This window comes from Ictalurus furcatus, chromosome 14, assembly GCF_023375685.1.
Source record: "Ictalurus furcatus strain D&B chromosome 14, Billie_1.0, whole genome shotgun sequence".
Lineage (NCBI taxonomy): Eukaryota > Metazoa > Chordata > Actinopteri > Siluriformes > Ictaluridae > Ictalurus > Ictalurus furcatus.
Window position 1 is genome coordinate 12,187,188 of NC_071268.1, and position 72,089 is coordinate 12,259,276.

The 72,089-nt window shown below is 38.3% G+C and overlaps 1 protein-coding gene and 3 non-coding genes across 6 annotated transcripts; 1 reads left to right on the forward strand and 3 right to left on the reverse strand.

Moving 5' to 3' along the window:
• Positions 1–7,666: 7,666 nt before the first annotated feature.
• trnaa-agc (transfer RNA alanine (anticodon AGC)) lies at positions 7,667–7,739 on the reverse strand. Its single transcript has one exon. It is a non-coding gene; the product is annotated as a tRNA-Ala (tRNA).
• A 928-nt stretch (positions 7,740–8,667) lies between these two features.
• Positions 8,668–8,740, reverse strand: trnaa-agc (transfer RNA alanine (anticodon AGC)). Its single transcript has one exon. It is a non-coding gene; the product is annotated as a tRNA-Ala (tRNA).
• Positions 8,741–9,079: 339 nt separating this feature from the next.
• Positions 9,080–9,152, reverse strand: trnaa-agc (transfer RNA alanine (anticodon AGC)). Its single transcript has one exon. It is a non-coding gene; the product is annotated as a tRNA-Ala (tRNA).
• Positions 9,153–64,393: 55,241 nt separating this feature from the next.
• smu1a (SMU1 DNA replication regulator and spliceosomal factor a) lies at positions 64,394–71,856 on the forward strand. Of its 3 annotated transcripts, XM_053641553.1 has the most exons (13): positions 64,394–64,618; positions 64,890–65,205; positions 66,206–66,416; positions 66,901–67,053; positions 67,250–67,360; positions 68,703–68,831; positions 68,975–69,094; positions 69,251–69,367; positions 69,524–69,651; positions 70,206–70,332; positions 70,500–70,667; positions 71,225–71,377; positions 71,522–71,856. In XM_053641553.1, exons 3-13 carry the CDS (start codon positions 66,222–66,224, stop codon positions 71,618–71,620), a joined length of 1,500 nt encoding a protein of 499 aa, XP_053497528.1. In that variant the 5' UTR covers positions 64,394–64,618; positions 64,890–65,205; positions 66,206–66,221; the 3' UTR covers positions 71,621–71,856. The 3 variants fall into 3 exon arrangements, with proteins under 3 accessions (XP_053497528.1, XP_053497527.1, XP_053497529.1); XM_053641552.1 differs by lacking the exon at positions 64,890–65,205 and having other exon boundaries at positions 64,396–64,618; XM_053641554.1 differs by lacking the exons at positions 64,394–64,618; positions 64,890–65,205 and adding an exon at positions 65,553–65,744.
• Positions 71,857–72,089: the final 233 nt, after the last annotated feature.

Consider the following 72,089-nt stretch of genomic DNA (forward strand, 5'->3'; position numbering starts at 1 on the left):
CCTATTTAACAATAATAGTAATAGTAAGTATGACAATAAATTCAAATAATCTCATTTTTTTGGCATTTCACTAGTATCTTCAAGTCAAGACCAAAACAGATAATAATCCATCCTTGTACTGTAAGTCAACAACAGTTTAATTATGCAGCTGCCTACAACATTGTCTGCTGCACACAGCCCTGCATTTAGGTAATATGAAAATAGACAACCAGAGCAAAAAATTGTGTGCAGCTATTAAAATTTCCCAAGAGACAAGAGTGAAGGTCACTCATTCCGATTTAGATCTTGTCAGTCCCAGTTTCCTGAATATCATTGGAATCTCATGCACAATGATGATGCTGTGTCAGATGACTGTATTGCAACACCATATGAACATAAACTGTGCACTCTTACACTTTTCCATGTGCTATTTCAGCTTCTGCCCATAAGGAAGCCTGTAAAAATAAGTGATATTATTTTATTACAAGGTCTTAGGGACATGCATTATTCAAAGGTGATATATATATATATATATATATATATATATATATATATATATATATATATATATATATATATACAGTGAGGGAAAAAAGTATTTGATCCCCTGCTGATTTTGTACGTTTGCCCACTGACAAAGAAATGATCAGTCTATAATTTTAATGGTAGATTTATTTGAACAGTGAGAGACAGAATAACAACAAGAAAATCCAGAAAAACGCATGTCAAAAATGTTATAAATTGATTTGCATTTTAATGAGGGAAATAAGTATTTGACCCCCTCTCAATCAGAAAGATTTCTGACTCCCAGGTGTCTTTTATACAGGTAACGAGCTGAGATTAGGAGCACACTCTTAAAGGGAGTGCTCCTAATCTCAGTTTGTTACCTGTATAAAAGACACCTGTCCACAGAAGCAATCAATCAATCAGATTTCAAACTCTCCACCATGGCCAAGACCAAAGAGCTCTCCAAGGATGTCAGGGACAAGATTGTACACCTACACAAGTCTGGAATGGGCTACAAGACCTTTGCCAAGCAGCTTGGTGAGAAGGTGACAACAGTTGGTGCGATTATTCGCAAATGGAAGAAACACAAAAGAACTGTCAATCTCCCTCAGCCTGGGGCTCCATGCAAGATCTCACCTCGTGGAGTTGCAATGATCATGAGAACAGTGAGGAATCAGCCCAGAACTACACAGGAGGATCTTGTCAATGATCTCAAGGCAGCTGGGACCATAGTCACCAAGAAAACAATTGGTAATACACTACGCCGTGAAGGACTGAAATCCTGCAGCGCCCGCAAGGTGCTGAAGTTTGCCCGTCTGAAGTTTGCCAATGAACATCTGAATGATTCAGAGGACAACTGGGTGAAAGTGTTGTGGTCAGATGAGACCAAAATGGAGCTCTTTGGCATCAACTCAACTCACCGTGTTTGGAGGAGGAGGAATGCTGCCTATGACCCCAAGAACACCATCCCCACCGTCAAACATGGAGGTGGAAACATTATGCTTTGGGGGTGTTTTTCTGCTAAGGGGACAGGACAACTTCACCGCATCAAAGTGACGATGGACGGGGCCATGTACCGTCATATCTTGGGTGAGAACCTCCTTCCCTCAGACAGGGCATTGAAAATGGGTCGTGGATGGGTATTCCAGCATGACAATGACCCAAAATGCACGGCCAAGGCAACAAAGGAGTGGCTCAAGAAGAAGCACATTAAGGTCCTGGAGTGGCCTAGCCAGTCTCCAGACCTTAATCCCATAGAAAATCTGTGGAGGGAGCTGAAGGTTCGAGTTGCCAAACGTCAGCCTCAAAACCTTAATGACTTGGAGAAGATCTGCAAAGAGGAGTGGGACAAAATCCCTCCTGAGATGTGTGCAAACCTGGTGGCCAACTACAAGAAACGTCTGACCTCTGTGATTGCCAACAAGGGTTTTGCCACCAAGTACTAAGTCATGTTTTGCAGAGGGGTCAAATACTTATTTCCCTCATTAAAATGCAAATCAATTTATAACATTTTTGACATGCGTTTTTCTGGATTTTCTTGTTGTTATTCTGTCTCTCACTGTTCAAATAAATCTACCATTAAAATTATAGACTGATCATTTCTTTGTCAGTGGGCAAACGTACAAAATCAGCAGGGGATCAAATACTTTTTTCCCTCACTGTATATATATATATATATATATATATATATATATTCACAGGTCTCTTACACCTCAACTTAAGGTGCCAGGACGGTCAGTTGCAGCTAGAAATTGACAAGAATCTGAAAATGAAAGTACATTTATTAGGTGCACAATTATTTGAGACTGTGAAAGTAGGCAAAACCAGCCCACTTAAAAATATGTTTAATGCTGCAGTGTTGTGCCAACAAAATTCCCTATAGTAAAGAAGCTTTCAAAGTAGTAAAATTAAATGTTTCTAAATATACATAGTGAGAGCTACAGTATATAGAGCAGTAAACAGTAAAAAAACAAAACAAACAAACAAACAAAAAAAAATGCTAAATCAAATCAATATTTGATGTGAACGCCCTTTGCTCTTAAAACTACATCAATTCCCTAAAGTTCACAGAGTTTTATAAGGAAATCAGCTGGTAGGTTGTTCTATATATCTTGCCAGAACAGCCTCAATGTTGGTTTCATCTGAAACATTGTCTATTATTCTTTGCTCTTGTCTACTGACATTCAATTGCAGACGATATAAAATAAGCTAAAATAAAATCAGCTAAATATGTTTAAAAACGAAGAAGAAAATGCGGTGCCTAAGACTTAAGCCCAGTCTTGCCCCTAAGTGAGTGTGTGTGTGCGTGTGTGTGTGTCCCATGATGCACTGGTGTCCCATCCAGGGTGTAATGGAACCTCTCACCCAGTGTTTCTATGATAGTATCTGGATTCACTGTCACCTTGCCATGATGAATCAATTAATAAATAAAGGACACCAATTTAATCCATAAAAATATGGTAACTATTCCCAAACCTCATTAAGAACTGTAGATATTGCCTTGTTTTCCTTGTATAATTTATCTGAAATAAATGCTGCTTCTGAATTAATTGGACTCCAGTATGAACGCCTTTTTCCATTTCAGATACATTGCTAATCCATGAAATAGAATGTCATTACATGATGAAGAAAAGCTAGTTCATGCTTTTGTTACCTCTAAGTTGGACTATTGTAATACCTTGCTTTCTGGATGTTCCATTAGGTTCACAAACAAGCTCCAGTTAGTCCAGAATTCAGCAGCCAGAGTCTTTATTAGAACCAGAAAAATTTATTACATTATCTTATCCACACTGCATTTTCCCCCAGTAAAATTTTTCATTGTTTTAAGCCACTGAATGGTCTTGACCCACAAATTTTGGTCTGTTATGATTTGCCATGCATGCAGACTCTTTATTAATACCTAGAATAATGAAGAATACATAATTGAGTAAAGTTTTTCCTACAAACGCACTTCCAAAATCAAGTCCCAAAAGCAGTTATGCCAAAGTCTCAAACTTGATGATTACCACCTACAATAATACTTGATAATTCCACCTGCATACTGTAGACTTGTGCCTTCTAATAGCTGCTGCCGTAATCATAAAGACTGTTCTCATACCAGAATTCCTAGTGAAAATTTTTTTCAACACACTTAGTACTGTGTGCTGTTACTCTTCGTCAGCTGTGATTTAATATCCCACTGTCTGGTGTCACCCAGAAGAGGATAGGTTCCCTTTTGAGGCTGGTTCCTCTCAAGATTTCTTCTTCATGTTCTCTGAGGGAATTTTCCTTGCCACTGTTGCATCTTGCTTTCTCATTACCGATCTAAATCTATATCCAAATTTCTGTAAAACTACTTTGTGACCATGTTTATTGTTCAGATAATATATAAACAAAATGGAATTGAATTAAATTAATACCATAATTGTCCCATCTGACTTCAACTCTTCTACATCATTAGCTGAAATGCACCCAGACCATGACAGAGCTGTCACTGTGCTTCGCAATAAACTTGCATATGTGCAGTCTTATACTTCTCACCAACTCTTCTGACATACTGGTGCCTTTGTGAACCAGAAATCTCAAATCCAGACTTATCTCTGTATAAAACTTTCTGCTACTGCTTGTTAGTGAAATAATTCTGCCTCGCCTTTCTGGAAATTAATGGTTTTATAGTCACAACCAGTTTTCATGACTATTTCTTGAAGATGTCTGCTTGCCCTGGACATATTTCTTTCTGTCCCTTACTCTTAAGACCTGTTGGTGGGTCTAGACTTACATAACTTACTCTTGTAACTACATACCTTTCCTAATAAGTTTATTGTAGTTACTCGATGGTGGGTATTTCAATGCACCTGTCTTCAATTTATCCAGTTTCTTTGAATTTCTTTAATAGTATGAAAATCACACTGTGAACAGTGCATTTATATCTGTTAAAGTGTTTTCAAGACTCTCCCCATGGCAGTCCAGTATCTGTAATTACCTTCTAAAATTGTATTAACTAAAAAGATAAATAGATAAACTGGATTAATACATGTGCAGTGCCCTCCACTAATATTGGCACCCTTGGTAAATATGAGCAAAGAAGGCTGTGAAAAATTGTCTTTATTGTTTAACCTTCTGATATTTTGTTTAAAAAAATTCACAAAATACCCTGCTCTCATGGATATCACACAATTGCAAACAAAACACAGGTTTATAAAAAAAAAAATGTTTTTAAATATAGGTGTGCAGCAGTTATTGGCACCAGGGGTATACATATGAGGTAACACATAGGCCAAATTCCCTTAGTCATTCATGACAATGGGTAAGACCAAGGAATATATCTGTGATGTGTGGCAAAAGGTTGTTCAGCTTCACTAAAAGGGAGGTGGCTATAAGAAAATTTGACGAGCAATGGAAATGCCTATTTCCACCATCAGGGCAATAATTAAGAAGTCCCAGTCAACTGTAAATGTTATGAATCAACCTGGAATTGGATGTGTCTATATTGTCTCAATGCACTGTGAAGAGGATGGTTCGAGTGGCCAAAAAAACTCCAAGGATGGAGAAAATCTCAAAGCTGGAGAATTGCAGAAGTTGGTTGTGTCTTGGGATGAGAAAGTCTCCCAAACTATAATCTGAAGTCACCTACATCACTACAGGTTGTCTGGAAGGGTTTCAAGAAAAAAAGCCTCTACTCTCATCCAAAAACAAACTCAAGCATCTTTAGTTTGCCAGACACTACTGGAACTTCAAATGGGATCAGGTTCTGTGGTCAGATGTAACCAAAATAGAGTTTTTTGACAATAAACACCAGAGGTGCTTTTGGTGCACACAGAAAAGTAGCCATATGGAAAGGTACCTCATGCCCATGGTGAAATATGGTCAACACAACACGAAAATGGTTTACTGACAACAAAATCAAGGTCCTGCCATGGCCATCCCAGTCCCCTGACTTGAACCCCATAGAAAACCTGTGGGATGAACTGAAGAGGAGAGTCCACCAGCCTGGACCTCAAAATTTTAAGGATCTGGAGAGATTCTGTAAGGAAGAATGATCTCAGATCCCTTGCCATGTATTCTCCAACCTCATCAAGCATTATAGGAGAAGACTCAGAGCTGAGCAAAAGGAGGTAGCTCATTGACCAAAAGGGTGGCAATAATTGCTGCACACTTATATTTAAATTTTTTTTTTTTGAAAACCTGTGATTTGTTTGGAATTGTTTGATATCCATGAGAGCAGAGTATTTTTGTGTTGTTTTTTTTTTAACAAAAGATCAAAAGGTTAAACAATAAAGACAAATTTCCACAGCCTTCTTTTCTCATATTTACCAAGGGTGTCAATATTAGTTGAGGGCACTGTATATATTTTATTGATTTATATATTTTGTTTATTTAAACATTCAGGGTTGTGGGTGCATGGCCCCTTACCACTGCATCATTTCAACAGGCTGAGCTTTCCATTATTCATCTTGTAGGGTATGTATGATTAATAGATTATCAAAAACACTACAAACCATTTCACACAAAGATCTGTTAGCAGCTATGAACCTTGACTCAAATTCAGATAACGAAAGGTTTATCTTAATGTGCTATTTCTAACACTTTATCGATTCTACAGTAACCGCTCATTCACAGAGACTTTTATAACGAACACTCCACATAATCTAAGACTAATAATAAACACAGCCAATCAAGTTTAGTGTACAAAGATAGTTAAATGGATGTTGTTTTGTTGTTGTTGTTATTGTTGTTTTTGCTCCTCAATATGGGAATTAAAATCTTGGATGTTGGGCTGCCTTTTTGTTTGATTTTCCGTCTCTTCTCATAAGTGTGAGCATGACTCATGAACAGTTCAATATTACAGTGATGTATCTGATCATTTAATTCACCAAAATTCCAGCAAGATTGATGAATAATGTAGACACGCGATTTAATGAAATTTTAGTGAAAGACAAGCTTTCTGTGCAGTCTTCACAAGCATTTACCTGTGGTTTATGTCTCACCCTTTCTTCAGTACATAATCTCATCTGTATGCTATAGGCTTGTACCTAAGAATGTCTGCAGTAATCATAAAAACATCTGAGTTACGCATGTAACCCTGATCTCTGAGAAGGGAATGAGACATTGCATGAGCTTAACGTTGTGAGAAGCGCCTTTGCGCGTGACCGGTATCTGAAGTCTGTTTAAAATCATGCCTATTTTAAAGGCCTGCCATGCTGAGGTGATGTGGCATTTTGTGTGTCGAGTGACTATAAAACAGCACCTGTATACCACGTCATAAGCTTATTTTTGTCTGAAGCAAAGACACAATTTACAGGCATACCCCAGTATGACAAAGCTAGGCAATGTCTCGTTCCCTTCTCAGGGAACAGGGTTACATGCATAACCCAGACATTCCCTTTCAAAGGGAACTCAACAATGTCTGAGCTTCTCAGTGTGGGAACGAGTATACCTGTATAAACATCTGAGCCTGAGGGTCACTACAAGACCCTCAAGCACAGGTCTTGAAAACCTACTGAAAATGCACGAAAGTGTACAGGTGTCCCTACAAAGGTACTGAGGGATAGTTTCTGAAACTGAAAACAGAGCAGTATTTGGAATATGCGGGCATCGATCCCGCTACCTCTCGCATGCTAAGCAAGCGCTCTATCATCTGAGCTAATCCCCCATTCTTAAAAGTAAGATCTCCACATTACCAGACAAGGTGTAAGATGATTGGCAGACTACACAAAAGCATGAATGTGTACAGGTGTCCCTACAAAGGTACCGAGGGATAGTTTCTGAAACTGAAAAGAGAGCAGCATTTGGAGGATGCAGGCATTGATCCCGCTACCTCTTGCATGCTAAGCGAGCGCTCTGCCATCTGAGCTAATCCCCCCTCCTTAAAGTATAGATCTCCGCATTACCAGACAGGGTGGAAGATGATTGGCTGAGTAGATAAATGTACACAGGTGTCCCTACAAAGGTACCGAGGGATAGTTTCTGAAACTGAAAAGAGAGCAGCATTTGGAGGATGCAGGCATTGATCCCGCTACCTCTCGCATGCTAAGCAAGCGCTCTACCATCTGAGCTAATCCCCCTTCCTTAAAGAAGAGATCTCAGCATTACCACACAAGGTGTAAGATGATTGGCAGACTACACAAAAGCTTGAATGTGTACAGGTGTCCCTACAAAGGTACCGAGGGATAGTTTCTGAAACTGAAAAGAGAGCAGCATTTGGAGGATGCGGGCATTGATCCCGCTACCTCTCGCATGCTAAGCGAGCGCTCTACCATCTGAGCTAATCCCCCCTCCTTAAAGGATAGATCTCCGCATTACCAGACAGGGTGGAAGATGATTGGCTGCGTAAACAAAAGCTTGAATGCCTACAGGTGTCCCTACAAAGGTACCGAGGGATAGTTTCTGAAACTGAATACAGAGCAGCATTTGGAGGATGCAGGCATTGATCCAGCTACCTCTCGCATGCTAATCCCCCCTCCTTAAAGGATAGATCTCCGCATTACCAGACAGGGTGGAAGATGATTGGCTGAGTAGATAAATGTACACAGGTGTCCCTACAAAGGTACCGAGGGATCCTTTCTGAAACTGAAAACAAAGCAGCATTTGGAGGATGCAGGCATTGATCTAGCTACCTCTCACATGCTACGCAAGCACTCTACCATCTGAGCTAATCCCCCCTCCTTAAAGGATAGATCTCTGCATTACCAGACAGGGTGGAAGATGATTGGCTGAGTAGATAAATGTACACAGGTGTCCCTACAAAGGTACCCAGGGATAGTTTCTGAAACTGAAAACAGAGCAGCATTTGGAGGATGCAGGCATTGATCCAGCTACCTCTCGCATGCTAAGCCAGCGCTCTACCATCTGAGCTAATCCCCCTTCCTTAAAGAAGAGATCTCAGCATTACCACACAAGGTGTAAGATGATTGGCAGACTACACAAAAGCTTGAATGTGTACAGGTGTCCCTACAAAGGTACCGAGGGATAGTTTCTGAAACTGAAAAGAGAGCAGCATTTGGAGGATGCGGGCATTGATCCCGCTACCTCTCGCATGCTAAGCGAGCACTCTACCATCTGAGCTAATCCCCGCTCCTTAAAGGATAGATCTCCGCATTACCAGACAGGGTGGAAGATGATTGGCTGAGTAGATAAATGTACACAGGTGTCCCTACAAAGGTACCGAGGGATAGTTTCTGAAACTGAAAACAGAGCAGCATTTGGAGGATGCAGGTATTGATCCAGCTACCTCTCGCATGCTAAGCGAGCGCTCTACCATCTGAGCTAATCCCCCTTCCTTAAAGAAGAGATATCATCATTACCACACAAGGTGTAAGATGATTGGCAGACTACACAAAAGCTTGAATGTGTACAGGTGTCCCTACAAAGGTACCGAGGGATAGTTTCTGAAACTGAAAAGAGAGCAGCATTTGGAGGATGCGGGCATTGATCCCGCTACCTCTCGCATGCTAAGCGAACACTCTACCATCTGAGCTAATCCCCGCTCCTTAAAGGATAGATCTCCGCATTACCAGACAGGGTGGAAGATGATTGGCTGAGTAGATAAATGTACACAGGTGTCCCTACAAAGGTACCGAGGGATAGTTTCTGAAACTGAAAACAGAGCAGCATTTGGAGGATGCAGGTATTGATCCAGCTACCTCTCGCATGCTAAGCGAGCGCTCTACCATCTGAGCTAATCCCCCTTCCTTAAAGAAGAGATATCATCATTACCACACAAGGTGTAAGATGATTGGCAGACTACACAAAAGCTTGAATGTGTTCAGGTGTCCCTACAAAGGTACCGAGGGATAGTTTCTGAAACTGAAAAGAGAGCAGCATTTGGAGGATGCAGGCATTGATCCCGCTACCTCTCGCATGCTGAGCGAGCGCTCTACCATCTGAGCTAACCCCGCCTTCTCAAAGGATAGATCTCCGCATTACCAGACAGGGTGGAAGATGATTGGCTGAGTAGGTAAATGTACACAGGTGTCCCTAAAAAGGTACCAAGGGAGAGTTTCTGAAACTGAAAACAGAGCAGTATTTGGAGGATGCAGGCATCGATCCCGCTACCTCTCGCATGCTTCACTAGCTCTCTACCATCTGAGCTAATCCCCCTTCCTTAACGAAGGGATCTCAGCATTACCAGACAAGGTGTAAGATGATTGGCAGACTACACAAAAGCTTGAATGTGTACAGGTGTCCCTACAAAGGTACCGAGGGATAGTTTCTGAAATTGAAAACAGAGCAGCATTTGGAGGATGCAGGCATTGATCCCGCTACCTCTCGCATGCTAAGCAAGCGCTCTACCATCTGAGCTAATCCAACCTCCTTAAAGGATAGATCTCCGCATTACCAGACAGGGTGGAAGATGATTGGCTGCGTAGATAAATGTACACAGGTGTCCCTACAAAGGTACCGCGGGATAGTTTCCTGAAACTGAAAACAGAGCAACGTTTGGAGGATGCGGGCATCGATCCCACTACTTCTCACATGCTAAGCAAGCACTCTACCATCTGAGCTAAACCCCCTTTCTTAAAGAATAGATCTCAGCATTACCAGACAAGGTGTACGATGATTTGCAGAGTACACAAAAGCTTGAATGTGTACAGGTGTCCCTACAAAGGTACCAAGGGATAGTTTCTGAAACTGAAAACAGAGCAGCATTTGGAGGACGTGGGCATTGATCCTGCTGTTTCTGGGATCTTAAGCAAGCATTCTACCATCTGAGCTAACCCCACTTCTTGAAAGAGAGGATCTCTGCTTTACCAGACAGGGGGTATTTCCTGCATAGATAAATTTATGAATGTGTACAGGTGTCCCTAAAAGGTACTCAGGGATAGATTTTCACATTAAAAACAGAGCAGAAATTGGATGATCCGGGCATCGATCCCACTATCACTCACGTGTTTAGCAATCAATCTACCATCCAAGCTAATCCCACTGCACGAACACGAGGACCTCCTTATTACCAGACAGGGTGTAAGATTGGCTGTGTAGATAAATGTATGAATGTGTACAGCTGTTCCTAATAAGGTACTCAGGGACAGTTTTTGACTCAGCCAAGTTTTTTTGAGCTGGCCAGTAAGGTGCTACCAGCAGCAGACATCTTGCAGATCTTGGTGAACTCTCGCTATAACTTGTGGGAGCAGAGTGATCAGGGAATCTTGACAACGTGTGTACCATGGTGTCCAGCCCTAATGGTGCAGGAGGAATGAGGGCAATCCACAGCAGGCAGTGTGTTGTCTACTCAGAGGCGAAGACATCCACTTCCGCTTGGCCGAACCTCCATCATATGTACTCCACCATTTATGGATGGAGCCCTCCAATCCCCGGGCCTCAGCCCCTGCTTCAGCAGGATGTCTGCACCCACATACTGGTTGCCCGGAATGCACATTGCACTTACTGAAAAAAACTTTCCCTCTGCCCAGAGAAGAATTAGTTGCCCCTGCCTGAACTGGGGGCGCAAACGTAACCCTCCCTGGTAATTGATATATGAGACCACTGCTGTACTGTCTGTCACAACTAATGCACGGCAAACTCTCAGCTGAGGAAGAAATAATGTCCGTGCTAGGAATACGGCCCACATTTCTAGGTGATTTATATGCCACTCTAGATGAGGGCCACTCGAGAGACCGTGAGCTGGACAGCCGTCTAAGACCGTACTCCAGCCTATGAGGGAGGTGTCTGCCATTACCGTCTTCCGATAAAGAGACACCTCTAGAGTGTTACCTGAGGCTAGAAACTGGTGACACATCCAAACCTTTTTTTTTAGTGTAGATGGTTATGTATATGGCCAAATCACAGCTACACAGAAAACAACTAGTATTAAAGACGTCTTTAGCTTGTCCTTCTAGGGGAAATCTTATATGTAGACCCCTACAATAGAATGTCTTCTTAGTTGGGACTTCATATCATATATCTACAAAGGAAAAAATGTGTTCTTTTCTGTAGTTAAAAAGATAACTGTGTCTTTACACAATCACAAGTGCACATTACAGGTTTAAGGTGATGATTAGATTTGGCAACTATGCTCTGCACCTTATAAATTAACTGCCAGGGATGTTCTACTTGTGTGTGTACATGATTAGTAAGCTGTATAATAAAACTCCATAGGCTCCATAAGATGAACAGGGTTTCTCAAAACACCAACATATTCCTTAAACTTGTATGATTAAAAAGACAAACACTGCCTATTACGATTTATTCTCCTATTTGCTTTTTCTGTTTATTATTCCTCATTCTGTTTATTTGACACCTGCTACCTGTTAGGTCTGCCTCGGTCTCTTGTGTGTATTGTGTGTGGCACCTGAGAGCTTTTTAAAAGATGTGTGTGTAGCCTCTGGTCAAAAACTGTCTCTTGAGAAGAGCAATAGGGACCCATAAGGGTTTTAATGGAATGCCAGGGAGACTGATGTGGACACTTGTTCCGAAATGTGATTTACTCTTGCCTGCTGAGTGAGAGAATCTGGGTAAATAAGTGGCATGGAAACTATCGTCATAGAAACTGTTGTCCTGCAACAGTGCTGAAGGGGGTCAACAGTGCTATAAAGCAAAAAAGGCAAAAGGCAAACCTAGAGAAGTCCAGAATAGTTAATGAAATCATTTCACAGGTTTTTAATGAGCAAAATTGTCATGTTTGGTGAGACGGGTAGTGACCCTTTTTCTGGTCTTCCAGCTGTAGCCAGTGTCTTCTTTCTCTAAAAAAAACAAAAGATATAGAATATTCTCATTAGGCTTGTGTCTGAACAATGTATTGCACACGTAGTCATCTTCTGGCTTTTTCTCAAAAAGATCACACTGGGCCAAAGGTGTTGAGTGCTGTTAAAGCAGAGATTCCCAACCACCAGGCCATGGTTTAGTACCAAGCCAGGAATTATTTGTTATATAGGATTATATGTAATCATTGATACTTTATTTCTTTATATTTGTTTTAATCACTGGGATAAAAAATAAATTTCACAGAAGAGCCATGCGGTCTGTAACACTGTAAAGTGTTTTTTGAATACAGTGTAAGTAAGGAATAAAAAACAACAGAGCATGCTGTTACAGGAAAATAATCAATGATGTAATGTGTGACTCAACTCAAAACTGAGTTATTGTTATGACCCAGAAGCTGATTATTTTCCAGTTACTGTATCTGAAATGTATCAGTCTGACACCACAGCAAGTTTCCAAGAATTACAAGTTTTTCAGTAATTAAAGATTGACCCATTGTATTTTTAAATAAATTTAAAGTTACATTTAATGCTGTGAAATGTCCACAAAACATCCCCTCACCAGCTTCTCTTTATTTGTTCTTAAAGGTAATAAGACGAAAAAAATTCAACTTGTCATATTATCAAGAAAGCAAAAAGTCCACTGTCCTAAAGACAGTGTTAAAATGTGTTAAAAAAAGACAGTATTAAAATGTAGAGGTACAGCTTACCTCTGACAACACTGGAGACTGAAGAAAAATGCTAATTAAATATCTCCTTCAGAAAACCTAACTATTTTAACAATTGCATATTGCAAAAAAAAAACATTTTTGTTGAGCATTCATCATACAATTTCCTGTGTAAGTTGTTTCTATAGAAACAATAACATCTTAACATGAGTGCCTTAATGAACCTTGAAGCCAGCACTATCAGAACTGCTGTTTTGGAAAATTAGTCAACCCCTTCTGACCAATCAGAATCAAATATTCAACAACTCTGTAGTATAAAAAAATATTAAGCAACAAACAGAGACAAGATGCATTTTAATTCTGTCTATCAGGTAAGATCAGTGCTGTGCCCATATAACACTTACGACACTATGCTTCCTACTTTTTCCCACTTACAGCTGAAAGATCAATACAGTTCTAATTTTCTTTTTCCTGCGTGGGATCATTATTACTAAACAAGGCATCAGTATAGTGCAGTAGGACAAGAACATTGAAATTTGCTAGTGAGGAGTGTTAGCACTCACATGGCAGTGCAGCATGATGGTCACACAGAGCTCTCACAAACAACACGCATTGCTCAAAATGAGGGGGTGTAAAGGATTACATCATCTCTGAGTCTGATAATAAAACCCAAGAATTTAAAAGCCTGAGAAGCCAAGTTTCATCTATGCTTTCATACATGCCATATCAAACTACTGCCAATGGTGGCAATAAAGAGAGAATAGATATTAGCACTTTGCCTCACCCTTCTGTCACTGCATTGCATTGCGTATGCTTAAGCTTCTGCATTGTGGTTTTTCATTTGTTTGAATCTCTGTGTGTGCGCGTGTGTGCGTGCGTGTGTGTGTGTGTGTGCGCGTGTGCGTGTGTGTGTGCGCGTGTGTGTGGGTGTCTATGACATTGAAATCCAGAGCATGCTTTTAAGATTGATGTGTGGGAGGCAGACTCCCCATGGTGCCAGTGTAAGGAGGTGAGTATAGACATCAGCTTTTAATGTTTCTGTTGTACCTTCAAGATCTTTTCTGCCTCCAAATCTCCCCATCAAACTTCTGTACCTGAAGGAGAGTGGAGCTGAATATAGCTACTCATAGAAAAAAAACCTCTGTCAGAACCCGTTTTTTAAACATGACTCCAAAAATTATTTGGAATATTGGAGATGTTCAGCTGTCATGTTCTAATAGTAACTCAGTAGAACTATGAAGAGGTAACTCTCACTTAGACATGGAGCTTTTATTTTAAACATGGTGGTGAATTAGAACTGTATTCCTTTAAAAAAACATTTACTTCCTCTCTGTCTAGGAACAAAAACATTAACTATACAGTCCCTCCAGGATTTTGTAATCACAGTTATTAAAAGTAAAACGCAAAAGGAAACTCTGCAATATTTGAAGGACCTTGCAAATTTTCAAAATTACAGCAGATTTTCTCCAGATTTGGGTCAAGACGCATCATGTGCATCATAACGCGTATATAGACAAAGCCCCTTTGATTCACATGCATCGAACATGAGTACAGATAAAAAGGTCTCATTTACCAACAAACATAACTGTGAAAGACTGTATAAAACAATTTTGTGCAATTGCAATTTCACCAATTCAATTAGGTGTCCACAAAAAAGCACAAAAAACTCCGCAAATTGCACCACAAATTTTGAAAAATGCCGCAGCAAAACCAAGCATTTTTGGCTGCAACAATTGCAAAAAAACTCTGCAAAATCCTGTATGGATTGACTATAGAGTTAAATGGTCTATATTCCGAAAATGTAATTTTTCTTGTATTGATTGGGTGGCCCAGTGGTATTGCAGCAAGCATAGCTGCATCACAGCTCCAGGTTCCAGGGTTTGATTATGAGGCTTATTGTCTGTGTGGAGTTTCACATGTTCTCCCATGTCTACATGGGTTCCCTTTAGGTTTTCACCCACTGTACAAAAACATGCTGGTGGGTGGATTAGTGACTCTAAATTGCCCCAAGTGTGAATGAATGTCCTATCCAGCATGTATTCCTACCTGGTTTAATACTTGATAGAACCACAATTACAACTGCAATTCTTCTCAAATACGTCTCCTATATCTACAGTATATACAGTAGCTCACAAAAGTGAGTACACCCCTCACGTCTTTTGTAAATATTTGATTATATCTTTTCATGTGACAACACTGAAGAAATGACACTTTGCTACAATGTAAAGTAGTGAGTGTATAGCCTGTACAACAGTGTAAATTTGCTGTCCCCTCAAAATAACTCAACACATAGCCATTAATGTCTAAACCACTGGCAACAAAAGTGAGTACACCCCTAAGTGAAAATGTCCAAATTGGGCCCAAAGTGTCAATATTTTGTGTGGCCACCATTATTTTCCAGCACTGCCTTAACCCTCTTGGGCATGGAGTTCACCAGAGCTTCACAGGTTGCCACTGGAGTCCTCTTCCACTCCTCCATGACGACATCACGAAGCTGGTGGATGTTAGAGACCTTGTGCTCCTCCACCTTCCATTTGAGGATGCCCCACAGATGCTCAATAGGGTTTAGGTCTGGAGACATGCTTGGCCAGTCCTTCACCTTCACCCTCAGCTTCTTTAGCAAGGTTATCATGCTGGAATCCTGCCCTGCGGCCCAGTCTCCGAAGGGAGGGGATCATGCTCTGCTTCAGTATGTCACAGTACATGTTGGCATTCATGGTTCCCTCAATGAACTGTAGCTCCCCAGTGCAGCACTCATGCAGCCCCAGACCATGACACTCCCACCACCATGCTTGACTGTAGGCAAGACACACTTGTCTTTGTACTCCTCGACTGGTTGCCGCCACACACGCTTGACACCATCTGAACCAAATAAGTTTATCTTGGTCTCATCAGACCACAGGACATGGTTCCAGTAATCCATGTCCTTAGTCTGCTTGTCTTCAGCAAACTGTTTGCAGGCTTTCTTGTGCATCATCTTTAGAAGAGGCTTCTTTCTGGGACGACAGCCATGCAGACCAATTTGATGCAGTGTGCGGCATATGGTCTGAGCACTGACAGACTGACCCCCCACCCCTTCAAACTCTGCAGCAATGCTGGCAGCACTCATATGTCTATTTCCCAAAGACGACCTCTGCATATGACGCTGAGCACATGCACATAACTTCTTTCGTCGACCATGGCGAGGCCTGTTCTGAGTGGAACCTGCCCTGTTAAACCGCTGTATGGTCTTGGCCACCGTGCTGCAGCTCAGTGTCATGGTCTTGGCAATCTTCTTATAGCCTAGGCCATCTTTATGTAGAGCAACAATTCTTTTTTTCAGATCCTCAGAGAGTTCTTTGCCATGAGGTGCCATGTTGAACTTCCAGTGACCAGTATGAGTGAGTGTGAGAGTGATGACACCAAATTTAACACACCTTCTCTCCATTCACACCTGAGACCTTGTAACACTAACAAGTCACATGACACCAGGGAGGGAAAATAGCTAATTGGGCTCAATTTGGACATTTTCACTTAGGGGTGTACTCACTTTTGTTGCCAGCGGTTTAGAGATTAATGGTTGTGTGTTGAGTTATTTTGAGGGGACAGCAAATTTACACTGTTATACAAGCTGTACACTCACTACTTTACATTGTAGCAAAGTGACATTTCTTCAGTGTTGTCACATGAATATTATATAATCAAATATTTACAAAAACGTGAGGGGTGTACTCACTTTTGTGAGATATATATATATATATATATATATGTGTGTGTGTGTGTGTGTGTGTGTGTGTGTATATGTGTGTGCGTGGGAAGCGCCCTCGCTCATGACCGATATCTGAAGTTTGTGTAACATCATGCCTATTTATAGGCCAGCCGTGATCAGATGATGTGGCAATTAAGCACATCATGTGATATAAAAACAGGACCTGTTTTTAAAAACATGCCCCAGTATCACAAAGCTACGCAACGTCTCATTCCCTTCTCAGGGAACAGGGTTACCCCAGATGAGCCCTTTCAAAGGGAACTCAATGTTGTGTGAGCTTCACGCTGTGGGAACGAAAATACTCACTCTGTCATACTAAGGGCATTGCCTGTTCAAAAGATCCCAGCCTAAGGGTCACTCGACAAGGGGGTGGAATGTATATCCAGGCTGTAATATCAAATTAATGTGTGCGGTGTGGGCAACCCCACCACAGCACACACATCCTGTAAGGGTACCCCTTTGGACAAAGCCTTCAAAGAGGGAACCCCCCAGTGGAATGAACCCTTATGTTCAGAGGTGTAGTGAGACCGCACGCCTCATAAGCAATAGAGATTGCTTCTCTATCCAAGTAGAGATGCGCTGCTTTGACAAAACATCACACCTACTGTTGCCGACAAAGCAGACAAGCAGCTGCTCTGACTTATGACACTGGCCAGAATGGTGGACATAAGAACAAAGAGCCCTTACTGGACACAGTAGGTACAATTTCTCTTATTCCAGTGTGAGGAACGGAGGAGAGCAGAAATCCTGCAACACTACTGGCTAGGCAGGAAACATAGGCACTTTAGGAATATTATCCTATTTTCCTAGGAATATAATGTCCTTGGACGAAAGCCACCATTGAAACAGTCTCATGTGCAATAGGCCCAACAGTATGACGTTGGCTGCTGCTGCCATAAGCCCCAACAGTCTCTCGTAGAGACTGGAGGGGATGCCCAATGTTGATAGTCTTGACTCTACGCATGTCGGGGATAGAAACACCCTTATCGTAGTAGAAGCCTATATAACCCCTAGAAAGGTTGCCCTCTGCACTGGAGAAAGCATACTTTTCTTGAGATTCAACCTGAGCCCCAAGCCCTTCATGTGGGTGAGAACAGCATCTCGATGTTGAATCGCGACATCCCTGGATCATGCTAAAATTAACCAGTCATCCAGTTAGTTTAGTACACAGATGCCCTGGAGTCGCAAGGGAGCCAGAACGGAATCCATGCACTTTGTGAAAATGTGAGGGGATAAAGCTAGCTTGAAGGGAAGAACCTGATATTGGTACATGTTGCCTCCAAATTCAAACCTCAGGAACTTCCTATGACTGGGCGATATTTCTATGTGGAAATATGTGCCTTTTAGATCTATCGTCACACACCAGTCCTCGAACTGAATCTGTGTAATGATAAGTTTGAGCGTAGCATCTTGAACCTGTATGTTCGAAGAGTACGTTTCAGATAATGTAGATCTAATATTGGCTGCATGCTCCCATTTTTTGCCGACCAGGAAATAGTGGCTGTAAAAACTTCCCTACATCAGGGAACAGGGTACATGTTCTATGGCTCCTATGTCTAAGAGGGATTTCTAGTAGTCAGCTCTGTGCTGATTACTGTCCTGAGCACATCTCTGAACCTGAACTGGGGGAAGCTCTGAACTGGACCCGGTAACCCTGTTCTACGGTAGACAAAACCCATGGCAATAGTTTCCATGCTGCAAGACGGTCTTTTGGTGAGGTTAACTCTTCCACATTCTGTTTGAGGGAAAGCATCAGATTTTCGTTGCCCTATGACAGCTCACTGACCAGAGAACACTGAAAACTTGGGACAGCCTTGGCAAGGGAAGGCCCTACAGTAGCCCTACAATTTTTATGTTTTCTTGTTATATTAGTAATTAGCTTTGCTATGATGGATCCCCCCTCCCTTACCCCCTTTCCCATCCCATTGTAAACTTTATATAGATTCATGACATATAATCCCAATTATGTCCATTTTAGTTCCAGGTTGTAACACTACAAAATGTGGAAAAAATCAAGGGAAGTGAATACTTATACAACCGATTGTTGTACCTTTAAAGGATCCCCCATTGGTACAAACTACAGTAAACTATTTTCTAATCTTTTATTTTGCTTAATTGGACAGTAAACAACAGATTTAATTACATTGTATTTGTTGAATGCTTATGCCAGTTTAAAAAAAGCTTTTCCTTTTTCAGTTATAACTGATTTAGAACTGAATTAACATTTATATTTGATGAAATGCCATTTCTAAAAATGATTTTCATATGACAATTATGAATGATGAGTTCCCATAGATCTTTAACTTTTATCATGCCTACAGATACTCTACATGTAGTGGTGAATAACCCACCACTTCATGTTTAAAATGCAAACTCTCCTAATTGCACTTCATGACAGATGTGAGCTGAATGGGAGTTGTTGCCACTTGTGACTCATGTCACAGCTGAAAGAAAGCTGCCAGGCTCATGTATTGATTTAAGTGCCGTTCTTATAATGAGGATGGCGGGGGCATTGACAAATGGGCAAATGATCAGGCAGAAAGAGCCCAGCTGTCCCTGCTCTCCAGCTTTTATCTGGCACATGGTGAAGATGCTCCACTCCAGCAGTGGCCACAAGAGCCCAAAACCCTCCGACAAGATCCGGCACTTTGTAATGAAGAACACATCTTATGCAGAGTCTACAATTAGAGACTGACATAGCAATAGCTGCCATTTCCTTTTTGAATAAATATAATACCACCACGGTTCACAATCTCCACAAATGCAAATGCTTAATTTCCAGAATACAGGTTGGTTTGTTCATGGATGGTTATTCTGTGCACCTCTCAATTGTGTTTAGTTTCATTGGTAAAAGTAAGAGCTGGAACCATTACAATATACAAAGCTTTCACTTTTCATCGTCAGTACTGATTTGTGAGTAATTAAATTGGTTCATAGGGTCACATATTCAATCTCTGCTGGGTCAAGAAGTCTTCCTACATGTCATCCCCACTTGGGAAACAGGTTTGATGTGTAATTGAATTTTGTTAAATGGCAGACACTGCTGAAGTGGGCAAAGGTGAGCATCTATAAAGGGTAAACAGTCTTTCAACCTTTCAGTCGATGCACACCACAGTACACCGAACAGACAACAGTTTAAAATATGAAAGTAGTGTTTTTCCACTTTCAGCTGTCAGCTCCATCTTCAGAAGTTTGTTGTCTTTTAAAGTTGTCTTCCTGCATTGTATCTTTTTTCTTAAAAGGGACCAAGAGCTACAGTCATGGGGTTTTTTGTTGTTGTTGTTGTTGTTATGTTTTGCTTTGTTTTGTTTTGTTTTTTAATGAAGTCATTATTTGAAGTCAGGCACTAATATTAGGATGGCACAATGCAACACTACATTAAATTAATGTGATTCATTACAACTCTTTCTCAAGGGAAGCAACAAATAAGAAGGAAATTTTTATGTTTTTACTAGGGTCATATCAACTGCATTAACCAAAACCATGATTAAAAATTAAATAAGTAAAAATGGTACCAAGCAATCAATATAAAAAATGGTGAAAGAAAGAAAGGAAAGGAAAGAAAAGGAAAGGAAAGGAAAAGCAGAAACAGTGACTACGTTTACATGGACAGCAATAATCTAATTATTGACCTAATTCTGAATGAGACAATATTGTGATTAAGGTGTTTTACACGAGTTGTTTTTAGAATATTCCTTTCATGTTCCCGTTTTACATGTTATAGAACATAGATCGATTAATGGCGCACGTCATTACTTCCCCACGCCACGCCATCTGACGTTCCCTCCAGAATTTAACGTATCAACATACAGTTGTCTTCGTTATGGTACCATATACAGTTCTGGGTTTTTTTTATTTCACTAAAGCTGCAAGTGCAGTTTGTCATGCTATTCGTGCAAATAGATGACTGCTTGAAGCCGTGGGCTGCATCTGAAACCGCGTATATAGCAGCTGAGATATATGTATTTCACCTACTATATAGCAGGTAAGTATGCGGTTTGGGACACAGCCGTGCTCTCTTGTTTGCTGTCAAAAGGTTGAGCACTGCCGTGTGTGTGGGTGTCCTGTCGCAAAATGTGGTGCAAACTCCCACACAACATTAATAGTGTGATTAAGGTGTGTACATGTCTATAATGCACATCAATAATACGGCTAAAACAGGAATACTTAATTCAATTTGTGTTTACTTCGAGTATGACTTTAGTCGGATTAAGGTAATCAAAAATTGCTGTTTGCATGGTAGTTTCTTAAACAGAGAATTGTCTTCATTGAGTTAATATTGGATTATTTTTGTCCATGTAAATGTACTGAGTAAGAGGTAAGAAAAGCCCCTCATTCGTAAAGGGGAATAAAAAATATATTGTATATATAAATAATATATAAATAATAATAAAAAATAGATTGGGCATTTTACATGTAGGTTGGATATTCTCTAAAACCACACACACACACCGATTGCAGATAGATTTAATTCATTATTACAGATCTTTCATCTGCTGGTGGATCTAATCAGATTTCATGATCCTTCAAGCTAGCAGCACCTTGTTTTATAGCACAATAACCACCAGTAACTTCTTTCAGATATAAATATACCACAGTGGCTAATGGCCATAAAGACTACAGGTACTTGTTACTGCTGTCTTTAATAAAGAAAACTGTATTTAATATTTCCAGTTCAGTAGGAAATGTGTTGGGTTTTATATTGTTTATGTGACAGTGGTTTAGTATGATGTGTTTCTTGCATGTAAGTGTGGTCTAAATTCAGTCCAGTATCTCACTCACTGCTGCCCTATATAGTGCTTACATACCGTATATAATACTCTATATCCAACAGACAATATACTGTGAATATGGACGAGAGAGAGAGAGAGAGAGAGAGAGAGAGAGAGAGAGAGATCAATTTCAGATACAATACAGGAAAAACCAAAGGTTAGAAGTTGTATTAGTGTGCTAACATAAGCTTATAATTCATTTGATTATTGTGAATGGCTCATTTGGTTTATAATTACAGAAGCCTGCTATATAAATGTCTGTTCCAGCAAAACAAGTTACTGGTTGCACATGGTCACAGGGTATTATAGGCAATTCTTGGTAATTTGTTTTTTGTTTTTTGTTTTTTAAAAACATGGAAATCAGGCAATGCACAAAATCCATTGTAATCAACTAAACTAAATTAAAGAACGATGTTATGAAAGATAATTTTTATAGCTGCTTATTGCTTTTCCCGAAATAGAAAAACAGAATATTATACAGTCTGTTATTCAGCATGCAATTCTTACAACAGGAAGACTGAAATAGTGGATTATTTAAAAACTGCAGATAATACACTGATACACTGGATGCTGAGGCTGATGTTACAGATTACAGACGATTTTCCATAAATTAAACATAATTAGCACATTTTCTATGCATTCAAATTGGATCCACAGAATGAATCTAATACACTTGAAGTGTAGAGTAAACCTCATCCCAACATTTGGCACATTTTCACAAGTAACACAGCGACAAATTCTTGTTCTGTGGGAGTGGAAATAAAATTAGCAGAAGGAAATTAACAGATAACCATAATGACAAATGTCATTAACAAAGACCACAGAGCCACAATCACAAATGATAGACAGCAATAGACTGTCCCTTTCTTGCCTTCTAGTCCAGTCCTCCAACTCTGATCTTGTAAGCGCCACAGATGCCGCATTTCTGAATCCTGGCAGGTAGGAATGTGCAATTCCCAGCACTCCTGCCATGGCCACCGTGATCTTCTAATACAGGCCGTGTCTGATCCAGGATGCCAGCAGGAAACAGGAGGGCGTGAAAGTCTGCAGCTCTCTGTCACGTTCTCTGTCTCTGCCAGGCTGAGAGTAGAAATATGGGCCTACATCACATACTGCCAGACTGGCAGCCTGTAATTAAGCATAGTGTTTGTTGCTCGTTCAGCCGGCTTTAAGGTGGCAGCTTTCAGGAGAGGGGAGGTCTTTGCGTGGTTACACAATTGTTAAATATAGTCAGGAAACTTAGTTCAGGAAACTTTGTGACAATTCCTGATGGGAAATTCACATGTTGTTTTGGCATTTGGAAATGCTTCAAAAGGGAACTTAGTAAAAGAAAACTTTAGATTGGTGATTCTCTTAGCGCATATAATATTAAAAGTATTGTTGCCTAAGTTATGTCAAATTCAGCTAGAAGGCAGCTAGGTCTAATCCTTTAAAAATTGTGCATGCACAGATGAATTTATTATATTACCATGGTCTAATCCTTGAAACATCGTTCAAGCACAGATGGCTTAAGTATATATTTCACCTAAAGTCACATCAGTTTGCAAATTATTGCATTTAAAGCACAAATAGAAATAGAAATGCTATAAATGCATGCCTAACAAAATTAAATGTCATCCCCTAGAATCATTTCAACAAGATATGCGTATTATTATTTACACTTTTAAACTATACAAATGTTTTCCTATGCCTAATATAATACACATGTGGATTTGGTGATAAACAGTTTCATATGGCTGACATAAAAACTTTATTATTTTGTGTTCTCCATTTTGTGATCCCCATATAGTCTTAGTGCAATTTTCTTGAGCAGAATGTGCCGGAATATTGTCAAGCACACAAACACACAGCAGTGGGTCTCAGATGTTGTCAGTTTCCCTTATATCAGTAAAGCAGAGCTCAAGCACAAGTACTGGAACAAAGTCACACACATGCTGATTTGCAGGGCTCATAAGTGTGGGTTAGCTTAGAGAGAGAGAGAGAGAGAGAGAGAGAGAGTGAGAGAGAGAGAGAGAGAGATGCTTTCAGAAAGAGATTTTTTTGTGGGGAGGCAATTTTTAATCCTAATGAGGGCCTGTTGTGTATTAACTCCTTAACTGGTGATTGTTAGTTATACAATAGGTATTCTGTCATACACTTTGTCCACATTAATTTTCATCCTTGGTGCCTGTCTCCTCTGGGTGATTGAGGGAAATGGGAAGAGAGGTAGTATAAGAAATTACAGACTGCCTCTGAGCAGATTCTACCCCGAAATGTGTTTGGATAAGCTTGTTCCCCAAAAAGGCTGAATTGTCAAAGGGATAATTCACTTCAGTCTCAGCAATATGTGTATAATACCACCTAAAGTGACATTCACTCAGTAATAGCATGGGAGCGGAAGTGGGACATCAAGAACCATCCCTGAACAAATGGGTATGTAACTGTAGTTATCATTCAGAAAGACATGTGTCTTAACAATCCTATCACCTCACCATTTGAGGGTCACACCTGTAACCATATCAGTACTTGAGAATGGAAAGTGACCACATCAAAGGCTATCTGTAATTTACACTCACTGTGAAACTTTATTTACATTATGTGCAGAAAACCTGTTTTGAAATACAGTATAAAATGTCTGAGGTGATATTGTTCGGGGTTCACTATGATTCCGATGAACCCGAAGTGCTTCATGTACTTTGTCACTGCCATGCCGCAATAAAGTTATTCTTCATTGAGATTTTCGACATCCTCATCATTTTTTCTTACAGTAGAGAAAAACCTGAATTTTGCAGTGCATTTCTATTTTGGGTTTGCTGTGGCGCTGAATGTAAATCACCCTTTTCCTCCAGAAATGTCACATTTCCACAAATACAATACAAAGAGCCATTAAAGGGGAATGAGGGCAGACTCACCACTTTCAATAAATTCTCTTTCTCTCCTCTATTATAATGCAAAATTATAAATCATCAACCCTCAGTCATGAAATGGACCATTTCTGAAAAGAAAATTAACATACCTCATTGAGCAAATGTCTTACGCATATCTTGCATTATGCAAAAAAAAAAAAAAAATACCTTTGTATTATCATTTTGTAAAACCAAAATGAGTGTCAAGTGAATTGAACAGTAATACTTGTTGTGACCACTCTTAAAACTGTGTCAGTTCTTTCTGGTACACTGTGGTGCAGTTTTGTCTGCATTCACCTTCGGTAATCACTTTTTCTTGATTAGAGCCTATCCAAGGAACACTGTGCATACCATGGAAAGAACACCAATCCATCACAAAGCACCCTGCACACACACATTTACACCTAGGGGCATGCCACCTACTGGCATGTTTTTGGGAGGTGAGAGAACAAGGACACAGCGAGACCATGCAAAGGTCCACACATTAATCAGACATTAATCTAAGTTCAGAATCAAACAATAATCAGACATTAATCTAAGTTCACAATCAAACCAGGGACACTAGAGCTGTGAAGCAACAACTCTACCTTCTGCACTACTATGCTGCCCTGAAATAAACATCTAATTTAACATCTAAATTTAGGGTGCCTAACAGCTACATGCAGTAGGTCCTTTAGATCTACAATACATTAAAAGTTAAATTTCTGTGCCTGTGTTTAATAGAGGAAGTAACTGCTTTATTAGTTAACAAGCCCTTCAGTGGGTATGAGTAATTGGAGGATGGTGAAGGTCATTTAATGTGAATTAGCGATCATATGTTTGTGTTAATCCCACACCACTGGGCATCCTGTTGGAGGGAAAAGTCCCTGTGGAGAGCTGTCAAAATACACCAGCTCTTTAATTTCACAGGGTGGCTGCAGCACCTTAAGGGAAGACCAGCTGAACAGTGCTGTGACCTATAAGGCTGAATGAGCAATTACCATGACCATTCAACTACAACTTATTTGAATATTTCTTTTAGTAATGTATTTTCAGACAGATGCTTTAATTGTTTTAGTGTCATACTGATAACACTTTTGCTGCCTTCCAAGAGAAGCATACATTTATTGCTGCTTTGGAACTCTAATTATTTTTATAATCATAACAATACAATCATATCATAACATCATATCATAACATTATTATTATAATATATCATTGCATCAGTGCTGTACGCCTTCACTCTTGAGGGAAAAGGATATTTATTCACTATCAAAGATCCTTCTTGTCCTTACAAGTGTGAGGTCTTTCCCACTAGGGAATCAGTTCTCCACAGCTCATTCCCACACTTTGATCTTCTCCTCAGATCTGTCTGAAAACAAGAGAAAACACACCCGACTGCAGGAGAGAGAGAAAGAAAGAGGGAGATCATTTACTCCCAATTTCCCACAACACTTTCAGGTTGCAGTGAACTCTCACAAAATCCACAAAGTAATTACCCCCCATATTTAGCACCAGACCTGCAGTCCATGTCAAGGGAATACAAAGACTCTCGTGGCTGAACCTGGAGGACATAGAGGGTTTGTGGTCCATCTGAGATAAATGTTCTGATAATATGCTCAGTCACATTGCACTTCAGATAGCCATAATGAGATGTGACATGGGTAGCAAAATCAATTGACTTTCACATAACAGAGGGGCAAGTGAGGCAGCCAAACCTTTAATATTTGAAATAGGGTGTGGTAAAGAAAGAAAGTGGTGGGGGTGGTGTGTGGGGGGCGTATGGGTGGTTAGCAGTGCCCTGGGCCCTAGTCAAACAGAGCACGTACTAGTACTACAGTGGGATTTGAAAAGAAATGGATGGATAATGATGCAAAATGGGTTGAGATGAAATTATTGGTGTTTATTATTAGTGCATCTTTCTAAATTCAATCAGGAGGATCAATGTAAATGTAAATTATGAACGTAATCCAGCGCCATCCAATGATTCATATGCATACGCAGCTTCATATGGCAAATTATATAAACAATTTGAAATTATGCATGTTTTATTCATGTTCTTTCTTAAAGAGGATGTTTGATCTAGTTGACCCCTATGTGTTAGTTGATACATGAACTAACAAACATGTACTAATGTACTTAATTAAGGTGGTTGTTATTCACACGTGAATTCATAAGACTCACGTCGTAGTTAAGGTTAGCTCTTCATTAGTTCGTGATTAGTACATGCCTTAACTCATCATTACTTCATATGTAAAGCTGCAGTATCCAACTTTTTTGGTTAAAAATAAACAATTATTGAGTTAATACATTTTAAAAGATAAGTGTTCAGAATTTTCTCCTTAATTTACCCCAATTCGCAATGGTAAGCTTATAATAATGATTTATAATTTGAGCTGTCAGGTGGGATTTCATGGGAAACGTCAGTTTGATGTCATTTGCATGGCCTTAGATTTCAGCACACCTTTGTGTGGTTACATCACGTCCATAAACAAAAAGAAGCAGACCGCAACAAACAAGGACAATCCATAAATAAATAAATAAATAAATAAATAAATGTGCAAGGTCAAAACCAAAAACAAGTTTGTGGAAAACTGCTTGAATTTGTGAAAAGCAATTGCAGAAAATTGTTTTGCAGGGTCTTTCACAGTGATGTTTGGTGATAAATGAGAGCTTTTAGCTGTACTCATGTTCGACACACATGAATTGAAGAGGGCTTTGGCTGAATGCATAGTTGTGATGATGTCACATGACGAGTCTTGGCCCAAATTGGCAAAAAATCAGTGGTAATTCTGAAACATTGCAAGCTCCTCTGAATATTGCAGCGTTTGCTCAATTTTGCATTAATTTCTGCAATCACAGAATCCCGGAGGGACTGACTTACAATGAATGATGCTTTTGCGATGAGATAATATATAAAGACAAATTAATCAAGGGTTGAACTCAGAACAGGTGCAAATATTTGGTGACAGACCAATTATGGGACAGGGTGGAGACATAATCAAAAGAAAAGTACATGGAATCAGCTCAAGACTGTTTTTCACCATGCCCAGATGTGCATTACAAATTTTGGATTAATCATAATAATAAATTACTATTGCATTTGTAAGTGTGCGCTAATTTTAAGTATTGAAGGAAGCACAAATTAAAATAACCAATATTGAGCTTAACTTTAATGGCCAGTTTATCACGTGGACCTACCACGTATGCACAGTCATTGGGCAATACTGCACCACCTAATACACTGCATCTCATTCACTAAAATATCAGTGGTGGTCCCTTTTCATAGATGGAATAGCTGACAAATGCTCTATAGCAACAGAGAGACCAGAGTTTGTAACTGCATACGTACATCCACATTACATATGTATAACTTTGTTTTTGCTTACAAGTAAACAAAACAGGGGCTTTGGGAAATGCTTTGGAAATAAAAGTCTTGTAACGCATACAAGTCAATGGGAGTGTAAGTGAAACAAAAGGGTTAAGGCACAAAAGAGCATTTAAAGTGTTCAGTAGTGAATACTAGAACAGCAAATCAGATACCCATTACTGCACCAGAGTAGTCTCTGGTGGATGGCTATTTGAAGTTATTAACTATTGAGTCCTGTTCGTACGCCCTCATTTTCTCTATCAAGGCCACTAAACTGACCTGTCTTCTCTCTATTACATTCTGCGCAGATTCCACTCCTTTCTGTTCCTTTCCAAGCAAACAGCTGCAAAGAACATTCACCATGTGGGAGTTCACTGCAGATGTGAAATAAAACCTCAGAAAGAACAGACTTGTACTCCCCAAGGAAAATGTAAGATTGGACCAACTCTGTATCTGTCCCCTAAATGGTAACTGGAGGTGGTAATATTTTACCACCTGATGTCCAGAGCCAGCTCTTTTGTCTCTGGAGGTCATTCTCTTTGGACCACTTGAAGTTTTAGCAGTTTTCTTCTATTCCACTTCCATCCTTTTACAGGTTCAACCCATTATTACAGTCATATGTTTCTAAAAGCAGCATGATCCAGAGTTGAAGTGCAATTTGTAGATGGTAAATAAGAATGGTGACAGAACCATTCTCTGGGGGCACTTCTGTGCTGCACATTTATGTTGTCTGAAGTGTTTCTGGGAAAAATTATCAACAGATAATCCAGCCAGATCACCAGGATATCTCTGACCTGCATCAATGTTTCACCCCTAGCAGAGATGTCTGGATGATGTTAAACAAACTAGATAAGTCAGAGAACATGATTTTTTTTTTCTCCATTTTCATTGGTCTATCCTTGTGAGAGTGCACTGAAAAAAATATGAATATAAATATGTGGTCAGTCAGATTTATGAATATGAATATGTGGTTTAAGAAAATATATTACATACATTTTGATACACATCAAAATGTGATTGAATTGCTTATACTAAACTTATAATAGTATTCACTTAATGCAGTTAAAACATAAGTGTCCCAGAACAATGGAACAGTGAGGCTGCTCCAAAATGCTAGTGACCTGGATTTGATCTGCTGTTCGACTGAGAGTGTAGTGTTTGATTTTATTCAGGGCTTTGAACATACATGATCAAATCATGTTGGATGCATGAAAACAAATTCAATCACGTGGAACTGATGTATGCCTTTGAATTAAGTAAATTCAATTAACATTTAATTTCAGTGTAGACTCTGTGACGCAGCTAAAGAATGACACCAATGTACATGTGCAAAATGTTCAGTTAAGGTCTTGACAGCTTTCATTATGTGGATTTTTAGCACCAGGTTTAAAGTCACTGAGCATGATCACTGAGCAAAATTGGCCTTTTGCATTACTTTCTCCTCTGTCAGCTGTGGGTGTCTGTGATATCATGTACACCAAAGAGAGCAGTTAGCACTGAGCATGTTCAGATTCCCCGTAATGTAGGAAAAGCAGTAGGTTGACAAGATGCAATGACTAGCTTTATTTGTCTTGGAGGAGACACTTTTTAGCCTTCACCTTCCCCAGTGGGTAGCTGTTGTGGGATAGAGAGTTTTCTTTGGGGATCCATAAAGTTGATATATAGATATACCTGCAAAGCCGTGATGGACAGATTGGTGTGTCTTTGAACATGGTCCAACCATTTACATTTTCATGATGCTTTGCCTTTCATGAAAAGGAGTTTATATCCTTGTGACACCAGACCTATCAAAGAACACAATTTTCAAGAAATGACCTCTGAAAGCTAAGAAGTTATACAAACATTATACAGACCCAAAAATAAGAAACCCCAGACAATCCACATTTTTGCTCTCTCCATGATATCAACACATTGAAACCTGGCACTTGGTGTTCTTGATGGTATGCTACAGATGTGAGTTGTGAGAGAGCAAAATATGGACTGTCAATTATGGGCAATGGATAGTTTGGGAAAATGCTGACCAATTTAAATGTGTAGGGTCTGTGTATAAAGAAAGTGATGTATGGTAAAGATTCTATCAAGAGGGAAGTCCACTGTTAATCAATGGATGCTACTCTAGATGGGGGTATTGTTCAGTCCAGATTACCCCAATACACCAAGCCACATACACTATGCCACACACAATGATCCCATGGAATGTTGATAAAAATCTTTCAGTTGGGAATGAGCAGGAGCCACTCAAGATGAAGGACTGAACCAAGGTCTCCGCTATGGTAACGCAGTTGCCTAAGCATCTTGCAAATTACAAGGTTAATAGAGGACATTCACATGATCTACACATTTTCAATTCAATTTAAATTAATATGAATGAATTTTACCTTTTACTTATCAGTTCCTCCAGGATTTTGCGATCGCAGAAATGAATGCAAAATCAAGGAAACACTGCAATATTCACAGGAGCTTGCAATTTTTCCAAATCACCTCAGATTTTCCACAAATTTGTGCCAAAATGCGTCATGTGGCATCATCACAACGCGCATTCGGCCAAAGCCCTCACATACGTGGAACATGAGTACAGCTAAAAGGTCTTATTTACCAACAAACATCACTGCAAAAGACTGAGCAAAACAATTTCATGTAACTGCAATTTCACCAAATTCTAGTAGTTTTCCTCAAAAAAGCACAAAAACTCAATTCATTGCAAATTTTGAAAAAGCTGCAGCAAAATCAAGCATTTTTAGCCACAACAATCACAAAAAAATATACTTTCTTTAACTAGGGGTTAAAATTGGGGTTTAGTAGGAAAGGGAAACCCACTCCTTTCTTGAGTATCAACAATGTAGGAACTGTACCATTCTGTTTATATGATATAATATGGCATCCTCCACATTGATATAATAAAATTGTGATTAAAACAAATATCTCTGGGTTTTATTGCTTGAGTTGTAATATTGTATGTACTTTATGTATTGTACAATGTAATGTTTCATTTGATTTAACAAGAATGCAAGATATCTCATTTTAGTGCAGTTGAATTCTGAGCCAGTAGTAAAACCTTAGAATAAAACAAAATAGGTTTTTATCAATTATACTTTATAAAGCAAACTTTGATGACACACTGAGCAATCCTTCTAAAATCATTCCACTTAGATTGATGTTTTTAATTATAGTCCCCACACAAATGCCATTGCAGTACAAATCCAATTCACTAAAGCCCCTCTGCACTTCAAATATTTTTTCCTCCATGTATATTTGATGAGTTTCATTTCAGCAGCAGGATGGAGTAGACAGACCAGACCATCATTTCCAGCTCTCTTGCCTGTAGAGCATGCTGAGATTACTTATTCAAATCACCAGAAACTTCTTGTTTCTATTTAATTCTAATCACTTTGAATTATTGTATTAGGGTTTTTTTTTTCTTTTGAGTGTGGCTTAGAAAGGATTCCAGGAAAAAATGTCATGGTGCAACAACCAGTGAGGTTTATTTCAAGTATACCTCTGTGTACATATTTGTGTATTTGACCATGCATGAAAGCCTCTCATTATGCAGTATGAGGTGTTTTTTTTTCTCAGCAGAGAACAAAAGCCTGGTTTCTTTGCATCAACATTAACTCAAAGCGACACATAATTCACAAACGGATGGATACATGTGCCATTGTGAAAATGGGATTTAAATTATGCAGAGGCTTCTGAATGTGCTGCACCATGTGGTTTGCTAACATTTACTAGCTGCTGTCAACAACGGCAGGAAGAAATATGGTGGCAACAGGGCAAACATGTGCTAGAAAGGGATCAGGGCTATTGCTATGATGAAGAAGGCATGTATGATCTACAAAAAACCTTTCCTCCTGTATAGCAACTTAGCCTCTAGAAGTAAAATGCATAGCTAAGCAAAACTACTAGCTAGTCTGATTAGCAAAGTGACACATGTTCATTAACGAATGTCATCACTGGCATCTTTATACCTGTCTACTCGAATTGCTCTCAGATCCTTGTCACAAGATCCAACCCAGATTGTAAGGCTCCTCCAAATATGATCTGCACCAGGAGCAAACCTTTTCTGTTTGTATTTACTGCATCTGAAAATAGCACTGAAGTAGTTTTTGGTACAGTGTGTTGCTTACCTGCTGCAAAAAAGTTGCCTTCCTTTCATTCTAACCCATTAATTAGTGGTGTACTTTGTGTTCCTGACCATTTCATGTCTCCTGAATTAGAGAGTCTGTCTAGAATGAAGCAAACCCTCATATGTTCACAACTGACAGGAATGTCAGAATTACCAATAGATTTTGCTTGGACCACTTGACTTAATTATCTGTGTGTGCGTGTGTGCGTGCGTGCATGTGTGTGTGTGTGTGTGTGTATCTGTGTGGTGTGTGTGTGTGTGTGTGTATATGTGTGCGCTTAAATCTGAATTCATGGTCTGTTGAGCTCCAATAAGGACAAAACCCACGTGGCATGCTATTAAACAGTGATGTGGAAGCTCTACATCTAGCATGTGGAGCATGTGTGTGTGTGTGTGTGTGTGTGTGTGTGTGTGTGTGTGTGTGTGTGACTGAGTGTCCATTTGTCTTGCATACTGAGTGTCTTGCAGCCTTTATTGAGCTCCGTATTCCCACATGAATCTGCACATATTCAGCATCGAGCTGCCACTAAAGCATGGCTTTCTTTCTCTCTCTTTCGCTGTCTGAATTCATGCTCTCATCTTTCTCTTCGTTTCTGGAAAGAGAATTAAGAAGAAAGTGTAACTACAATTGCAATCAAAATTATTTAACCCCCACTGCAAATCAGGTTTATTGTCAAAATTTACAGACAGGCAGTTGAATAATTTTGAAACTGGAGAAATCATTATAAGTTGCATTTTCATTTGAATTTGGGGGAAACCACTTGAAGTGTTTGAACTATTGTGTTGAACTATTTCAATTGCTTTTGTTTGATTTGTTCATTTCAAACAGCTGAAAGTCTGTAGATTTTTACAAAAAAACTGATTTGCTATGGGGGTTGAATCATTTTGATTGCAACTGTATGTTAAAAGGACCCGTGGACAATGGCCATCAGAGCCACAATGAGTCAAAATTAATATTTTGTTCATGGACCAATAGCCTTTAACAATGTCCTTTTTTTTTTCTTTTTTTTTTTTTTTTACAGCTAGTGCTAATTACCATGTTAATTGCATGCAAATTGAACAAGCACAATCAATACATTCATCGTTTGCTGTTAACTTTTTTTTTTTGACTTTGGAGTTGTTTCAATTGGAAGTGCTTTTATGACAGTACATTAAATGTGGCATTCCTTGACAGCTAGAGGCTGATTGAGTCCTGTAAGGCAATGGACTACAAGCTGCTATATCAGTTCCAAACAGATACATATCCATTGTGTGGGAGCAGAACGTAGAAAAGTATTGTCTAACCAAACATTGTATAAGTATATAGACACATTTGAATTAGCATTGGATGCTTTATTTTATTTAGTTTAATGACAAGTGAGTCAATGGGTGTGTGATGTGTGCATCTCTGTTGCTTAAAATATACTGGTTCGAAATAAGAGATATGAATAGTTACAAGAGCAGGATCATGTAATAATTAAGCGGTGTCCTTAAATTCAATTCTATAACAGCACTGTTGAATTCTTAGTTGTCAGGTTGCAAGGTTTTTATTAATGCACTCAATATGTTATTGTTTCCTTAGTAATCACTTACTCTAGACTTTGTATGATGGCTCTCCACATAGACAGATCTGTGATATGCTGTTCCCTCCACTAATATTGGCATCCTTGATCAAAGAAGGCTGTGAAAATAGTCTTTAATGTTTAACCTTTTGATATTTTGTTCAAGAAATTCACAAAAATACTCTGCTCTCCTGGATATCAAACAATTGTAAACAAAACAAAGGTTTATTAAAAAAAATATATCTTTGTTAAATATATGTGTGCCACAATTATTGGCACCCCTATGAATTAATTTGAGAAAAATATATTTGAAGTATATTCCATTGATATTTTATATTTTGTACACCTGGGTGACTAGGAAGAGGAAATTGTTCAACCATGACATCCTGTTTCACAGGGGTATAAATATGAGGTAACACATAGTCCAAATTCCCTTAGTCATTCATAACAATTGGTAAGACCAAGGAATATAGCTGTGATTTGCGGCAAAATGTTGTTGAGCTTCACAAAATGGGAAGTGGTTATAAGAAAATAGCACAAGCATTGAAAATGCCCATTTCCACCATCAGGAAAATAATTAAGAAGTTCCAGTCAACTGTAAATGTTACTAATTAATCTGGAATTGGACGTGTCTTTATTGTCTCAATGCACTATGAAAAGGATGGTTCAAGTGGCCAAAAAATTTCCAAGGATGACAGCTTGAGAATTGCAGAATTCAGTTGCATCTTGGGGTCAGAAAGTTTCCAAAACTATCCAAAGTCACCAACATCACCACAAGTTGTTTGGAAGGGTTTCAAGAAAAAAGGACTCTCATCCAAAAACAAACTAAATTGTCTTCAGTTTGCCAGACACAACTGGAACTTCAATTGTGATCGGGTTCTATGGTCAGATGAAAGCAAAATAGAGCTTTTTGCCAATAAACACCAGAGGTGTTTTTGGCACACACAGAGAGATAGCCATTTGGAAAAGTACCTCATGCCCACGGTTAAATATGGTGGTGGCTCGTTAAAATTTGGGGCTGTTTTTCTGCCAGAGGACCTGGACATTTTGTTAGGATACATGGCATCATGGACTCTATCAAATATCAACAGATATTAAATGAAAGTCTGACTGCCTCCACCAGAAAGCTTAAAATGGGCCGTGGTTGGATTTTCCAGCAGGACAATCATCCAAAAACATGCATCAAAATCAACACAAAAATGGTTTACTGACCACAAAATCAAGGTCCTGCCATGGCCATCCCAGTCTCCTGACATTAACCCGTAGAAAACCTGTGGGGTGAACTAAAGAGGAGTGTCCACCAGTATGGTCCTAAAAACTTGAAGGATCTGGAGCGATTCTGTATGGAGGAATGGTCTCAGATCCCTCGCCATGTACAGGTGCATCTCAAAAAATTTGAATATCGTGGAAAAAATTTTTTTCCATAATTGATTTTAAAAAGTAGAACTTCTATATATTTTAGATTCATTACACATAAAGTGAAATATTTCAAGCCTTTTTTTGTTTTCATCTTGATGATTATGGCTTACAGCTCATGTAAATCAAAAATCCACTATCTCAAAATATAAGAATAAAAAATTTATAATAGAGAAATATCGACCTGAGAAGAGCTCTAATCAGCTAATTAATTCAAAACACCTGCAAAGGTTTCCTGAGCCTTTGATCTCTCAGTCTGGTTCAGTATACACAACCACAATCATAGGGAAGATGAAAGTAAGTTTTGCATTTCATTTGGAAATCAAGGTCCCAGAGTCTGGAGGAAGAGTGGAGAGGCACAGAATCCAAGATGTTTGAAGTCCAGTGTGAAGTTTCCACAGTCAGTGATGATTTGGGGTGCCATGTCATCTGCTGGTGTTGGTCCACTGTGTTTTCTCAAGTCAAGAGTCAATGCAGCGTCTACCAGGAGATTTTAGAGCACTTCATGCTTCCAACTACTGACAAGCTTTATGGAGATGCTGATTTCCTTTTCCAGCAGGACTTGGCACCTGCCCACAGTGCCAAAACTACTAGTAACTGGTTTGCTGACCATGGTATTACTGTGCTTGATTGGCCAGCCAACTCGCCTGACCTGAACCCCATAGAGAATCTCTGAGATACACTAGACCCAATAATACAGACGAGCTGAAGGCCGCTATCAAAGCAACCTGGCATGCCAATCCATGCCATTTTTTTGATAAACCTGTGTTTCATTTGCAATTGTTTGATATCCATGAAACAAGAGAATTTTTGTGAATTTTTTCGAACAAAAGATCAAAAGGTTAAACAATAAAGACAATTTTCACAGTCTTCTTTGATCATATTTACCAAGGCTGACAATATTAGTGGAGGGCATTGTATATGTTTTCTGTGAAGAGATGTTATTTAGCGTTTTTGGAAGGAGTCTCCACTGTCAAGGCTTTGTAACAGTCTGAGGTAAAGCTCTAACTATGTTTTCTGATATGGGAAATCGTTCAGGCTTTATGGCGTCACTATAACATCATGACAAGCTGCATTTTTGCTTTCAAGAGAGAGAAAAAGAAGAAACTCTTGAGGGAACAACAATTAATACCGTAACTATTATAACATAAGTAATGACAGAAGCTAAATTGTTATTCAGATTTTCACAACACTAAATGTAACTGTGAATGAATAAAAAAAATATGGTGTCCTTTTTTAATAAATAAAAATTTGTTAGTGTTGGAAAATTGCTTTGTATAAGAGGCATACAATACTGGGGTGTTAACAATAAATCTGCTTTATGTCACATCACATCACCCTCTGATTACTTTTTTTATAACATGTCTCTAAGTGTTCCTTTCTTTATACAAGTGTTCCTTAGTTTATAATTGTCATTGTGTCCTTAAGCAAGTAAGTAAGCTTGATATACACGGATCTGGGCAAACATTTAATTAAATTATTTATTGTTATTATTGGAGATACATAATTGTGTATAATAATTATTATATTGTAATCATAATTAATCGCTATACAGAATTTTCAAATCAAATTCATGCAGGACTATTTTATGGGTGAAAAATCCCTTTTTACTGAAATTCTCACCCATGCATAATCTCTCCATACGCCATTCTGCTCACCACACTGAACCTTGACTTGTGGCATTTTCATAAAATAATCCATCTCTTCTATTCAGACAGGGCTGCTTTGGAGGCACAGAGCTGAACAGAGAGGGCAGGAAGGAGGTGTTGTTTATATATAGGACCCATGGTAAATTATTCAGCCCTTACTTCACTGTTGACATTTGTGCTTAATGGCGATCCATGTGGGGCTTGCCAGGGTTGGGGGGGTGATTTAGGTTAGCAGGGTCTTTCCAGGTCATTTCTTAGTAGTTTGAAGACTATACTGTCACAGTATTTCCAGTTACTAAGTACACTCTAATGCTGTCACAGAAGAATAACATTAACTTACAATGTACAATGGGACTTGAATTAGATAACAGATTGAGGCATTTTAATCACAGATTAACTCTTAAAAGAACTGGAAAATATAAGCTTACATTTTGTATTGAGGTAATTAAAAGAGGTTTTATTACATTTTAATGTGGCCACTGAATTTGTAATTAGTTAAAATGTCTAAACATAGTGCTAAATTATATAAGAAGTCAGAGGAGATCAGTTTGAAATTATGTGCTTATTAGGTAATTAAGTTTTAGGAAAATAATTTTGGAAATTATTGCACTTTACTGAGTATAACTAAGGCCTTATTGTAACAAAGGTGTTTTTAAAAGTAGTTCAGTTTGAAAATGTAGCCTGAGTTTTTTCCATCACTATTTTTGCCATTGCACTTATTAATAGCAGTGAGATATCATTTGTGGCATTTTTACGCAATATCGCACAAGCAAGAGTGCGGTTATACTGAATATTGGCACAATCTTCAATACAACTGCACAACTGCCAGTGCAATATTTCTTTTATACAACAGTTCTATATACAAGAAATTAAGATCAAGAAAGTGACATTTTGGATGCAATATGGCCAAATGTTCTGTTTATTTCTGCTCCGCTAGTGGAAATAGATCCTGCAGAAGCCACACTCACATTATATACATTTTACATGGCTAGCTAGCTCACATTGATTTGTACATTCAAGTTAAAGGTGCTTTTGGTGAAATTGGCTTCCCTTCTTCCTTTTCATCTTCATCTGATAAGCTGTCATATTTTAACTCAAAAGTTATATTCCTGAAAAGTACCGTTTGTCATGTCTGGTGATGATGTCACTAACATTATTGTAGAAACAGTTTCGAACTAGGAAGTGGAATTTTACATAGAGAACATAGATGAGCAGAGAGATACACACAGTGAAATGTCCCAGTGCCGTTATTGGAAATATATAAGCACTCTTGGAATGCTGCTCAGCAAATCAAATTAGTGGACAATAACTAACTGTTGTAATAAACACGAATATAATAAGTATAATACAGTTGGTAATGTTGGGGAAAAATTTTATATATATATATACATATATATATATATATATATATATATATATATATATATATATATATATATATATATATATGTATATATATATATATATATATATTATTGCACAGTCAACTTAACTATATACTGAAGTTTCAAGTTTAAATTTATTTGTCATGTGCACAGAATGTCAGGGACAGTTGTACATTGAAGTGCTTGTTATGAGGCTCAGGTATTCTACAGCTGTGAAATATAAAAATTATAGGGTAAGGGTTAGGGTTAGAAATACAAAAATTATACATAAGAAGATAAGGGGGAAGGAGAAGAAGAACAAGAGGGAAAGAGATTATTTACAAATACTGTATAAATACAAAATATGCAGACTATATTAGGGAAATGGTGTAGGCCGAGTAAGTATGTAGGTAAAGTGCCGATCCTAACTGTAAACCCTGGAATATGTGCAGTCACAGTATGTGAACAAGAGTGCAAAAGGTAGGAGAATAAATAGTACCTGTGTGCAGTAGTAGTGTCTGAGCGTTCGTTTTAGACATATTTAGTGTATAATAAGCAGATAAAGCAGCAGATGAAAGTAGCATTTAAAATTTTACAGTGAATTGGATGTAGTAGTATATGTAGAGTGTAATAAATATGATCAATATATTGTACAGAGAGATGATTACTCCTCTGTGTCCCTGCTGCAGCAAACAAATGCACCAGATTATCTACAAAATTTGGTTCAGAATGAGACACCAACATGCCAGCTCAGGTCTTCAACTTCAAGGTTCCTGGCAAATTAGATCTGAACAGAGATTAAAGCATGCTTTAATGGGAAATGAACGTCCACACCCAGTCCTAACAGCCCTGCCTATTTATTTCTTTCTCAAAGGACTAAAGACCTCCTCAGACAATCTGTAGGATAACACTTCTGTGTATTCTTTTATATTGTATTATTCTTGTATCTTTTTATTTATCTGTTTGTTTTCTAAACTTCTTTGAATTTATCGTTTATGCACTTATCTAGATTGTTACATTGGTTTGAATTATTCTTTTTTTAGTTATGCAACACTGTAGCACTTGTACAAACCAGCATTAGTCTCAAGTCTTCAAGGTTATGATTCGTTGCATATTCTCAAAATTATTTATAGCATTGCACTTTCTGTGAGTCCGTAAGAACACTGTGACAGTGGCCCTATTGGAGCAGATCTTTCACACACTGTGTCTCTGCATCTCTGCTTTCTCACCCTTGCAGTTTGCACAGCAATTTCTGCATCTGCACATATTCTTGGTCAAATAGACTCAGGCAGATTAGATCAACTTTAAACTGTAATGTTTGTTTGCTGTCTGTGTATGATATATAAGCCAGTCTTTTTGCAGTGTGTATATAGTGCAGAGTCTTTCTGCACTGAATCCCAGAACTCTCTGTATCTACATTAATTGATATTAAATTATGCAAATCTTCACTTTAATAGAATCTAACACTTTCTAGAACATTTCCTTACAAAACGTGTCCTTCATCTGTGATCATTTCCTCACATGTGAGAATTTCCATAACTTTGATTTATGAAGGTCTTATTTTTGGATTATTAGCTTTCTGTATTATTGTCCCTGCATTATGAATCTATAAAACTTGGCCTCTGTACTTTTATTTATTTATTTATCCATCCATCCATTTTCCATAATGCTTATCCTAGACAGGATCATTGGGGAACCTGGAGCCTATTCCAGGGAACTCGGACAGTGCAGGTTTGGGGTGGATTAGCGCCCCCAACTCCAGAGGCAAATGTGCTAACCACTAAGCCCCCTATTTATTTGCTTGTTTGTTTGTTTGTTTATGCCAGCGCTGTACAGAGAGCTTCGCAGCAGTATCTGTAGTTAGTATAATACAATTTCAAAAAACATCTAGTCTAAAAAAATCCAGATTAAATACTAAAACCATTTCTCTTCCTTTATAATTCATATTTCAGACTCAGCATCATTAAAACATGACCATTTAAAAAAAAAAAAAAAATTCATATTAAGAAAATATACTCTGTTTAAAGAAGTACAATTTCTAATTTACTTTTCTTTAATGGCAATCTTTCAGCTCACTGAACCCAGAAAAATAATTTTATTGCTCAAAATGTTATTACTGAGTGCCTCCTCAAGAATGTTATTATTGTTACTGCTCTGCAATCAGGTATTTAGCATCTAATACAAGAGCAAATGATCCGTTTCCATTTGTGTAAGAAACGCTAACTACAGGTGTATCTCTGTTTTCTAAACACCAGAAATATTCTGAAACATTATTTTCTGACTACATGCATCCCACCAGTTACAACAAATAAATGAACAAATTAACAAAACAATGCTGAGGGCATTATAAATACAGAATTAGTACATTCACTCTTCCAATCCAGCAATAAAGAACAGAACATATTAAAGAGTACATTTTCTAAATGGTGTCATATGGTAACACTGTACTTAAGAATATTGTTAATATAGCTAATGACATACACTATAATATAGCTAACCTACATAAGCACTTCCTGACCATTGAACATACATAAACATTTACAGCATAAAGGCATATTGTAGTAGGCATCAGCTGTCAGAAAGACTGACTTTGTCAACTATGGTGATAAGTTGATATAATGCCTGGGTCAAGTGACATGAGTTGTATGACAGTTTTGTGCTGGCTTATGTAAGATGTCTTGACAACATACAACTCAGTGTACTTCTATGTACTTCTGATCAAACTTCAGTTTCAGTACACAACCACAATCATGGGGAAGATGAAAGTAAATTTTGCATTTCATTTGGAAATCAAGGTTCCAGAGTCTGGAGGAAGAGTGGAGAGGCACAGAATCCAAGTTGCTTGAAGTCCAGTGTGAAATTTCCACAGTAATGATTTGGGGTGCCATGTCATCTGCTGGTGCTGGTCCTGTGTGTTTTCTAAAGTTGAGAGTCAATGCAGCCGTCTACAAGGAGATTTTAGAGCACTTCATACTTCCATCTGCTGACAAGCTTTATGAAGATGCTGATTTCCTTTTCCAGCAGGATCTGGCACTTGCCCACAGTGTCAAAACTACTAGTAACTGGTTTGCTGACCGTGGTTTAACTGTGCTTGATTGGCCAGCCAACTCGCCTGACCTGAACCCCATAGAGAATCTATGAGAGACACCAGACCTCAGACCCAGACTTCAATACAGACAAGCTGAAGGCCGCTATCAAAGCAATCTGGGCTTCCAGAACACCTCAGCAGTGCCACAGGCTGATTGCCTCCATGCCACGCCTCATTGATGCAGTAATTTGTGCAAAAAGATTAAAGACCCGACCAAGTACTGAGTGCATAAATTAACATACTTTTCAGAGGGTCGACATTTCTGTATTATATATTCTTTATTTTATTATTTCAAGACACTGGATTTTTAATTTCCATGAGCTGTAAGCCATAATCATCAAGATTAAAACAAAAAAAGGCTTGAATTTTTTTACGTTATGTGTAATGAATCTATAATACATGAAAGTTCCACTTTTTGAATTAAATTACGGAAAAAATGTACTTTTCCACAGTATTCTATTTTTTTTAGATGCACCTGTATATTCATGTTATTACAGTGTTATGGATTTGCCACAGTTTTCAAACAGAAATATGAAAGGCACTTTACTTAAAAAACAGAGAAAAGAAACATAACTCTGTTGTAACAGGGCCTGCAATGACTGCTATTAATAAAACTTTTACTATGTAACAGTGTTATGCCGCAACTTGTGCTGACTTCAGAAGACAATGTAGGCAATGTATCTTTTGGAAAGACTCACATTTGATCATTTTTGAAAATTTTATTTCCAACTTAATTTTAACAGCAATGTCCCTTCATCACCATGAAAGCTGTATCATAGCCGTAAAAAGTCCAGAATTTGTAATAACACAACATTACTTTTCCAAAACTTAATTAATCTACTTTGGAACTGCCAAATGCAAGTTGTTTTTAATTCACTATTACAGATATTTTTATTTATGACAAACTATTCCGAAGAACTATGCAGATCTGGCAATCCTGGTCAGGAGCACATACACCAATTTCCTCATGTTAAATAAAGAAATTGGTGTATGTGTTCCTGACCAGGACTGTCAGATCTGCATGTCATGTAAGGAAAAAGTAAATCATGTAAGTACATCAAGTAGCTAGATACATGGACATATTTTCATTAGTAAGCACATTGGCTATTCAGTATTAATGCCCTCCACAAAAATATCATATCACCATACTTGAGGACATTTCTATGATACACGATGCATTTCACAATATATAATTTAGCTAACAAACTGTCCACAAAACAGTATTAAATAAATAAAAAACAACATAAACTGACTTTAACAGTACTTTTCTTTAATGCCTAAAAGACAAAGAAGATTAAAAATTACATCAAATCAGTAGCATCCATTCAGTACCATTTAATTTGTGATTATTAAAATCATAAAAAAAAAAATACATCACCATACCAAAGATATCTCAGAAAAGTGTATGGTGTAATCATTTATCATGATATCAATATTACATCGATATAGTACCCAGCCCTACCTCCACACTTTTTACTTGTTCTGACACAAGCCTTTGTTTAATAAGAATGGGATTTACACATTATCCTTTTTAACAGAGCTTGCATTTCCTCTTTAGTCCAGAGTTTTTTTTTGACAGTTTCTATGGTTGAGCATTTCCACCATTTCACATGACTTAAACTGCTGACTGGACTTCATGCTAGAGTGAATCTAGTAGGCAGTCCCAAGTGCAGTGCAAGATGAACTACAAACTTAGGAAACTGAAATGTACTTTTAGCTGCATTATAAGCACATGTTCTGGCTGCATCGATTTGCATTTTGCACTGCGTCTCTAGCCCAATGTAACTCAGATGTTATGCAAGCTTGACATAAAAATTGACAAAAGTAGTCTTTATGCCAACTGATTCCTGTTGGGAAAAGCCTTTTAAAATGTTAGTGTTACCCTTTCTACCTAACTAAGTGTTTGGTAACTAAGGTAACTAGGCTAAGTGTATGATGCGTTTCAACAATATTGTTTAAGGCAAGCAAATGAATGAAATGCTGGAGTATGACTTTATGACACCCATTCAGTAAGGTCCATTGCATGGAATCTGTTTACTTCTGACACAGAGGCATGGCTCCACATGCTGTACTTCACATAAGCAATGTTTTCCCAGACAACATTTCATATTCCTCTATAGTAGAGTCTCCTTCACTATTACCCCTTTGATGTTGTAAGAACTTCAGAGCTCTTGTAACAAATGGCAAATGAAAGCCATCAATCTGCTTCGTGATATTTGACTTAGTCACTTATTGACTTATAAACACACATCTAAAACCATAAGGTCAACAGACATCCATATTGCCTACCATTGCTCTGAATAACCTGTTGTCTTTTCTTTATCTGTGAGTTTTCATAAGCCAATATTGTGTGAGAGAGTGAGTCACTAGATCCATCACTCTTCAAACGTCTATTTTCATATTTACATTGCTTTCAGACTGGCTGAAAAGAGATTCTCTTCATATTTGATGGCTACATGGAAGTGCATTTACAAGCAGAGTTAATACACTCCTCGACTGGCACAGCTCAAGAAAGATGAAGTGTGTGCCAAGGTAAAATATGCTGCATATCCTCCCACCAACAGACTCCTTCTCAGCAGTGGATAATAAGAAATCTGGGCTTGGGTTCCTAAAGGATGCAGGTAAGTGGGTGGAACTTGGGTTGGATCAAATGGCACCCTGCCTACACTGATCATGCTTAGATCTTGCTGTTAGAAGAGACAAAAAAGAAGCAGAGTCATTTTTTTTTTTTTTTCCACATTTCAAGATAAATAAGACAGATCTGGTAATGGGAATGCTGGGACACTGTGCCATTAAAATGCCATCAAAGTAGCATGATCTATCAGGAAATCCAGTTGTAATAGCAGTCTCATTTAGTGCCATTCTGGTTGGCTTTGCTGATCTAGCAAAAGGAAGGCATGGTTAATGAAGCTGTAATGTTCAGTCGTGCCCAACATATAGTTCAGATTCTGCTGTACAGGGAATGAAAAGAAAGGGATTGGTTTGGCAATCAGAAACTGTGGTAGGAAACTGTCTTTTTTTTTTTTTTTTTTTGCTATATCTCAATTTGCCTACTCTTTCCCTTTTCTTGTAAAGGTTTCTGCGCAGAAATAATTTAGCAAGTATATTTTGTCAGGGCTGAGATGGAATTTTCCACATGATGCCAACAAGCTATCAATAATATCCTACTGTTTCCCAGACGCATGACTGTTTTTCAAGAGAGCAGTGCAGCTATTGATTTTTCCCCAGGGTGCCAGTGATCATTTGAATTTCAGAGCCTTTTAAATACACCAAGGCTTTCTCACAGTGTGATAAAGCTTTCTATCAATAGATATAGCACAGCATCAGGAAAACATCAATCCGCAATCCTACAATGGTTCAGAACTGGACAATGTAAGAATTTTTTTGTATATATATATATTTTTATGTAATTCACAAAGGTTGTGTTTATAGTTAAGGTTAAATAATTGTTGATTGCTGTTAATATGTTCATATATGTAAATTCACAATTTCTTTCAATTACCAATGCACTGACTTTCAGTTAGATAAAAAAAAATTATACTGAATAGAAAAGCAGATTTATAGACTTAACACATTATCACTACACAGGACCACTGATCCAATGATCAATTTGTGAAGGTCCTCGAAATGGACCCCTAGACCCCGTGAAGCATACCCAGGGGGTCCATGATGTTGTAATTTGTTACAGTGGTAGAACTTATAACCTATTAAAGTTATTATGCCTACAAATAATATACTGGAATAATAATAAAAACTATAGGTTCTATCGGTAGTAATATTGGTTTTGGCTCCAATACAGTGCATCCAGAAAGTATTCACTGTGCTTCACTTTTCCCACATTTTGTTATGTTACAGCCTTATTCCAAAATGGATTGAATTCATTATTTTCCTCAAAATTCTACAAACAATACCCCATAATGACAATATGAAAGAAGTTTGTGTGAAAAAACAAAAAAAACACATGTACATAAGTATTCACAGTCTTTGCCATGACACTCAAAATTGAGCTCAGATGCATCCTGTTTCCACTGATCATCCTTGAGATGTTTCTACAACTTGATTGGAGTCCACCTGTGGTAAATTCAGTTGATTGGACATGATTTGGAAAGGCACACACCTGTCTATATAAGGTCCCACAGTTAATAAAGCATTTCAGAGCACTAACCAAGCCATGAAGTCCAAGGACTTGTCTGAGGCAGGATTGTATCAAGGCACAAATCTGGGGAAGGGTACAGAAACATTTCTGCAGCATTGAAAGTCCCAATGAGCACAGCGGCCTCCATCATGCATAAATGGAAGAAGACTGGAACCAGCAGGACTCTTCCTAGGGCTGGTCACCCAGCCAAACTGAGCGATCGGGGGAAAAGGGCCTTAGTCAGGGAGGTGACGAAAAACCCGATGGTCACTCTGACAGAGCTCCAGCGTGTCTCTGTGGAGAGAGGAGAACCTTCCAGAAGAACAACCATCTCTGCAGCACTCCACCAATCAGGCCTGTATGGTAGAGTGGCCAGATGGAAGCCACTCCTCAGTAAAAGGCACATGACAGCTTGCCTTGAGTTTGTCAATAGACAGCTTGCCTTGTTTTGGTTGGTTTTGGTCAAACCAACTTGGGTTGATTTGATGTGTTGCAAATACTGAGGTTGAAAAAAACACTCATTCACATGTGTTAACAAACGAGAAATAAAGGAATACTTCTTGAATTGTTGGCAGTGCTTGAATTACTCAAACCATCTAATCTACAAATGAATTCAGCATCACAACATGTAACATTCCACATACAAGTGTCTGTCATCGACTTACATGGAGAAATGAAAAAAACATGATAAAAAGTCAGCAATGCTTCTCTTAACGCTTCTATAGTCCCCACACTAGTAACACTACCCTATAATTTCTAATCCCTTCCATACAGCATAAGCAAACTCTAAGAGATATCTGAAAGTGACAAAGAGAAAGTTGGCTGTGGATAAGCACCTGTCTGGGTTAAACTGCAGCTGGATCCTCAGAGGCACTGACTCTGAATAGTGTCTCTATTGCTCTGAGTGTAAGACACAAATTGGGAGATAATCAGAGAAAGAGTGGATAGCTTTAATATCTGCAGTATTGTATCTTGATATTCCCATGTGCCGCTTAAATTCAGTTTGTGCTCCTTCTGAAGCCTGGTGGGAAATAGACTGGCTCGGCAGACCAAAGCAAAGAGTGTTGTAGCTGATGGAGTGAAGAAAAAAAATCAAGTACTCATAGTGTATCTCAGAATAATGGAGTGAAACTGTGATCAGGATATTGTCAGAGAACATTCAAAAGGACTAAATGCTTCATATCAGGGGTGTCTGTGCAATCTTCCGTATGGCTGCAGGTTTTCATTACAGCCAAGCAGAGGCCAGACCTGACTGCTGATTGAAGGCCAAGATCATCTGATGGAAACAGGTCCAGCTCCTACTTCATCGAAATGACTCTTTATAGATATGATTGGAAAACCCTGCTTCATGTGGTGTATTTAATTTATTCAATTAACCCACCTAATAAAAGCTATATCTATAGCCTTTATGAAATCTGCTGTTTCCTAGGTTATATTTTAATCTTTGATTTAAATCTGAGGGGATAGTATGAAATAAAGAATGCTGAACATTGTTTCTTTCAGTGCAATATCAACAGACAGATAAATAGCTAATAATTTTAGGTTAGCAGAATTTGTACTGAACATTATGGTTATAGGAACCCTCACAAAACATACTTTTTTCTAGATAACGATCTAGAAAAAATGGAAAAATTAAACATTCAACATCTCATGCATTTTTTTCAGGATGTTCTAGAAATGTTTTATGTAAAGAATCATGCAGCAGGATTATGCATTGATGACCGCTCCAGTGTTGATTATTTTTCCTATACCACATACTTTTTATGTATTTACAGTTGCATTTAGGAAATAGAATATCTTCACTGTCATTGTACAAATACTATGAAATTGAACTGCAGGTTCCTTACTGGAAGCTGTTGGTATAGATTAACAAATCAACAATGCAGTCATTAACAGTGTTAAGAGTTGGTTTATAAATATATTAGCATAATATCAGATATTTCTATATGGCAATGCAAACAGTGTAAACAATGTTGAAGTATGAGCAGCAGTAGCTGCATTTTTATAATTGTAGTGCAATAACTTTAGGTGAACAAAGCAGTATTTGTAACAACACTAGGAGGTTGAGAAGAAAAGAGTTTTCAAAGTGCAAGTATGAGAAAGAATATACATTGTGTGCAATATGAACGTCTGCAAACATTAGTTTCCATGTTACATTATTACATGGTCATTCCTTCACTTTCTCTTGACATTATACTGTAAAGACAGATAAAATGCAACTTGTTACTGAGAAACTGTAATACAATGCCCTCTGTCCTGAAGACTTTTCCATAGCAGATGTTTTCTTTGTTAAATATCTTTTTTTTAAACTCAGTTTATTATTGCTACACTAGAAACAATAATATATTAGCACGTTGTTAACTGTAGAAACACTAACTCAAAGTTAGTTTGTGTCTAACCAGTAATATTGTGTGAGCAATGTTTTAACAACATAGTGAAGCAACACAGTATTAAATCAGATAGTTTCAGAGCATTACAGGAATTTCTTTTTGTAACCATACATCATATCCTGTTTAGAACCTGTTGATTTTTTTTTCTTTTTTACTAAATGCCCTGATTATGTTTTCTGTTACCTGGATGTAAACATACCAGTACTTTCTGTGGTTCATTAGGGTCCAGTTCCCGCAAGCTGCAGTCATTACCATCACCTACATTTACTACATCCTTTCATTTCATGCTAGAGGGACTCATTCATCCTGCTGAAATAAATAACTAATGAGCTACTTCCACTTCAGCTCAAAAGATATATGTCTGCAAATCTGAGAAAGAACTATTTTGTTTTATGTACTCTTCTGATTTAAAGAGAAAAAAAAATATGGCTTAATTTTTTTTTGTGTTTTAAGTTAACCAAATAGAAACCCCAGAATAGTGGATTATTGTCAAGCTGTTTATGTGCAGGATTTACTTAACATCTACAAAATACATTTTGTAAAAAAAATATATATATTGCAATAGATAAAATTAGACTGGGACCAAATTACAGTATACTGTATCTCTCTCAGTTAAAAAAAAAAAATGTAAAAAAAAAAAAAAAAAAAAAAAGGCAACACACTGACATTCTTCATGTCGTGATCACTGAAAACCTTCACTAATGTCAGCTGAAGCCTGCTTTCTCTCTGTCTGGTGTCTATTCGAAGAAACAATTATTAATGTAATGCTTAGGCAGAGATAAAGGACAATATGTGCATTTACCATTTACATCAGAGCAACAAATTAACTTCATACTTCCTGAATAGGCCAATTAAAGCTTCTCTGAGTTTGTATTTAGCCAGTCGTTCACGCCCCTATACAGAATAGAGCATTAATGAACTGTAAACAATGTACTGTCCTCTGAGGCTGTGTTCAGACATTAGCCCATAATGTCAAAGAACAACTTACAATATTGTACTTTTACTGTGAAAAGCAGATCTTAGATAAATACTGCCTCTGATTCTAGTGCTTTTCCAATATTGGGAATGCAGTTTTAGATTAGAAATAATCTGTAAAATTAAATTCACAAGAAAATATCCTTTTCTTCCATCTCCCAGGAGCTGATATAAATGTGTTAGCAGAGTTAACTCCCACATCTTTCAAAGATAAAAAATAGACAGTTTCATTTTTTGGCATCCACATCTGTTAGCAAATGGCAGATTATTTTTTATTTTAGTTGAATCAAGTACAAAAGCACCACCAATGGTCATAAGAAAATGAATGACATGAAGGAGCAACACTGTGGCTGATTTCTGTCTACCCAAACTGGGTAGAAAGAAACTGTGTTTTTTTTTTTTTTTTTTTAGCTAAACAAAAGGCAGATGTATATATGTATGTCCATCCATCCATCCATTTTCTATACCGCTTATCCAACACTGGGTTGTGGGGGAGCCTGGAGCCTATCCCGGGGAACTCAGGGCACAAGGTGGGGGACACCCTGGATGCGGTGCCAACCATTGCAGGGCAAAATTGCACACACTATGGACAGTTTGGAAATCAGAGGAAACCAGAGTAAACGGAGGAAACCCCTGAAGCATGGGAGACCATGCAACTCCATGCACACAGAGTGGAGGCAGTTTTCAAACCCCTAAACCTGAGGTGTGAGGCAAACTTGCAAGCCACTAAGCCATCGTCCCCTCATAAATATATTATCATTGTTATTAGTATTTTGTTTCATTTATAATGTTGTTATACTTCTGTAATAGGTGAAATTTGAATTTGGGATGAATAAAATGATCTATCTATCTATTAGTGCCCTTCACTTCAATTATCGTGCCTAATACACTTCAATTATATTTTTCTCATATGAATTCATAGGGGTGCCAACAATTGTTGCACAACTATATTTAACAAAGATATTTTTTATAAACCTGTGTTGTGTTTGCAATTGTTTGATATCCATGAGAGGAGAGTATTTTTGTGAATTTTTTTTTAACAGAAGATCAAAAGGCTAAACAATAAAGACAATTTTTCACAGCCTACTTTGCTCATATTTACCAAGGGTGCCAATATTAGTGGAGGGCGCTTTATCTATCTATCAATCTGTAGATTCATGCAGACTAACAGTGACAGTCATCTCAGGTGATTATACAGATAAGACAGTGCGATATAATGCATTGCTCAATTCCATTCATTTTTATTGTTGAGATATTGATAGATATTAGATTTTAGGCCTCCTTTTTAATTTCATGGCCAGCCATGTCTCCACTGGTGTCTCCAAATGGAAGCATTTTATATCCCTGAACGGCCTTCAGTGCACCACATTTCAGCTGCTCTTTCTTCCATCTTCTCATGTGTCAGAACACTCACATGGAACATCATGAATGCTTTTCTTGTGGATCCCTTTTTATCTCCGCTGTGAGATCCTGAACATGATCTTGAGAGTAGAAATGACTGGGATATTACATTTCACAGGCTCAAATTGTATTTGATAATTGTAGACTACACCAGTATGTGGTCTGAGGAATGATACTGCATGACAACATTGTTGTGACTGGAGCATTGTTAGATCTGTGTAGCACTGAATGAACTGTATAAATGGACCAACTCATGTCACGTGGTGTCACTAGAAGATGGGGGTTTTATTCAACAAAAAGGTGGCTCATGAATGCAGAACCATTCAATTTAGTGCTATAATAAAAAGAATTCTAAAACATTTTTAACTACTCTACAGGCACTAAATGTTCACTTGTTCAGAATAGACAACCTAAGTAAAAAAAATAAATAAATAAGTAATTTCACATTGATTGGCTTAGATCTCATTTAATCCATATATTGTAAGGTATAATTCTTTGATGTAGACTAAGTTATGTAATTGGCAGATGATGGCCAATTATGATAATTACTCAACTAATTGCCCAGAATCCGAGAGCGAGAAAATTGTAGAGCTAGTGAGTGGGCTTTTTTTTTTTTGCAGCATATCAGTCTATAAAACACAGCACAATTACTGATCCTACTTGATTATTTGAGGATTGCAAATCTTTTAAAAGCAACACAAATTAATATCTCAAACATGCACTTACTGAATTCTGGCCAAGGGTAAAAGAGGAATTCATAACCCAGTGGTCTTTTTTGGTGCGGAGAAACAGACTGATTTCTCAGTGCAGCTGTGTGACCTTTTCTGGCTGAATTTACACTGTTCCTTCAGTCATCATGGACAGCTTGACACGTTCCAATGGCCATAAATGTCACTCAGCGTATTCAAAAGTTTTCATATTTGCAGTGCTGCACTGCAATAGCAGAGGTTGTGGTGTCAGGCTGACATATCTGCTCCTCTCTCAGCGGTTCAGCAGTCATCCAGAAACAGAAAGAGATGGAAAGAGAGAATAAGGAAAGAATAGAGAGATAGAATCAGTGTGAGTAAGTGGGGTGAGAAAGAAAAGTGTGTGTGTGTGTGTGTGTGTGAGAGAGCGAGAGAGAGAGAGAGAGAAATAGAGAGTTTTGGACAAATAGTTCACAATAGGGTTGTCACGATACCATAAACATATCTTATGGTACTACACCAGCTGAAGTATCACAATACCAAGTAGTATCCAGCTACCATGCAATATTGTGTTATTTCATAATTCAAACCATTCAAGGGTTATTCACATCCTGAAGAAACCCATTCTGGATCCCTCTGACATCGCCAACTACTGATCGGTATCACTTCTCCCTTTTCTTTCTAAAATCTTCAAATGCACAGTCTACAATTAACTGTCTCTCTACCTCTCACAGAACAACCTCCAAGATCCTAACCAATCTGGCTTCAAAGTGGCACATTCCACAGAGACTGCCTTTTTGACTGTCACTGAGAAGCTACATGCTGCTAGATCAGCCAAACTGTCATCAGTTCTCATCCTCCTCGACATTTCAGCAGTGTTTGACATAGTAAAACACAAGACTCTCTTGTCCACCCTCACGAGTATTGAAATTCATGGTGCAGCATGGCAGTGGTTTGCTTCCTACCTGGAAGGTCACTCATACCAGGTGACATGGAGGGGATCCCCATCCTCTCCCCGTAGACTCTCCACTGGTGTCCCATAAGGCTCAGTACTTGGTCCTCTTCTGTTCTCCCTTTATACTTGATCTCTTGGTGAGCTCATATCGTCACATGGGTTCTCATACCACTCCTATGGGGGATGACACTCAACTCATCCTTTCCTTCCCTCCCTCAGGTCCTCTTGTTTCTGCTCAGATCTCAGCATGTCTGACAGACATCTTATCATGCATGGCAGCTCATCAGCTGAAACTTAACCCTAGCAAAACTGAACTGCTGTTCATCCCAAGTGATTCATCACCATGTCAGGATCTTGTGAACTCCCTGGACAACTCTCAGATCCCACCTTCGGTTACTGCACGCAACCTTCAGTTAACCATGGACAATCAACTGTCCTTTTCCTCTTACACTGCTAATCTGACACACTCATGTCGATTTCCCCTTTACAACATCAGAAGGATTTGTCCATTTCTATCCATACAGGCCACTCAGGTGCTAGTTCAGTCTCTTGTCATTTCGAGACTACTGCAACTTATTCCTGGAAGGTCTGCCTCTGAGCATCATTCAACCTCTGCAACTCATCCAGAATGCAGCTGCTCGACTTGTTTTCAACCTTCCTAAATTCTCCCACACCATCCCATTGCTACACTCTCTCTACTGGCTTCCTGTAGCTGCCCACATCAGATTTAAAACACTGGTGCTTGCCTACAAAGCCAAAAATGGACCAGCAGCCACTTACCTCAAATCACTTATCACACTCCACACTGCATCACGCTCCTTCCGATCCTGTAGCACTGCTAGACTGGTCCCACCATCTCTCAAGGTACAAGGAAGGCATGCATCAAGACTCTGTTCTGGCACCTAGGTGGTGGAATGAACTTCCCCTAGATGTCCGAACAGCTGAGTCCCTAGCAGTCTTCAAATGACATCAAAAGACCTACCTCTTCCTGAAGTACTTCAATGAGCACTTTCCATTAAAAAAATGTATGTGTGTATTTCTTACTATATTACCTCCAAACAGAGTTTTAAGAGTGATGGTATTCTTAGCTGTGAACTAGTGAACCAGTATTGGGATGTATTTATTGATAGGGACTTCAAAGTGTCACCATATTAATTTAGAGGTGGATGACTTACATGAAACCAGTACTAGAATAACATGATACAGATGGGCATACCAAACAACACAAGACAATCCATGCAGTGCAGAATGTGACTATTTATACACAAGTACTAACGAGCCAAACGTGAATCAGGTGAAACAAACATTTGACTAGGTGCAGTGACTGAGGGGAATCATAGTCTTAGTCTTTCTCCGCTATTTACATGACAGACCCCCTCCCAACGTGTCGCTCCCGAAGCATGTAATCAATTCAGGAGGGGGTCCCCCCAGACCAGATGTCCCTAAGCACTTCAGAGTTCCATTGTCTCTCATCCCTTACAGGGTTGAACAGAGGACGCTTGACATGTTCTCTGAGGTTCAAGTGTGGGGCAGTCTCTTCCACACAGCAGAGAGATGACGTGATATCCCTGACCTGGCTTGAGAGCAGAGTGACGTCTACTGCGCAGCCAGTGGGATGAACAAAGCTCCAGCCTGAGGGGTGAACGATGCTCTCCGTGAGGTCTGATTGGTGAGCGAAGTTCTCTGCCAGGCCTGAGGGGGGAGCGAAGTTCTCCGCGAGGCCAGAGGGGAAAGCGAAGTTCTCCGCAAGGCCAGAGGGGGGAGCGAAGTTCTCCGCAAGTCACGAGGGGGGAGCAAAGTTCTCCACGAGGCCAGAGGGGGGAGCAATGCTCTTTGCATGAGAGGGGAGCCATGTCCTCCGTGAAGCAGGAAGGGGAAGCGACATATGGTGTGAAGCAGAGAAAAGGAGCTATGTCTTCAATGGAGGATGGAGGCAGAACGATGTGCTTAGCAGAGCAGGATAGCAGAGTGATGCCTTCAGTCAAAAGAATGGCAGAGCGACATCCTCAGCCAAGCAGGATTGCAGCGCAACGTCCTCAACTGAGCAAGAAGGTGGAGCAACGTCCTCAGCAGAGTAGGAAGTTGGAGCAATGTCTGAAGATGAGCTTGACGTCCAAGGTGGAGCAGGGAAGCAAAGTGGAGCTCTTTTCTGCACAGGGAGGTGGAGCAACCTCCTCAGTTGAACAGGGATGCTGAGCTGCATCCTCAGTCGAGCCGGGAGGCTGAGTGACATTCTCCGTTGACTTGGCAGGCTGAACGAGAGTGGGGGAGGGAGGGTGGTAGATGACTTCAGCCAGAATGGCTGATAAATTGATTTAGAGGCAGATGCAAATGCAGGATACAATTGAAACTTTTAATATGGTGCAAACAAATAACATCAGGCTTGGGGATTAACAGAGTAAATGTAACGGCGTTACATAATCAGAATACAAAAAACTGTTAACTGTAACCTGTTCCAGTTACATAAATGCAAGCACCTTTTTCAGACCTTAAAAAAAGTGTCTGGATTTCTAAATTTGAAAAAATGTCTCGGCTTCGGCTTTAATTTCATTATGGTGTGCTTATGGTCTAATACTGCATTATGTGTGCACATGTTTGCATTGCTCTAACCCCTTTCTGTAATTCCCGCCTTCTCGCACACCAATTGGTTGATTATAAAAGGCTTGTAGCAACTATTGGCCAAATTTCTGCCTCACAACTATTAGCCTACTCTCAGCAAACATGGGAAGGTGAAGTGCTGTTGTGTACGCCGTCGAACAGTTGCTTGACAATAGTAGCAATTGACAGCTGTCCTGAGTGGAAACAATGCCCATGGCCATATATGTCAATGTCAATGTCAATGTCAATTGATGGCAGAAGGTACACTTGTGGCATTTTATTTTATTCCATGGACATTCAAAAGAATGTAGGAGTTTATATATAGTGTGACTTTTTAGTTCATTAAAGCCTTCATAGTAGCACTGTTTTGAACGCTATTAAGACACACACACCCCACAACACCCCCCATCCCCCCACCCAAAAAAAAAACATGACCTCTTTTTTGAAAACCAGAATATGGTCACCCTAACTTTTGTGATGTAATGTTACTCACATCAGGGACAGTGATCATTTATTTATTTATTCATTCATTCATTCATTCATTCATTCATTCATTTATTAAAACAAATCCAAACATTGAAAATGTTTTAAACTCTAGAATAAACTCTAAATAAAAGTATTTTAGATCATATTGCTTTTCTCTTGAAATTATTTACATTTGTGATCTTGAAGTAATCCAAAAATAATCAGATTACATTACTTTCATATTGTGATACTTGGATTACGTTACTGATTACATTTTTTAATGTAATTTGTAACTGTAACAGAATAAATTTTTAAAGTAACTCTCCCAACTCTGCACATAATTAGTAATAAATAACTGAAATTATCCAAGAATTTAGGTTAAATGAAGTGTCACTAACCTTTGTGTATTCTGCAAAGGCAGTGAAATGTGCCATTTTAGTGAAAATAGTATGAACTGCTGCACATACAACATTACTTACGGTACTACCATATTGATGATACTAACATTTAAAAAATACAGTGGCATTGGTGGTATTTTGAAGCTTTAATATCGCGATACTACCGTAGTACTGGTATACCGTGTAACCCTGATTCACAAGGCGTGATGATAGTATGAGCAGCTTTATGTTGGTAAATGACATGCTCAAGGACAAGTGACAGTAACTAATCCCAGATCAGCACACAGCACCCACCACTGCTAATGACAGGTACACTCAGAAAAAAAAAATACTAAACTGTAGCTTTCCTTGTCTCTGTAGTAGTACCCTCAAGGGTACCTTTAGTATGTATCTTAATGTAGTGTGCCTTTAAGGCTTTACTTGAAAAAATAATTACAACCAGTGTACAGTATGTACCTTTTTAAAGGTACACTATAATCTATATTTCCAAGTGAAAGCTACATATTAAAGGTATAAACGATTTACCACCCCCAGAGACACAAAAAGATACAGTTTTCATCTCACAGTACAGAGCTGCAAAAAGAAGTCCTTAAACTACTCTTATTCAGCTTGACAATATAATTCCAATGCAGTTTTATTGAAAAGGTCATTATTTTCATACATTTCATTACAAAATCTAATTACATTGTCAGACCAAAGTTCAAGATCATGCAATTTATGAAATAGTGCCTTCTAGTGGTCAATATCTTTATCAGCCTGTATGCTTGCAGGTGCAATGAAGACATTCAGCATTATATTGAAACCAGATATCTTTATATCACATTTAACCATTCCAATTACCCTCATAATTGTTTGTATGTAAAGGTTTTAGATTCTGTGTGGGTGTGCATGCATCATACAACCGTACCCTACTTTGTGCTTGTGTAAAATCAGCTTTATCATCTTCTAAACACTGGTTAAAGCCACTGATCCTAGATCAGTGAAACATAGTTTTCACTCTGAAATCATGTTGCATCAACCCTGTTCATGGATGCTGATTGGTCTCTGTGCTGTGTTTACCCTTACGAAGCAGGTGGTCGTCTCAAGTAGGACTAACACGCCATGGATTTGGGTATGATCTCTCTGTTTTGGCCATGAGGAAGTTACAGGGAATCAATAGGCTCTTTGTGAGAGAGTAAACTCTGCCTCTCATATGCATAATCAAGCTAGTAAACGGCCAAGGGAAAGGCTGTTAAGAGACCTGCCTGCTTCCCTGAGCTGTCATAATACCAATAAAATTGGCTCTTTAAAAAAAACTTCTAATTTCTCTATATATGCAAGTAAAAGACAGCTGGAAGTCAGTAGGAAAGATGCATACTTGAATGCTTTCCTAAATGTTTATGAGTAAACAAAGCTAAACTAACTTGAGTGCAGTCAATGACCTGAATGAATATCATATGACCTGAATGTACAGAATTCATTTGAACTGAATGTAATGTCTGAATATATTAAGTGTTTATGAAAGCCCTTTGGAATTATCACGCTGTGAAAGCATAACATTTATATTGGTAATGCTTTCAACATAACAATGCTTTCTTTATAGTTTTCATGTTTAAGGCAGCAGTTTGGAATATTAGCATTCTGCTACAGTCAGAAAGTACATTGAACATGAGGAAAATGCCATCAAAGATGGTCTATGGGGAATGTCGTGTAAGTTCTAGGAGGGTCTAGTGTCTAATGATGTGTCGCTCACAAATGAGTCGGCTCTTTTAGATGAACGTTGAGAGCAGACTTGTTTCTGTATCCCCTTTTTTTCCCTTTTTCTATTACTCTTGCTGTGTAATGTAATCAGAATGCTCTTGCTGACTCTCGTGTGTGTGTGTGTGTGTGTGTGTGTGTGTGTGTGTGAAGCAGCATGACAGAGAGGATCTGCTGCACTTCTGCATGCTGGAGATGTACTGTCTGTAGTCAGTACTAGGAGAGGAGATCAATTATCAGGATAAATGGAAATAAATCTTCTTAATGAAGCACATACACAACAGGCACAATAGCATTAATGCAGGAATGTTTACTATATTTGTCACTGCACATTCATAGTGGCTTGCTGAATTTACAATGATTTAAATATATCAAATGTAATGTAAGGTAATATTTTGATAATTAGCTGGATAGATAAGATAAGATAGATAAAAACATTATTGATACCACACTGTGGAAGTTCCCTCGTTACAGCAGCTCATTAACATAAAAAACAGATAAGAAAGAATACACATTAAATAGGAATAGAATTTTTTTTATGTCTAAAAAAAATATATAATAGGAATAGAAAAATACAAATAATAGTAGTAAAAATAATAATAATGGTAATATGTACACTATGAGCACCTGTTCTTAAATGTTATTGTTTCTATAGTAGTAACTTACATGGTGTATGCTCCATATAATGTTATAATAAACAGACATAATAAATAAACAAAGGAAAAAGCATATATATGTTGATCTGGTGAAGTTTTCTATAAAGTGACAGCCATTCAGAGGTCAGTAACTTTTTGGGGGAAAATGTACTTTTAAGAGTAGGTTTAACTGGCCATACTTACACTCTTACTCAAGTTCATTTTTAATCACAGAAATGTACTTTTACTTTGCTATATTCTGTGGCGTTCCAGGTTTTCTATCATATAAACAGAACAGACAGACTTTCAAGGTGATCTGTGACTTACAGTTCTCCATGTAGTCTGAGATTCAGGATTTTCCCTTCATTTTAATCTGATCCGAAGTACCTAGTAACTTCCTAGTTTTACTTGTACTTGAGTAAAATTTTTGGCTACTCTACCCACCTCTGTGTCCATGTAACATTTATGGAAGGAGTCTCCAATATCAGCACTCTGTAACAGTCAGAGCTGAAGATATTCATTTAGGTTTTCTGCCACAGGAAAGTCTTCAGGATGGAACATTACCATTTTATGGTTTCTTCACAACAAGCTGCCTTTTTGGGAGGGAATTCAATGGAGCGATTTTTTTTATATAACAGTTATAATATGCTATTAATTGTATTTCATTGATGTTCCACAACGTTAAATGTAAAGGGATAAAGTATACATTATGTTATTCTATAATATATCTAAAAAATAATAATAATAATTTTAATTGGTGTTGGATGTGCTGTTATACAAAAATCACCATCTTGTTTACGTTCCTATAACAGCATGTCCCGTCATATTTTATTCTTTACTTGAAATGTCATCTCATTCTTGAGTGTCCTATATCAGTATGTAGTGAAAGCAATATGATGTGATGCCTTTGGTATACCTAGTTTGGAGAATAAGCAAATATTCATCATGCATGGTATATTTTACAAATGCTTAATCATAAAGGATAGCTTGTGCTAAAATGACACCTTGCATCGGTGCTTTGGGGTTTTATGTAAATCCAATGAAGAAATGTTCTGAGAGCTTTACCTTGGAAAAAAAATTCCCTGGACACAAGGTGCCAGTGCTTAGACACTTAGAATAACAAAATTGTTGGATTTGCTTTCTATCTCCCATATGAACTGTGCTAAGGTCAAACTGTAGTCATATCTATAGCTCTTAGTCTCTGTAGTCATTAAAGCAATGACACCCATGTGCAATTACATTTTCTTGCTTGGTCTCGTAAAGACACAGCTGGCATGCGACATGAATCACTTCTCTGTCCTTTGATGTGTTAATGTAGTTTGGCATTCAAACAAAGAAGCTTTCTAATGCTCTGTGTCATTTTGACATGTCAGAGAATCTGGTTTTCAGTGAAACGAACATGAATTACATAAATATATAAATATAAATATAAAACCCACAAATTACATAAAGATCTGTCAACGAGACATCGCTACCAACACCACCTCTTCCAACTAACAAAGTGTTGTTTTGAAGGCTAACATGGCAGACATGGCTTAACCAGAGCGTAACTAATGCTTTAAGTAGGACCTGTTTAAATGACTACTCATCTGTGATAGAACCTTCTCCTTGATTTCAAATTACACCTCACTCAAGCATAATTTGTGCAGGAGGCTGAAAAGATACACTATCCTTGAGAAATTGTACCCTACAGTCTGTTGACACTATGCTATTTACAGAATTCTGTGGATGGATGGATGGAAATGTGGTGGAAGTCACTATGACTAAATGCTGGAAATCAAAAATTTAATTCAACAAAATTGAAACTTTAATACCAATAATATACTTTGACATTTCTATTTTAAAGTGACATAGTGGAAGGGGTTGCCACCTCACAATTCTGGGTTCCCTGGTTTGATCATGAGCGTGAGTTATTTTGTGACATTTATGTGCATGTTCTTCCCTCATTAGTTTCCTCCTGGTTCTCCAGGTCCCTCCCACCTACCACAAAACATGGCAGTAGGTGAATTACACTAAATTGCCCCTAGGTGTGAATGTGTGTGCATGGTAGCCTGAGATGGACTGGTATCCCAACCAGGTTGTTCCCAGTATATGCTCCAGATCCAGCATGACTATGACCAGGACAAAGCAGTTAATGGAGATGAATGAAAGAATATACAATGGGGACCAAAAGTCTGAGAAAACTAGTGAAAATGCTTCTGTTTGGCACTCCTTTTCAATTTACCACAAAGATATTCATTACAGATTATATTATCAGCAACAACTTGTGAAACATGAAAAGTAGAATCTTAAAAATATTTACATGAATTTCAGAATTTCTCAGTATTTGGTATGTCCCATTTTTGCTTTAATGACTGAGTGCACTCAAGATCAGTGTACAAATTGTGTCAAAATTCTTGATGGGTCCCCTGCCACCAGTCGAAATTCACCTACCAAGGTTTTGATGTTGCTATATTTTCAATTTCAATATAAAAATAATTGAATAAATACACTGACCTGATTCCATGCATTTTTTATTTACTTTAGTACTTATTTTATTTTTTATTTGGTAGTGAGCTGACATAGTGTTAGATAAAGAAAGACTACTTGCATATTAAAATTATAACCTAGCGACTGTTCAGAGATGAGCAATGTTGAATTATATCTTACCATCATTGTGAAGTGAAAAGGAAAATCCACTCATTTTGGCTCATTTGGGAGGATCCACTCATCTGGTGTACTTGAGAGTTTTCAGACAAAATGAATCTTATGAAATGGGAACAAATAATGGACACTGTTTTTTTCTTGTATTCTAGTTTCACTGACACACCAGGGGACCCAAACCCCCCCTCCCCACCACACAAGTACATTTTTTGGGGGCTTAAGTCCCTTAATGCTTATGTGGGTCTGGGATGCCCCCCCCAATTCGAACACTGCTAGAGTCCGATGTTTGTGTAAAACCTCCCTGTTAGATCAAATCCATCAGCATGTCGTCTGAGAATGTGATTCAATGAAAGGGATAATCTGACATTTTGTACAAAGGAGTTGACATGGTCAATATCACAAACTTGCTTACATTTAAATAGTGGACTAGAAATTGTGCAAGATCTTGAATATTGAACAATCAAGATGTTGCACATTTCCTTTTTTGTTTCTTTCTGTCTAAAGATGACTAAAATTTAGCTAGCTAAGTGTGCCTTTCTCATGACTGGATCAAGAGTTTTTGGATAGTTATGTGCCATAATGAAATGAACATAAGTCTAATCAGTTCAGTTTGTGATCAGATACCGGCTGTCACAATGAGTGCTTACACAAGAGTTCGGGAACCCTTTCAGCTAGCAGAGCCATAAAAGAAAAAAGTTATGATTTTTTCTTTAAAGAGCCAGAGAAAAGTGAACATATTTTTGATTTTTGACATTTTTATATATGTCTTAATTATTATTATAGTTATTTATCTTTACTATTATTGCATAATTATCAAAAGTGGTAATATAATAAAGGCCATTTCACATTTTGCATCTTCTTGACCAATCAGCTTGCACATCACCTAATAGGTGGCACTTAGACATCATTTAACCAACTATGATGACTTCATCAAATGGTAAATCAATAAAAGATGCCGTAAGAGTAAATTTAACATGACTTACCATTAATGCAACTTCCACAAATGTCAATTTGACTGTCTATTCGGTCTGGAAAGAACTATACTTCTCTTTTTTCTTTTAGCCATTTCACCTTTGTTAACAAACAGAAAAAAAAAACAGTGGCTATGTAGTTTTCCACCGATTTATGAATTAGACTGGGAAATTACTGCTTTGCTCCACATCGTGCATTGAAATTTGAGCTTGTTGGGTCACATCACGATTGGTGTATTCATGACAAATGGGCATCAATTATGAATTATGTAATATTTTATACATATGTAATATGTACAGTTTTAATTGAATCGACACCTTTGCTTTCATGATTCGTAATAGTTTTTATTTAATTTTTCCTGCCTTTGAGCCATTGACAGTCACTGAAAGAGCCATCTATGGCTCTCCAGCCATAGGTTCCTGACCCCTGGCTTACACAATCTGTACAGATGACAGCAAAGTTTTAAAATGTTGAAATTGCCTAATAGAAGAAATTTAGTCAACAGGACAGAACTGATTGAATTAATCAGTCAAATTATTTCCTCACTGAGGTTAGTGTGAAAGAGATCAGGGGAGTGAGGAGATGGTGTTGTTCAGGGACGTGAAGAGATGACAATGAGACGATCATGTTTAAATGCTTTGAGTATGATTTTTACCTTAGGTGATGAGACAGAGACTGATGTTGATGCTGTTTATAATCAAAGTGAGAACTTATTTCATACTATAACTTTATATATCATTAAAATTTTTCAGTAATGTTTTTCTATGAGTAGATTAGGTTATAAATTTAGAAGTAGACAGGGCATCTTTCAGTAAAATTAAGATGAAATCTATAAAAGCACTTTTCACTTTTGGATGTAACCAGACTTTAAAATGCTATAAAGTCTGATTGAGATACATGCAACAGAGAAAGATGATTCGGTTCAGAAAAGCCTGTAGTTTTTCATAACTATATCATAGAAAATGCCAAAAAAAAAAAAAAAAAAAAAAAAAGAGGGGTTTCCCAGGCTGCCACACATATTTAAATGAAGTTACTACTGTGATTTTTAATTTAAACTTAATTAACATTTTTTCTTTTACATCAGAACACTTTGGCAAGATTCTGATGATTAAGACAATATTCAAGATTTTTTATTGAGTAATATCACTTACTCGTGTGCATGTTACTAAGTTTGGGAAAGGTTGCCATGTCAACAGTGCATTCCTCACAAGATGGCCATGTCACCTTAAAATGTAATGCAACATTAAAGCACTGACGTTAAAGGATCACTGTGAGTACTGTGTGGGTGCAGGTTTTCACTCAGGATTTTCACCAAGCAGACTTGCACCACACTTCATATTATCAGTTCATGTTGCTTCAATCAACTATCAGTTTTGGCTCCTATTTGGCAGCTTCACTGGCTCCGTCAATAAGATTGAAGACCATTGCTGCACTATAAGGAATTAATCAAACCTGGAAGAAATCCGATAATTACCTCCCAAACCATAGTAAATTAAACAGTACACTTCTAATTTAACAAGCTATGTAGGGTATATGTACTATGAGTTTTGGGACATACCCTTTCCTCTTTTGCATGTAAAACCCGAAGTGTTCTGTCGCCGGACAGATTATACCCTACTGGACAGATGAGTGGCAATATGGCCATTGTATATGATCATCAGAGGCTGAGTGTTGGCTGTGGTTTGAGGACAGTGAGTCCTCTAACAGTGAGCACTCATAAAAAAGGTGCTCTCCACCATAAATTACACTCCATTTTCATCTATTGAAACACATTGGAGATGAACCAATCCCTGGGGTTTATTTAAGTGACTATTAAAAATTGTTATCTTGCCATCAGTGTAACACAAATCCACTGAATGAATTTATGGAAGTGGTAGCTCAGCGGTTAAGATGTTGGCCATCTAATCAGAAGGTCATGAGTTCAAATCCCAGCATTACCACGCTACCACTGTTGGGCCATTAACCCTCCACTACTCAGGTGTATAAATGAGATCATCGTAAGTCGCTCTGGATAATGGCTTTTGCCAAACGCTGTAATGTAAAATTTATACTGGCAGAGAAATGCAAACATTTGGGATAATGCTTTGTGTAATTAGAAGCTAAACAAGTTTCCTGACTACTTTGTTGAACCCAGTGATGTAGGTTTAATTTCAGCTTTTGAGACTCATGCCATTTGATCTAAACACTGAAACATTATTATTGTGAACACAGTCACATTACTGTCCTTAATTACAAATATAACATTGTTCACTGGCTATTCTGACAGATCGTGTTTACGAGTTGAATGCACATCAACGGCACCACAAAGTCGTAATTATGAGTGGGAAACTCTTGATTTTCTTTGAGCTCTGAGTTTCCGAATTGTCGTAATTACAACTTCCCAACTTGTAAATACGAATTACCAGGAGGACTTGAATGTACAGTAGGAATCTGACCTGAGCATGTGACAGGCAAGTGTTTATTATTATATAATATAAGAAGTAATCATGTTCCTATCAGGCTCCAATGTGCAAATATATGCCACGCAACACTGGCTTACCAGGCAATGGTGTTGCTCCATAGAGTTGTATTTGCATTTTCAGAGAACATGAATTTCTTGATGATTGTAAAAGTGTTCCTGTCCCCATTGTTGCCTAAGATCATTTTGTAGAACTACCAGATAAAGCAGTTTATTATTTATTTATTGGTTGATTTATTTATTTGATCTTCAGGACATCCTGACCCTATCCCAGGAACACTAGGTGTTCTCATTCTCAAACTCATTCTCACACTTTTTAGAGTGGCCAATCCACCTACCGGAATGTTTTTGGTAGGTGGGAAGAAACTGGAGAACCTGGACAGTAACCTAAGCTCAAGATCAAACTGGGCATCTTGGTGCAATGAGGCGGCAACGCTACTTGTTGCACCACCACCACACCGTGAAGTGTTACAAATCTGGTACTTACAGAATAAATAAAGCATTGACAACTGAAGTTGTTTAATTCTGTGTATGCCACCCAATTTATTCAAAATGATGGTCTTCAAAACATTTTCAGTTTTGGAATTCACTTTGCCATTTAATAAGGATTCTCCACATTACATTTGAATTTAGCCATTTTTCTTGTATGGTGTTGTCTTCTTTTATGATGCATCAAATTCCTTATTTGAGAGTGCAAATGTATGTAAGATAGGGCCTAAATACAATTTCAGTTGTCATGTTAACGCCATTCATGCATAAACACATTAAACACATCCATGAGGTTTGAGTAATAAATTTTAAATATCTTTTTTTTTCATATAAATAAGGCTGGTAATAAAATGTCTGTCAATAACACTGATGAATAAGGATGTGGGACTGTACATAATTCCCTTCAAATGCTATTGAGCTTTAAATAATGGTACATTTTGTGTATGGACCTATTCAGTAATGAAATACATGTCAAATTTAAATGTGATTTAATAGTTTATTTTGTTAAATAAAAAAAAAATCTAAAAGGTGTGCATTATAGCTGACACCTACATGAACACTTTACAGTTGGTTATATGACTGTAAGTCATTCCCTTCAAATGCTATTGAAGTTAGAAACGTGTTTAACAATGTCGTATGTAACTTTAGAGACGGTCCCTTAATTTCCTCATATCCGCGAATATCGAACGTCCAACCAACTTTTTATTCCAGTGTGTACTTTTAGTCTGTGAGGGTTTGTGTATCAGTAGGTGTAATGTTTTTGTGGTAACAATAGGTGGCGGTAAATGACGTTTTCAGGCGGAAGATCAAATCCAAAGAAAGAAGAATTGTTCTTCCGGTGTTGATTCCGTGTCGTGTCCTGCAGCTTTGTATTTTTCAGTATAAACAATGTCTCTCGAAATCGAATCAGCGGAGTAAGTAAAGAAATGTGTGAATTTGCATGTTGCAGCTTTGTGTTATTTGTTCTGAACATTAAATGAAAGAAGTTAAAGCCCGGTTGTGGAGCCGTTCAGGCCTGACTGTTAGCTTTGTAGCATTAGCATCGTTAATTTACTAGCATGGCTCATAAGGAATGGCTTGTTTTGTGATCTGTGTACACACACAGAAGAGTAGATCCGTGTTTACGAAGTAGTTTTAATCATTTAATTTGAAGTAATTGTATTTTTTATACGTGTTGCTGTTCAGGACTGGGTGTAATTGCAGTTTTGTAGCTAGCAAGCTGGCTAACTAAGCAGAGCGTGAGCCTGTTAGCTACAGTAGCTGCTGTGTGTGAAGACGGCGTGTCTGAAACGTTAGGAATGCTGGGAAAATCCTTATAAATCCGCCCGCACTTACAGTGAACACTCTTTATATGGCAGCTACATGTTCACGCTGCTTATTTTTTGTTACTACACTGTCGTTTTCTTGTTTTATTTAACTTGCAATAATTGTATCGTTGGCGTTACTATTTGATTTGGGAGCTCTCCGTCGTCTCCAGTTAATTTTACAGTTTTAAATGCAAGTAAGTTATTGCTTTGTGCACATCAGGATTGTCTGTAAATAACTGTTAAATAAACTTTTATACTACACTCCTTGGTGCAAAAAAAACTATATAAAGGTATACAACCTTTGTATACCTTTTGTATACAAAGGTAAGCTCATGATAATGATTCAAATGTTTGATGTAAAATTCAAACTAACACAAGTCTGGGTGTAGAAAATTTTAATAATACTAAGTAAAAAAAGTAAAAAGCTGTCCACAAGTTTACCCACAAAGCTTAAACATTTAAATAAATCAAAAGATAAAGCTATCCCATACAAAGTTCCAGCTGTGTGGTTTACATCAGTGTCCTCTGTCTAATATGTTATCGTTTCTATAGTAACAGTTCAATAACAGGGATGCAGAGTTTCTCTAAGGAGATGTTTGGATGTAGCAGTCAGTAAGTTTTCCGACAAGGGAGGCTTTAGGACAGAGACCTTACTTTTTGTGCTTTGACCACCTGCTTGTTTTTGTTTGTTTGTTTGTTTATTTATTAGTTCCAAGAAAGAAAGAAGAGAAAAGTATAATGTCGTTCTTCAGTGAATGTAAATAAGAATTGTTGATAAAATTCCTGTGGTGTTGTAGGAAAGTAATCAACCTTGGATCACACCACCTCTTCGTTGATTATTGTCCTGTTACAGTATGCCCCGGCAGTTTTATTCTTTACTACTAAGACAGATATACACACAGTGTGGTGTGTTATGAACATATACAGATTGTGGAAATGAAATGAACAAAGGCAAAAAACAGAGCATATACCTCTAATATGACCTATTTGTGGACACAGATACCGAGTTTGCTCAGATACATTACCAGATACTCTGAGGTTTTATAGCGCGAATCAACAGCTACTTGTGGAAAATCGCAGAAACTGCATGTACTTGAGTTGTTAAAGTCTCTGTTTTTGAAAATGGGAAAAAAAATGTAGTATCAGTGCAATTCTAAACAAAATTGTGATTTTTTTTGATGAATTTTTTTTCAGCGTGATTCGTCTGATCATGCAGTATTTAAAGGAAAATAGCCTGCACCGCACCCTTGCGACACTGCAGGAGGAAACCACCGTGTCCCTTAATACTGTAGACAGTATTGAGAGTTTTGTGGCAGATATCAACAGCGGTCATTGGGACACGGTGTTGCAGGCTATCCAGTCACTCAAACTGCCAGACAAGACACTGATTGATCTCTATGAACAGGTGAGATCCACTTAGAAATATATATATATATTTTTTAAAAAAAACTTATGCAGGGTGTCAAGAAGTCTTCATACATGGTGGATTATGTTTGCCATCACCACGGTGGTTGCGCCTTCATCAGTGGATGTTCGTGGACGTCCACTTCTCGGTTGGTCCACAGCACTTCCAGTCTTTTTGAATATGTTAATAAGTTTGGCATCAGCGTCGTGTGTGATGTGCTCGCCATGTTTCCTGTTAAAGTCCATCACAACCTTGCGACAGGTTCCTGATCCAGCCACGAGAATAATTTTAATACATCCTTCTTTTGTTGAAGGTGTTCTTAAAGGATATCTAAAAAAAAAAAAAAGTGTTGTAAATTAAAAAGTGTTTATTTCCCCTATGTATGAAAGCTTTTGGACACCCTGTAGTTATAGTGTTTTCAAGCCCATTGTATCTAGCTGGATGGACAGTTGTGCTAGTAACTTAACGTGTGCTGTTATGTCAGGTTGTGCTGGAGCTGATTGAGCTGAGAGAGCTTGGTGCTGCCAGGTCTTTGCTGAGACAGACCGACCCCATGATCATGCTGAAACAGACTCAGCCTGAGCGCTACATTCACCTGGAGAACCTGCTCGCCCGTTCCTACTTTGACCCCAGAGAGGTGGGTTGTGACACTGATAAGAAGAGGTGTTCATGTTCTGTGTTCCCCACAGACGCATATGAACATCACCTTTTGCTGTTAAACAGTTCAGATTTTAGTCACAGTACAGATGGATGCATTTTTTGCTGTCAGAACTGCTTTCATGCTTGCCTGTAACATGACAGAAAATAAACAAGTGTCTCGTGTGTGTTCGCAGGCGTACCCTGATGGCAGCAGTAAGGAAAAGCGGCGGGCGGCAATTGCCCAGGCACTGGCGGGGGAGGTCAGCGTGGTGCCACCCTCTCGTCTCATGGCCTTGCTCGGGCAGGTGAGGAACAAACCACACCCGTGTCCTTACTGCTGGTTCATATAGCCTGGAACTGATACAAGTGACCTACAAATCTTTGTATTAAAGAATACAAGTGGTGCTTTACAGGTGTAAAGGTCTTTTGTCGTTGTTACTTGTTACTATGCGCTCGGGCTGTCAAATTCCTTTAATCGCATTTCACTTTTAATGACTTAAAATATTTAGTTTATGAATGCATTCATATGATAAAAAGCGTATAAAGTTATACTTGCACAAGCAGATAAACACTGCACCGTAGCAGTAGTGTAGAGCTACACGGTGTTCGCATCATATAAAGCACCAGGCTGAGAACTGACCATGGTTTTCGCATCAGGAAAATGGAATTTGTTATTAAATTAGAAATGTCAGTGATTTCAGAATTTTTGTAATAGTGGTGTAGATTGCAAACTTTATTTTTTTTTAAAAAAAATTTTTGATTAGCGTTAATAATAATAATCATATTCTGATTGTATCTTAACCAAGACTGATTATTAAAAAAATATATATTTGTTCTTCAACATTAAATCTAGCTGTCAAGTTGTTGAGATCATCTGTTGTACAGGCGCAATTATACCTGCTTTTAACGATATGTATGCAAGATGGCTGTCATGCATATCTTTCAGCCGTTTGGAGCATCGCCTGTGCACGTCCTCAGAAACGACTGTGATGCATGAACATGGCGGATTACTACAACTGAATAAACAAACTTAACACTGTGTCTCAAATCACATATGTATGTACTATTCAGTCCCTTCAGGATTTTGTGATCACAGAAATGAACGCAAAATCAAGCAAACAATTCAGAGGAGTTTGCGATTCTTCAAAACTACTGCAGATTTCCCACAGATTTGGGCCAAGACGTGTCATGTGACGTCTTCAGACACAGTCAAAGCCTTCTTCGATTCACATGCGTTGAACATGAGTAAAGCTAAAAGGTCTCATTTACCAATAAACGTCACGGCAAAAGATTGCGCAGAACAATTTTGCACAGTTGTAAGCTCGCCAATTCGAGTAGTTGTGCGCAAAAAAAGAACAGAAAACTCTGCAAGCTGCATCGCAAACTTTGAAAAAAGACGCAGCAAAATCAAGCATTTTGGCCACAACAATCACAAAAAAAACTCTGCGAAATCCTTCTAGACTGACTCTTCTAGACCATTAATGATACGAATGTTAATCTGTACCTATAATGGTTCAGGGTTGAATTTGTAATACCTCTCGTGTAGCCTTTAAACGTCACAGAAGGTCTGTTTTGAGTACCAGTCATCTGGATAGCTTTTGTGAAGGTATGGTTTAACTTTAGCAGTGTACCTCCTCTCTCGCTCAGTCTCTGAAGTGGCAGCAGCATCAGGGTCTCCTGCCTCCTGGTATGACCATCGATTTGTTCAGAGGCAAAGCTGCAGTGAAGGATGTTGAGGAGGAGCGATTCCCTACACAGCTGAGCAGGCACATCAAGGTACTGTTCAAAATACTGAATAAACTATAAGCTCACTAGAAACATAAGACACATGAGTAAAGCTTTTTAAAAACCCTAATAGTAGATAATTATTACTGTGTAATTGCTTGGATCGTTCAATGATTTTGTGCGTGTTGGTGTAGTTTGGACAGAAGTCCCATGTGGAGTGCTCCCGCTTCTCTCCTGATGGTCAGTATCTGGTTACTGGTTCTGTAGACGGCTTCATCGAGGTGTGGAATTTCACAACGGGCAAGATCAGAAAGGTACACACTTACCTCATGCCTTGTTTCCTCACATGAGATTTACTCTAGTTGCAATTATGAATGAAATAAGCAAGGCTTGTCATTGAATTTGCTGTTTGAATGCTTGTATTCATGTATTTTTTATATTAACACCGACCGAATGTCTGTGTTGAACAGGATCTGAAGTACCAGGCGCAGGACAACTTCATGATGATGGATGACGCAGTGCTGTGCATGTGTTTCAGCAGAGACACAGAGATGCTGGCTACGGGAGCCCAGGATGGCAAAATAAAGGTCTTACTAATGTGACTGTCAAATTCTCTGCGTATGATCTTATTTGGCGAGACACTGAGTGGCAAATGGGTTACAGGCCAAATATCTAAAGGGCAACGTCGCAAAAATTGACAGCTGTGTTAACATTTGTGTTTTGTCTTTTGTGTGTGTACGTAGGTTTGGAAGATCCAGAGTGGACAATGTTTGCGGCGATATGAACGCGCTCACAGTAAGGGTGTGACATGTCTGAGCTTCTGCAAGGATAGCAGTCAGCTCCTCTCAGCCTCGTTCGACCAGACCATCAGGTGAGCGTCTGACGGAGTAATAGTGCTGACAGAAAGTCATGTTTTTGCATTTGTCTTGAGGTGTGTGATGATATTTTGAGATCTCTTTTATAGCTGAAGCGTAGATCAAATAGTCTGAGGTTAAACACAGGGCGTTAATCAAGGTGTGAAAAACTGACGATGATTCAGTATCAGTGTGTATTAGGGCTGTCAAATACCTTTTTAAAAATAACATTCAAAAATGTGACACTTAAAACATTTAGTATTCAAATGCATTTGAATGTTAATTAGATGGCATTAGTATCATTACATTCATATTTCATAGAACACTAGAGGTGAAAACGGCCAGTTATACAACAACATCCAGTTGTCATCACTGTTTATTTAAAGTGAGCCAGGAAAAGCATAATAGGCGGTTTCTCAAATGTTCTCAAGATCTTACGGTCATATAGTGTTTTGTTGTTGGGTTTTTTTTTTTTTGTAATTGCCATATTGATGATGTCACATGTATTGCCTTATCACAATGTTTAAAAAAAGGTCAGCTTTGTTGAGGGGAAGATGTTTTGTTTGTGCAGAGTTCATGGTCTGAAGTCAGGCAAGTGTCTGAAGGAGTTCCGAGGCCATTCCTCGTTTGTTAATGAAGCCGCATTCACTCCTGATGGCCACCACGTCATCAGCGCCTCCTCCGATGGAACTGTGAAGGTACATATTCTCTCAAATCCTTTTTCTGCATGTGTGACACTTGTCTGTGAACAGTCCTACTCTCTTCTCAGACATGGAACTGTGAACTAGGAATTAGGAAATTTGCAAGACCCTTTACATTAAAATACATTACTAATAAAACATTAATCATCTTTTCACTTGTTCAGGTCTGGAATATGAAGACCACAGAGTGCACAAGCACGTTTAAGTCTCTCGGCACCTCGGCTGGCACAGACATCACGGTGAACAACGTGATCCTGCTTCCCAAGAACCCTGAGCATTTTGTGGTGTGCAATCGGTCCAACACTGTGGTCATTATGAACATGCAGGGGCAGGTAAGATGTATTCTGTTACAGCAAAACCAGGTGGTCAGTTCCTGTGAGGTTTCCATCACGGACATTAACGCACTGTGATATTACTGGCGTATGGGTTGGGAGGGAGGGGATGGAGAGAGCTGAGCTGTAACCATTCTTTATTTAAATTCCTTTTGGGAGCACTTCACACCACTTATTTACCGTTAACTAAAATAAAACGAAATCAAACACGGTACATTTAACTATTTCATTTGCTTGCATCAAGGTCCGCTGCAGGACTGTCTTTCAGTGGTGTCTGGCAGCCGATAAAAAAAAAAGAAGCATATAAATAGGCTTCCACACACCATCACCTATTACTCATTCATTCATTCATTATTACTGAGAATCACTGAAATTAGCACATTTAATGTAAGTAAATTGCATTATGTATCAGTTGTGTATTCATTTCATATTTGCAACGATGTAGATGTATCTTACCAAAATCTTGCCACGCCATGTGGTGCATTTACATTTCTTACGGTGTTACTTTTTTTTGAGTGAGGTTAGTCTTAACTTCTCAAAATGCTTATGCACTGCAGATTGTGAGGAGCTTCAGCTCTGGTAAGCGAGAAGGGGGAGATTTCGTGTGTTGTACACTTTCCCCCAGAGGAGAGTGGATCTACTGTGTGGGAGAGGACTTTGTGCTTTACTGCTTCAGCACAGTCACTGGCAAACTGGAGAGAACCCTGACTGTAAGTCTACATTTACTCATATCCTTAAACACTGTGACATGTAAAAGTCGTAATGATTTGGAATGGTCCTTTCCACATGATGGTGGTGCACCTGGTGAGAAATAGAAATATTTAACCTAATGTTTATTCGTATCTCTCTGTCAGGTCCATGAGAAGGACGTGATTGGTATCAGCCACCACCCTCATCAGAACCTGATCGCCACATACAGTGAAGATGGCCTGCTCAAGCTCTGGAAACCTTAAGCACTGGACAGGACCAATATTTTACAGGGACATAGATTGGGCTTACGATATATATTTTTTTTTTGTACATATTTTTTTTGTTTTGTTTTCTTAGTGCAAGTTTTCTTATGCAGAAAACATGGATCTTTCCTTTCAGTCTGTGTTCATTTTTGTTGTGTAACAGTAGATAACTCCATATCCTTCTAGCATTTTACATCAATGATTTTCACCTTTCCAATTAAACATTTTGATCACAATTTGCTTTCTTCAAATTCTTTGGACCAAATGTACAGCTCTATATAGTTTTGTTTGCCCAACATGCCTTTAAAAATGGAGAAAAAAAAAAATAATAATCTATATGCCATTAATTCAAAGCCAGGAATTAAAGCATATACTAATTATATAAGCATGTGTTCTGTATAGATGTATGCCTAAACAGCATTGGCCTGTGATTTCTAGAACAATGAAGAGGAAGCATTTTTACTCTCGA

Excerpts from the sequence above, each read along its gene's own strand:
- smu1a (XM_053641552.1), top strand. The coding sequence starts at position 64,593 with ATGTCTCTCGAAATCGAATCAGCGGA. Across the intron at positions 70,333-70,499 it reads CCTCCGATGGAACTGTGAAG|GTCTGGAATATGAAGACCAC; the intron begins GTACATATTCTC and ends TCACTTGTTCAG. Across the intron at positions 70,668-71,224 it reads TTATGAACATGCAGGGGCAG|ATTGTGAGGAGCTTCAGCTC; the intron begins GTAAGATGTATT and ends TATGCACTGCAG.